This window comes from Salmo salar, chromosome 02 (assembly GCF_965601325.2).
Source record: "Salmo salar chromosome 02, fSalSal1, whole genome shotgun sequence".
NCBI lineage: Eukaryota > Metazoa > Chordata > Actinopteri > Salmoniformes > Salmonidae > Salmo > Salmo salar.
In genome coordinates this window covers 47035184-47096131 of record NC_138292.1, presented here as the reverse complement: position 1 = coordinate 47096131, position 60948 = coordinate 47035184, and the positions used below count along the sequence as shown (strand labels likewise).

Below are 60948 nucleotides of genomic sequence, written 5' to 3'. Positions count from 1 at the left end.
TTAACAAGTGACATCAACAAGGGATTAAGCTTTCACCTGGATTCACCTGGTCAATCTGTCATGGAAAGAGCAGGTGTTCTTAATGTTTTGTACACTCAGTATACACACATGCTATAGACATAAAACAATTACTCATATTACAAACCCAAAACCACACACATATTATAATACATACATACATTGAAATACATACACACTAATACCTTTCTATGGATGTTGTTACATGCTGACCACACCGGCCACGTTGCGTTACAAAATAAATGTACACATACATGTTATTCAATCATTTTATCCAAACTGCTCACGCGTGAACGAGTGTCTGCGTAGCCAGGCGCTAAAATAGAACTTAGTTCAATTTTAGATGCTTGACGTGCTGCAAGTCCTGCCTCTCCCATCTCCTCATTGGTTTTTAGGAGCATTTACCCACGTGGGTGATTGAAAGATGAACGAGGTCCTCACTCCAGTCCAGTTGGTGGCAGTAATGCACCTTAAAGTTGGTTGCCAACCGCAATATAAAGTCCACAGAAGAAAAAGACTGAACGAGGAGAGATTACTAGAAACAAACTTGGTTTCCCATTTTACCTGTGGATTAATAGTCGGAGTAGAAAACACATGATCTTGTGTGACTCAAAATGTCGCAAAATTCTACAAAAATCCAGCAAAAAAAGGACCTTGTACATTTCAGGTAAAATAACAACCCAATGTTTATATCCCAGGACAAATTAGCTAGCAACAGAAAGCTAGCTAACTAGCTAGCTAAATGTCCATGAATGTTTCATTTGTATTTTGACCTGTCCCCAAATAATTATAGTTGGTTCAGGGATCTTTTTGATATTTCAACCTGCGTGTCCTGATTGCATCTAGTGTGGATGGACAAAATCAACATGCACACGATGGCGCATGCGGACCCAAGCGCGTGCCCGGTGTAGTCAACCTGTTATTCATCCTCTTGGTCATTGCTCCTGGGATTCTGGTAAGAAATATATTGCATCACCGAGATTATCCTTTCCCTCACTTTCTGGTCAGAATTAAGAAGAGAGGGGAGTGAAAACAGACCATGATTTGAAGATAACACTGTGAGCCCAACCACCACACACACACACACACACACATGCATGTACGCACACACAAATACACACACACACATTATCATCATCATATCGGTTGTCTTCATTCTGGGATTCTGGTAAGAAAGAGCTGCTGAGAAACATTGCATCGCCAAGATTTTCTTCCCGCTGATTTCTGAGCAAAGACAAAAAACAGATCATGATGTAAAGTTAGCATTGTGGCAATCATGACATTTTGTCAGCTGGTTATTGTCATGCAAAAGTCTGCCGGTCTCACGGTAATTGACCGTTAATTAACATAAACAGGTTTACCAACTCCAAGCCTCTATGCATACAAGCCGCTGATGCGAGCCTTTGGAATATCTATATTTAAAAATGTCAAATAAACCAATTTAATATACACCATCATAATAAATCCATTATTTATTTTAGGCAGGTCTAAAGAAACATTGATATGAAGCAAATTTATTTCAGAAGAACGGAATATGAGTTGGCATACTGTATGTTATCTGGCTATGCGCCATTCCACAGGCTGTCCGCTTGTTCATTTAGCAGATATACTTATATGTCCCATGCCATTATTTTATATTATATGATTTTATAGTAAGAACAATATAATTAAACATAGAAATTAAATAAATCATATTTTTCCCATTCCGGGGACAAGTGTCATATGAAGTGACTATGTTGAGAGTAAAAGTGACCATTTGAAACAGGTCCTATATGCTATATTTAGAGTTATTTGGCAACTTAAGTTGTGAATGACAAACCTTATAATGTCTTAGAAATGAAAACACATGGGCTGCATGATGAGACTAGGCTACCGCTGATTTTAGAAAGTCGGCAAAAAAAATGAGCTCTGTTCCTTGTCTCAGGCTGCACACATTGTTTTCTCATCAAGTGATCATATTTTCACCCTATTCTCAATTTAATCTTGTCTTTACTAATGTGTCAATTGTTTGCGATTTAGAATGGCCCATTATCAAATGGGCAGGAACATGGTCAGGGGAAAAAAGACATGTGAAATCTATTTATTGAATATAATCACCTATAATATATCTGTTCATTAAATATATTACATTGAGTGTAGCATGTTTTCTCAACGAAGCATATTACATTAAACTGTTGATAGCAAGCTCGAGAAAGGAATGAAGGAGAGGGAAGGAGCTGGAAACGGATGGTGGTGAGATATTCAAATCCAATCAAATTTTATTTGTCACATGCCCCAAATACAACAGGTGTAGGTAGACCTTACAGTGAAATGCTTACTTGCGAGCCCCTAACCAACAATGCAGTTTAAAAAAAATATGGATAAGAATAAGAGATAAAAGTAACAAGTAATTAAAGAGCAGCAGTAAAATAACAATAGCGAGACTATATACAGGGGGGTACCGATACAATGTGCGGGGCACCGGTTAGTTGAGGTACTATGTACATGTAGGTAGAGTTATTAAAGTGACTATGCATAGATGACAACATAGAGTAGCAGTGGTGGTAAAGGGGGGGGGGGCAATGCAAATAGTCTGGGTAGCCATTTGACTAGATGTTCAGGAGTCTTATGGCTTGGCGGTAGAAGCTGATTAGAAGCCTCTTGGACTTAGATTTGGCGCTCCGGTACCGCTTGCCGTGCGGTAGCAGAGAGAACAGTCTATGACTAGGGTGGCTGAAGTCTTTGACAATTTTTAGGGCATTCCTCTGACACCGCCTGGTATAGAGGTCCTGGGTGACAGGAAGCTTGGCCCCATACGCACTACCCTCTGTAGTGCTTTGCGGTCGGAGGCCGAGCAGTTGCCATACCAGGCAGTGATGCAACCAGTCAGGATGCTCTCGATGGTGCTGCTATAGAACCTTTTGAGGACCTGAGGACCCATGCCAAATCTTTTCAGTCTCCTGAGGGGGAATAGGTTTTGTCGTGCCCTCTTCACGACTGTCTTAGTGTGCTTGGACCATGTTAGTTTGTTGGTGATGTGGACACCAAGGAACTTGAAGCTCTCAACCTGCTCTCAACCTGACTGAGCACGCACCCCTGAGGGGCCCATGTGTTGAGGATCAGCATGGCGGATGTGTTGTTACCTACCCTTACCACGTGGGGGAGGACCGTCAGGAAGTCCAGGATCCAGTTGCAGAGGGAGGTGTTTAGTTCCAGGGTCCTAGGCTTATTGATGAGCTTTGAGGGCAATATGGTGTTGAACGCTGAGCTGTAGTCAATGAATAGCATTCTCACATAGGTGTTCCTTTTGTCCAGGTGGGAAAGGGCAGTGTGGAGTGCAATAGAGATCGCATCATCTGTTGATCTGTTGGGGCGGTATACAAATTGGAGTGGGTCTAGGGTTTCTGGGATGATGGTGTTGATGTGAGCCATGACAAGCCTTTCAAAGCACTTCATGGCTACAGACATGAGTGCTACGGGTCGGTAGTCATTTAGGCAGGTTACCTTAGTGTTCTTAGGCACAGGCACTATGGTGGTCTACTTAAAACATGTTGGTATTACAGACTCGGCCGTGGAGAGGTTGAAAATGTCAGTGAAGACACTTGCCAGTTGGTCAGCGCATGCTCACAGTGCACGACCTGGTAATCCGTCAGGCCCTGCGGCCTTGTGAATGTTGACCTGTTTAAAGGTCTTACTCATATCGGCTGTGGAAAGCGTGATCACACAGTCTTCCGGAACAGCTGGTGCTCTCATGCATGTTTCAGCATTATTTGCCTCGAAGCGAGCATAGAATTCGTTTAGCTCGTCTGGTAGGCTCGTGTCACTGGGCAGCTCTCGGCGGTGCTTCCCTTTGTAGTCTGTAATGGTTTGCAAGCCCTGCCACATCCGACTAGCGTCAGAGCCGGTGTAGTAAGATTTGATCTTAGTCTTGTATTGACGCTTTGCCTGTTTGATGGTTTGTCCGAGGGCATCGCAGGATTTCTTATAAGCTTTCGGGTTAGAGTCCCGCTCCTTGAAAGCGGCAGCTCTAGCCTTTAGCTCAGTGCGGATGCTGTCTGTAATTCATGGCTTCTGGTTGGGGTATGTACGTACGGCCACTGTGGGGATGACGTCATCGATGCACTTATTGTTGAAGCCAATGACTGATGTGGTGTACTCCTTAATGCCATCGGAGGAATCCCGAAACATATTCCAGTCTGTGCTAGCAAAACAGTCCTGTAGCTTAGGATCTGCTTCATCTGACCAATTTTTTATTGATCTAGTCACTGGTTCTTCCTGCTTTAATTATTGCTTGTTAGCAGGAATCAGGAGGATAGAATTATGGTCAGATTTGCCAAATGGAGGGCGAGGGAGAGCTTTGTATGCCTCTCTGTGTGTAGAGTATAGGTGGTCCAGAGTTATTTTTCCTCTGGTTGCACATTTAGCATGCTGATAGAAATTTAAGTTTAAGTTTCCCTGCATTAAAGTCCCCGGCTACTAGGAGCGCCGGCTCTGGGTGAGCGTTTTCTTGTTTGCTTATGGCGGAATACAGCTCATTCAATGCTGTCTTAGTGCCAGCTGCTGACTGTGGTGGTATGTAAACAGCTACGAAGAATACAAATGAAAACTCTCTCGGCAGATAGTGTGGTCTACAGCTTATCATGAGATACTCTACCTCAGGTGAGCAATAGCTTGAGACTTCCTTAGATATCGTGCACCAGCTGTTATTTACAAAAATACATACATTTACATTTACGTCATTTAGCAGACGCTCTTATCCAGAGCGACTTACAAATTGGTGCATTCACCTTATGATATCCAGTGGAACAACCGCTTTACAATAATACATCTATATATATATTTTTTTTTGGGGGGGGGGGGGTAGAAGTATTACTTTATCCTATCCCAGGTATTCCTTAAAGAGGTGGGGTTTCAGGTGTCTCCGGAAAGTGGTGATTGACTCCGCTGTCCTGGCGTCGTGAGGGAGCTTAGTCCACCGCCTCTTGTCTTACCAGACACCACTGTTCTATCCTGCCGGTACATAGTATAACCAGCCAGCTGTATGTTGATACTGTCGTCGTTCAGCCACGACTATGTGAAGCATAAGATGTTACAGTTTTTAATGTCCGGTTGGTAGTTTAATCTTCCGCATAACTCGTCGATTTTATTCTCCAAGGATTGCACGTTTGCTGGCAGAATGGAGGGAAGTGGGGGTTTATTCGATCGCCTACGAATTCTCAGAAGACAGGCCGCCCTTCGGCCCCTCTTTCTCCGCCTCCTCTTCATGCAGATCACAGGGATCAGGGCTTGTTCTCGAGGAAGCAGTATTTCCTTCGCGTTGGGCTCGTCAGAGTTTTGAAAGGGAAAAAAGAATTCTGTTAGTCCTTGGTGAGTAATTGCAGTCCTGATGTCTAGAAGTTATTTTCGGTCATAAGAGATGGTAGCGGCAACATTATGTACAAAATAAGTAAAAAAGTAAGTTGCAAATAAATGAACAAAAAAACACAATCGACTGTAAAATGTCTGCCTTCTTCTCCGGCGCCATCTACTGCCATCTTCTGTAGCTAAAGTTAATGTGTCAGCCTTAAATTAGTTTTGTTTATGTTTATTTTTGCCTTGCATAATATGAAGTAGGCTATGTATTGTATAACGGCACAATCATTATTTTAATAACGTCTTTTTTTTCACAACCGGGAGACCCATGAGGCGGCACACAATTGGCCCAACATCATCCGGGTTAGGGGAGGGTTTGGCCAGCAGGGATGTCCTTGTCCCATCGCACTCTAGCTACTCCTTGTGGCGGGCCGGGTGCATGCACGCTGACTTCGGTCACCAGCTTACGGTGTTTCCTCCGACACATTGGTGCGGCTGGCTTCCGGGTTAAGCGAGCAGTGTGTCAAGAAGCAGTGCGGCTTGGCGGGGTCGTGTTTTGGAGGACTCATGGCTCTCGACCTTCACCTCTCCCAAGTCCATAAGGAGTTGCAGCGATGGGACAAGTTTGTAACTGTCAGTTGAATATCACAAATTTGGGGAGAAAAAGGGGGTAAAAAAAAATTTATAATAAAAAAAAATATATAAAAAAAATTACAAAATTTAAACATTTGGGGTTGGGCTCATATATATCCCTATGTGCATATGCATAAGGTCTAATATGCTTACGGGTGTTTTGAATTAATCATCACCTCATCGTTGTCCATTTCGTTGTGTTCAGCTTTGAAACAACATCCACAACAACCATGTTTTACACTCAGTTTCAACCTGTTGTTGAACTTCTTTCTTCAAATTGATCCATCAAATGTGAGGTGAGTTTTAAAAGCACAATACTGTTTTGATGTGTTTGATGTGATTTTCTATTGTATTTGCATTGAGTGGTTAGAGGGACAATAGTGCCCTGAGTACCAGGCCATTAGCAACTTGATGTTCGTTAGCGAGTTGGGTACTTTCAGCATAAAAGGAGATTACAGTGACTCAATGGTCACGTGGAATTTTACTGTGGTCATGACTCATAACTGCCGGTGTGGCAACAGCCCTAATTGTGACCCGACCCATTCCCCCCTCTCTCTCTCTCACACACACACACACACACACACACACGCTCAGAGTTTTCTTTTCATTCCTCTCAGCATAGATCAGACCTGAGGCTGAGGCAATCGCTCCAGGAAAAAAGAGAGAACAAACGAGGAGAAGAAATCATTAGAGCATCCCAACAGCCTGCTTGGCAGAGCTCATTCCGGTTAGCCATAAATCATTAAACTGATCATTAGTGTGAAAGGAACTTTTTTAATAACCGCTAATTCAGTTTATTTGAAAATAACATGTTTATTATTGTTGGTGGTGGCTCTGAGGCGGTTTTGACAGGGTAGTAGAGGTTTGTGATTTATTGACCCTATCGATTTCCCAACGAGCAGAAAGAAAGTCAGTAGGCTAAGAGACAGTAACGTCAGTGTGTCCACACACCCTCCTATTACAGAATTTAAATGTTGCTTTTCATGAATTTTCCAGGTTGTTAACAAGACATAGATTACACCAGCTTGCACTTACTGTACATAACTAATTACTTTTTAATGTCCCACCGTTTAACGCTTTCTCAACACATCCATTATATCACATTAACAGATGTTGAAATTAATGAAATGACTTTGATTTATAAGAAAAATATATATATATATTTTCACAGGTAGAAGAGTTGTTCAAGTAGAGTTAGACTCCAGCTACTCACAATAATGCTTGATTCAGACATTTAGCTATTCACTGTTATGACTTCAGCAAGACCACCAAAATATCAGCAAACAAGAACATCAACACTTCATCAGTATAACATACCACCAGAAAACATCACACACTCAATCATGGCTGTCAAGGTGTCAATATGTCATAACATCATTTTCTTCCATGTATTCATGTCAAGCACTACTAGGGTCATAGTTCCTAAATCTGTTGGTCTCGAGGTAAACATTTTCCCCTCTCGCTTCAGCCAAAGGGTTTGTTTGTTGTTTTAGGACTGTGGTACCATTTTCTCTCTCGCCTACTGAAACCCAGACCAGGAAGTCAATGTTATAGGTATTTGTCTTTTGTGTGTGCGTACAGTGTGTACAGAAAATGTGTGTGTGTGTATGTATGTATGTATGTATGTATGTATGTATGTATGTATGTATGTATGTATGTATGTATGTATGTATGTATGTATGTATGTATGTATGTATGTATGTATGTATGTGGTGTAAAGCAGTGGAGGAAGGGGAGGACCATCCTCCTCATTGAATTTCAGAATTTTTTGAATTGTGAAACATTAAAAAACGTATCCTTTTTAGATAAAACTATACTAAATATATTCACGTCACCAAATAATTAATTAAAACACACTGTTGGCAATGAAAGTCTACAGTAGCACTCTGTAGGGTAGCACCATGGTGTAGCTGGAGGACAGCTAGTTTCCATCTTCCTCTGGGTACATTGACTTCAATACTAAACCTAGGAGGCTCGTGGTTCTCACACCCCTTGCAGCATGAACTGACATGCTGTCCACCCAATCAAAGGATCAGATAATTGATATAGTACTGGAAGCATAAGCTACAGCTAGCTAGCTAGCACTGCAGTGCAGTGCATAACATCTGGTGAGTAGTTGACTCAAAGAGAGGGAAAGACAATAATTGAACAGTTTTGAACAAATTAATTTCTTCAAAAGTGAAGGAGATGGGAGAGAGAGAGCTCTAACTTTTTTCACTTTCAATTACTTAGCTAGCAAATGCAACTAGCTCGTTTAGCCTACTTAAACACTCAGCTCAAATAGAGAGGGATGCTATGTTAGCTGACTGGCTATGGAACTCTTCTGGGTGAATGGAATAGGAATGACAGTCATCCAATATGCTGTAACAGAAATAAGGCCATGCTCATAAAAAATATTGTCCTCCCTCATCTTTAACGGCACTGACTGCCACTGATGTAGAGTACAGTAAATAGCTGTGGTGTGGGCAGGGGGAGGGAGTTATTTGGGCACAGAGGGTCTTTTGAGCAGAGAGGTGCCAGGGAACTTTCACAATGAGCTCCCAGATGGAAGGCCTGATTACAGATAATGTACCAGTACGTGCAGCAGAGGCAAAAGAACAAGACGGCCAAACCCATAGCTCTTGTTTCATGATCTGTCTCTCTCTCTCCCCTGTTGCATCAACCAGCATTTTATTATTAGCATGCCAGAGCCACCATAGCCCTGGTTGTCATAATAACCCAGGTTCCCATCTCTGTGAGCTTCTTCTATTTCTTTTATGACAGGGGATAATAGAGCATTGTTCTCTGTACTCCCTGGAGGGAGAAAAACAAGATTAAGTGGGTCCTGCTTACCTGAGCGTAGCTCCCACCAGGGGCCCTTCTCTACTGTTTAAATGCTAGGAGAAATAAACAGAGCCACCGTGGATGGGTGACATGCAACATTTTATAGCTGGGGTAACCCACTTCGTCTCTGTAATAAAGTACATTGGAATATGACTTGTCTTGCAGCCTTGCTAACCCACTTTGCTAAATTAGCTAAGCCCCTAGCTGTGTTTGTAAAATGTGTGTTTTTCCTTTGTGGAGACTGTACTCTCGCCCTTTAAGCAGCATTGGAAATTATAATGTTGTGTGTTTCCACAATATACTTAGGGGAGCCTTTTCACAACCTCATAACAAACAATCCAACATCCCTGTGATTTGCTGGCCAGAGTAGCTCATTCTTTCTGCAATCCTGGAGCTGGGGGGGTTGACATACAGTAATAATAGGAAATTGGGAAAGATTTCAGGCCATGAAATATGCCATGGGTGAAAGGTCAGATTGAGAAAGAGATACAGTATGTTGCCCTTCCCAGATTTTGGGGGTCATATAAGAGAGCCTGTGGACAGCAAGGTTGAAGGGGGTTAAAGCCATCTGTGTCCTACTGGGAGCACATAGAGAGTGATGCCACAAGTGAAGGCAGAGTGAGCTTAATTAATATATATACACTACTGTTCAAAAGTTTGGGGTTACTTAGAAATGTCCTTGTTTTCCATGAAACCATACATGAAATGAGTTGCAAAATGAATAGGAAATATAGTCAAGACATTCACAAGGTTATAAATAATTATATTTAATTGAAATAATAATTGTGTCCTTCAAACTTTGCTTTCGTCAAAGAATCTTCCATTTGCAGCAATTACAGCCTTGCAGACCTTTGGCATTCTAGTTGTCAATTTGTTGAGATAATCTGAAAAGATTTCACCCCATTCATCCTGAAGCACCTCCCACAAATTGGATTGATGGGCACTTCTTACGTACCATACGGTCAAGCTGCTCCCACAACAGCTCAATAGGGTTGAGATCCGGTGACTGTGCTGGCCACTCCATTATAGACAGAATACCAGCTGACTGCTTCTTCCCTAAATACACTGCTCAAAAAAATAAAGGGAACACTTAAACAACACAATGTAACTCCAAGTCAATCACACTTCTGTGAAATCAAACTGTCCACTTAGGAAGCAACACTGATTGACAATAAATTTCACATGCTGTTGTGCAAATGGAATAGACAACAGGTGGAAATTATAGGCAATTAGCAAGACACCCCCAATAAAGGAGTGGTTCTGCAGGTGGTGACCACAGACCACTTCTCAGTTCCTATGCTTCCTGGCTGATGTTTTGGTCACTTTTGAATGCTGGCGGTGCTTTCACTCTAGTGGTAGCATGAGACGGAGTCTACAACCCACACAAGTGGCTCAGGTAGTGCAGCTCATCCAGGATGGCACATCAATGCGAGCTGTGGCAAGAAGGTTTGCTGCGTCTGTCAGCGTAGTGTCCAGAGCATGGAGGCGCTACCAGGAGACAGGCCAGTACATCAGGAGACGTGGAGGAGGCCGTAGGAGGGCAACAACCCAGCAGCAGGACCGCTACCTCCGCCTTTGTGCAAGGAGGAGCAGGAGGAGCACTGCCAGAGCCCTGCAAAATGACCTCCAGCAGGCCACAAATGTGCATGTGTCTGCTCAAACGGTCAGAAACAGACTCCATGAGGGTGGTATGAAGGCCCGACGTCCACAGGTGGGGGTTGTGCTTACAGCCCAACACCGTGCAGGACATTTGGCATTTGCCAGAGAACATCAAGATTGGCAAATTTGCAACTGGCGCCAAGTGCTCTTCACAGATGAAAGCAGGTTCACACTGAGCACATGTGACAGATGTGACAGAGTCTGGAGATGCCGTGGAGAACGTTCTGCTGCCTGCAACATCCTCCAGCATGACCGGTTTGGCGGTGGGTCAGTCATGGTGTGGGGTGGCATTTCTTTGGGGGGCCGCACAGCCCTCCATGTGCTCACCAGAGGTAGCCTGACTGCCATTAGGTACCGAGATGAGATCCTCAGACCCCTTGTGAGACCATATGCTGGTGCGGTTGGCCCTGGGTTCCTCCTAATGCAAGACAATGCTAGACCTCATGTAGCTGGAGTGTGTCAGCAGTTCCTGCAAGAGGAAGGCATTGATGCTATGGACTGGCCCGCCCGTTCCCCAGACCTGAATCCAATTGAGCATATCTGGGACATCATGTCTCGCTCCATCCACCAACGTCACGTTGCACCACAGACTGTCCAGGAGTTGGCGGATGCTTTAGTCCAGGTCTGGGAGGAGATCCCTCAGGAGACCATCCGCCACCTCATCAGGAGCATGCCCAGGCGTGGTAGGGAGGTCATACAGGCACGTGGAGGCCACACACACTACTGAGCCTCATTTTGACTTGTTTTAAGGACATTACATCAACGTTGGATCAGCCTGTAGTGTGGTTTGATAAATTGGATTTCCATTGATTATTTTTGGGTGATTTTGTTGTCAGCACATTCAACTATGTAAAGAAAAAAGTATTTAATAAGATTATTTCATTCATTCAGATCTAGGATGTGTTATTTTAGTGTTCCCTTTATTTTTTTGAGCAGTGTAGTTCTTGCATAGTTTGGAGCTGTGCTTTGGGTCATTGTCCTGTTGTAGGAGGAAATTGGCTCCAATTAACCTCTCCAGCGTCCCGTCCCGTCTGCGGGATCAAAATCCAGGGAAAACTCCTAGCGACATTAGCATAACGAAATTTAATATATATTTTTTTCAAATATAGGACTGTCTCATATTGTTTTATAGATACACCTCTCCTGAATCGACCCACGTCGTCCGATTTCAAAAAGGTTTTACAGGAAAAGCAAATCATTAGATTATGTTAGAGGAGTCCATCGTAAAAGCAGCAACATAGCCATTTTCCGACCAACCACATGCATCACAAATAACCAAAAAACAGCTAAATGCAGCACTAACCTTTTACAAACTTCATCAGATGACACACCTAGGACATCATGTTACACAATGCATGCATTCTTTTGTTCAATAAAGTTCATATTTATATATGAAAACAGCATTTTACATCGGCGTCTGACGTTGACTAACTATTTTCCCGTCAAATGCATCCAGGGAAACAGTGCTACAATTTACTGAATTACTATTCGAAAACATTTTTAAAATGTAATATTGTCATTCTAAGATTTATAGATGAATATCTCTTGAAAGCACCTGTCATACCAGATTTAAAAATAACTTTACTGGGTAATCACACTTAGCGATAAAAGGGGATGCGATACTCAGAAAATTAGCTAGTAAACCGAGCTCGGCGCCATCTTGGAACAATCGCATATCACATCTAATCTTGTATAATATTGTCAATAATCGCTTACCTTTAGTTGTCTTCATCAGAAAGCACTTCCAGGAATCCCAGGTCCACAACAGATGTATTTTCGGTCGAAAAAGTCCATCCTTTATGTTCCATTAGCTTGCTGTTGTTAGCGCGTCTGAATGCTGTATCCAAATGCTCTGCCGGTCGCGGGACAGCCGTTTCGAAATAAAACATTTTTTTCCCATTTAGGTTCGTTCAAACATGTCAAACGTTGTATAACATAAATCTTCAGGGCCTGTTTCAACAAGAGAGCCAATAAGATTCGAGGGGGACGATTGTATTGTGTTTCAAAACATTTCCAAAGGTGGGGGTAGACAGGGCCGCCGGCGTCATAATGGTGATGACCCTCCCCCTGTGACCAATTTCCAACGCGTCTCATTCACTGAGTTTCGACAGTAGAAGGCTCAAAACACTTTGTAAAGACTGGCGACATCTTGTGGAAGCAATAGGAAGTGCTCAATGAACGATAGCTCACGGTGTGAATAATAGGCAACGACGTGAAGTTGAGTCCACAATTCAGAATTCCACTTCCTGTTTCAATCGGTCTCGGGGTTTTGACTGCCATATGAGTTCTGTTATACTCACAGACACCATTCAAACAGTTTTAGAAACTTTAGGGTGTTTTCTATCCACAGGTATTAATTATATGCATATCCTAGCTTCTGAGTTTTATTAGTAGGCCATTGAAAATGGGCCCGAATTTTTTCCAAAATGCGCTTTAGCGCCCCCTATCCTACGGTAATGTCAAGAGGTTTTAAGCGCCGTCCACAGGGTATAGCATGGCGTTGCAAAATGGAGTGATAGCCTTCCTTCTTCAAGATCCCTTTTACCCTGTACAAATCTCTCACTTTACCACCACTAAAGCACCCCCAGACCATCACATTGCCTCCTCCAGAATCTTTTCATTTTTTTCTGCATCTCACTAATGTTCTTCTTTGTGATCCGAACACCTCAAACTTAGATTTGTCTGTCCATAACACTTTTTTCCAATCTTCCTCTGTCCAGTGTCTGTGTTCTTTTGCCCATCTTAATCTTTTCTTTTTAATGGCCAGTCTGAGATATGGCTTTTTCTTTGCAACTCTGCCTAGGCCAGCATCCACGCGTCGCCTCTTCACTGTTGACGTTGAGACTGGTGTTTTGCAGGTACTAGTTAATGAAGCTGCCAGTTGATGACATGTGAGGCGTCTGTTTCTCAAACTAGACACTCTAATGTACTTGTCCTCTTGCTCAGTTGTGCACCGGGGCCTCCCACTCCTCTTTCTATTCTGGTTTGAGCCAGTTTGCGCTGTTCTGTGAAGGGAGTAGTACACAGCGTTGTATGAGATCTTCAGTTTCTTGGCAATTTCTCGCATGGAATAGCTTTCATTACTCAGAACAAGAATAGACTAATGAGTTTCAGAAGAAAGTTTTTTGATTCTGACCATTTTGAGCCTGTAATAGAACCCACAAATGCTGATGCTCCAGATACTCAACTAGTCTAAAGAAGGACAGTTTTATTGCTTCTTTAATCAGGAAAACCATTTGCAGCTGTGCTAACATAATTGCAAAAGGGTTTTCTAATGATCAATTAGCCTTTTAAAATGATAAACTAGGATTAGCTAGCACAACGTGCCATTGGAACACAGGAGTGATGGTTGCTGATAACGGGCCTCTGTACACTCATGTAGATATTCCATTAAAAATCAGCCATTTCCAGTTACAATAGTCATTTACAACATTAACAATGTCTACACTTTATTTCTGATCAATTTTATGTTATTTTAATGGACAAAATGTTTTGGTTTTCTTTCAAAAACAAGGACTTTTCTAAGTGACCCCAAACTTTTGAACGGTTGTGTACATTTAACCAAGTGGGATGTAGAAATAACTAGACATCAGTGCCCCGTGTTGTCTTACATCATACTGTAATCAAACAACAATTCTCTCTAAGGGAGCCTTGCTCAATAATAAGACCATGGCAGCTGTGTACGATGGCAGCTGTGTCATAGCTGGTTGATCTGGAACCTAGAACCTGGAACTGTAGAACCCTGTAGAACCCACATAGGGTTCTACCTGGAACCCAAAAGGGTTCTTCAAAGGATTATCCCATGGGGACAGCCAAAGAACCCTTTTGGAATAATTTTTTGAAAGAGTGTAGAACATAGAAGCTGGAACTGGAACCTGGAACCTAGAACATTGAACATACAAAACATTAGGCACATCTGCTCTTTCCTTGACATAGCTTGACTAGATGAATCCAGTTAAAATTTATTGTTACATTTATTTCAATCAGTGTAGATGAATAGGTGGAGACTGGTTAATGATGGATTTTTAAGCCTTGAGACAATTGAGGCATGGATTGTGTGTGTGCCATTCAAAGGGTGAATGGGCAAGACAAAAGATTTCATTGCCTTTGAACAGGGTATGCTTGTAGGTGCCAGTTTTGAATGTGTAAAGAACTGCAGCCCTGCTGGGTTTTTCACGCTCATCAATTTCCTGTGTGTATCAAGAATGGTACACCACCCAAGGACATCCAGCCAACTTGACACAACTGTGGGAAGCATTAGAGTCAACATGGGCCAGCATCCCTGTGGAACGCTTTGGACAGATTGTAGAGTACACGCCCCAACTCAATATTAGGAAGGTATTCCTAATGTGTTGTACACTCAGTGTATAACATGGAAATTGAATCTGGTCTGGTAGAGTGGATACAGTTCTACACACACGTCTCATAAACACACATTATACCAAACTAATTAATTAATTTTAAAAAGTATTGAGTACACTCATAACAGGTGTATGAGGAAATGAGAGAAGGAGTTCTGTTCTGCTGTTTGTGTCAGAGGTTTGTGCCATTGGTTTCCCACCTGGGATTCCAAGCCACCTTTATTCCTGTTCCCATAAGAGATCTGAGGGATAAATCATCCCAGGACTCTGACTTAGGGTCATCTTACAGCAATAAAGACTCAGAGCACCTGGGTAGTGCAGGTGAGAGACAACGATATGGAGTTTATCCTTAGAAACCACAAGGTCACTTAGTTCCCACACACATATGGATGTAATGTAATTAACTGAATATAATCTCACCTGCTCTCCCACTCCCATACTGCACTGTGCAGAGACACATGCACAGTGGTCCTCTGTAGCTCAGTGAGGTCCTCTGTAGCTCAGTCGGTAGACCAACACCAGGATAATGGGTTCGATTTCCGGGAGCAGCCATATGTAAAATGTACAGTATGCACGCATGACTGTAAGTGAATTTGGACAAAAGCGTCTGCTAAATGGCATATATCAAATCAAATTGTATTTGTCACATGCTCAGAATACAACCTTACCGTGAAATTCTTACTTACAAGCCCTTAACCAACAATGCAGTTTTAAGAAAATAGAGTTAAGGAAATATTTGCTAAATAAACTAAAGTAAAGTAACACTATAAAATAACAATAATGAGGCTATATACAGGGGGTACCGGTACCGAGTCAATGTGCGGGGGTACAGGTTACAGGGTGTACAGAACAACACACACTTTGCCTTTCCCTAACACAAACACTTCCAAATACAGGAACACTGTGAGACTGTAGGACATAGTGACAAACAACACAAGAAATCAGTCAATAGCAGACCATCACATAGGCTACAACTGTATGTATGGTATGTATGTATGGTACTGTACTGTACTGTATATGCATCATATTGTCGACATTGCGTGGGGACCCCCTTGAACCCACCTCCACCTTCACCCCAGACCCCCTTAGCCCACCTCCTGAGGATCATGTTATATGCCTCTGGAATGGGACCCGTGTCTGTTCCTTCACTTATAGCGCACACATTTTCCACACAGCCAGAATATCTTTTACACTTTGTGCGATTCCTGAAAAGATGGAAAATAACCGAGCTGAAGTCCAAGGCAGGGCCTTGTTCACACAGGATTCTTAATTACTAGCATAATGTTTGTCTTACTGGGCCAAATCATGTTTATATCATATAAGAAGAAGCAAAAGCATGGTGTTGTTTGTCAGCCAGAGAGTAGCACCATAAATCATTAAAATCTCTTTGAGATTTCCAACCCAATGATTTAGTCAAGATCTGCATCAGGTTTCCAGTTCCTGCAATAGACAGTACAATAGTTGTGGGGTCTTTCTGTACTACAAGATTTTTTTTACTATACAACTATAACATCTTTGACTATACAACTAACATATTTGACTATTTTAGTATTTATTTAACCTTTATTTAAGCAGGGAGTCAAGCTGAGACGACAGTCTCATCTCATTTCAAAATCATGGGCATTAATTTGGAGTTGGTCCCCCCTTTTCTGCTATAACAGCCTCCACTCTTCTGGGAAGGCTTTCCACTACATAGGCTTGCGAAAGCATTCACCCCCCTTGGCATTTTTTCTATTTTATTGCCTTACAACCTGGAATTAAAATAGATTTTGGGGGGGTTTGTATCATCCCGGGGGGCCCGCCCCCCCCCCCCCCCCCCAAAAAAAAGTCAATACTTTGTAGAGCCACCTTTGCAGCAACTACAGCTGCAAGTCTCTTGGGGTATGTCTCTATAAGCTTGGCACATCTAGCCACTGGAATTTTTGCCAATTCTTCAAGGCAAAACTGCTCCAGCTCCTTCAAGTTGGATGGGTTCCGCTGGTGTACATCAATCTTTAAGTCATACCACAGATTCTCAATTGGATTAAGGTCTGGGCTATGACTAAGCCATTCCAAGACATTTAAATGTTTCCCCTTAAACCACTCGAGTGTTGCTTTAGCAGTATACTTAGGGTCATTGTCCTGCTGGAAGGTGAACCTCCGTCCCAGTCTCAAATCTCTGGAAGACTGAAACAGGTTTCCCTCAAGAATTTCCCTGTATTTAGCACCATCCATCATTCCTTCAATTCTGACCAGTTTCCCAGTCCCTGCCGATGAAAATGGTGATGTTCTCGGGGTGAGAGGTGTTGGGTTTGAGCCAGATATAGCGTTTTCCTTGATGGCCAAAAAGCTCAATTCTAGTCTCATCTGACCAGAGTACCTTCCTCCATATGTTTAGGGAGTCTCCCACATGCCTTTTGGCGAACACCAAACGTGTTTGCTTATTTCTTTTTTCTTCCACACCGATCTTGACAAACCATTTCTGTATAGACCTCACTTTGTGCATGTGGGCATTATAATGCTGAACCAGGAAAGGGCTTTCCCCAAATTGTTGCAACAAAGTTGGAAGTGCAGAATTGTCTAGAATGTCATTGTATGCTGTAGCGTTAAGATTTCCCTTCACTGGAACTTAAGGGGCCTTGCCCGAATAATGAAAAACAGTCCCAGACCATTATTCCTACTCCACCAAATTTTACAGTTGGCACTATACATTCGGGAAGGTAGCGTTCTCCTGGCATCCGCCAAACTGAGACTTTTCCGTCGGACTGCCAGATGTTGAAGCATGACTCAACACTCCAGATTCAACACTCCAGAGAACGCATTTCCATTGCTCCAGGGTCCAATGGTGACGAGCTTAGGCTTGTGTGTGGCTGCTCGGCCATGGAAGCCCATTTCATGAAGCTCCCGACAAACAGTTATTGTGCAGACGTTGCTTCCAGAGGCAGTTTGGAACTCGGTAGTAAGTGTTGCAACTGAGAACAGACTATATTTATGCATTACGTGCTTCAGCACCCGGCGGTCGCATTCAATGAGCTTGTGTGGACTATTACTTCGCGGCTGAAGTGTTATTGTGACATTTCCACTTCACAATAACAGCACTTACAGTAGACCGGGGCAGCTCTAGTAGGGTAGAAATTTGGCGAATTGACTTGTTGGAAAGGTGGCATCCTATGACGGTGCCACACTGAAATTCGCTGAGCTCTTCAATAAGGCCCTTCTACTGCCAATGTTTGTCTATGGAGATTGCATGGCTGTGTGCTCAATTTTATACACCTGCCAACAACGGGTGTGTGGCTGAAATATTGCCATAGTCAATAACCGGATTGAATGCTCACTGAAATATTTTTTTGCTGCTTTTTGCTGCAAAAGACAGGACCTGTTCCTATGGAAGAAGCCTATTTTAATTCTTAATTTCTTAATTAACTAACTGATCAATATGGTTTTTGAAAGATTGTTTTTTGTCAATCCAGACCATCAAAAGTACGTATGCAAAGATTATCAGATACATTTTAAGTGATTTGGAAAATAACATACTTGGTTTTACCTGCATTAAGTACTAATTTCAGTTCAACAAAGGCTTTCTGCAGGGAAATAGAGACAGATTGAAACTCTGACAGAGCCTGGTTAGCTGTGGGGGCAATAGCATACCCCAGACAACTTTTGCCTCTTTCATATTTGGATGCAAGCCATCCCTCTTGTAAAACTGGCGCCTCTCCCAAAAGTGGTAAACATTTTCAATGTACTCCAAATTCATTGAGGAACAGTAGGATTTCAGCCAGTAGTGTAGCGAGAGGAGATGACTAAAGCATTCTATTGTTGGTAGAGAACCGGAAATGAGAACCCACTTGCCTGTCTCCTTTAGCCTGCCTATGGGCCCTCTGAAGTCATCTTTTAATTGCGCCGATTTGGGAAGATGGATGACGTTTGTATCAACATGAATGACTACTGTGAGCATTCGGGTGCATCTCCATCGCTCCAGGGACCTGGTGATCTATGTCCCGAACAGGGGCTCCAGGGAAGCAGTAGGTCCTAACTTTCATGACCACCACATCCCTAACTATGGCGCTCCCTATAGCAACCACCAATGGAGGATGACGAGGGGGTTACTGTGAGCCTGTGGGACGTGCTATAGGGGCTGATCCAGGGGATGGCCGGCTCAGTAACGCAGGACCAGATCCAGAAAACAATGTGTTATTATGGGAACGAACGTGGGCCAAGGTAGGATCTTCAGTGGCTACTGCAGAGGAGCCCAATCTCGTAGAGTACCCTGGATTATCTCCTCGGTCATTTACAATTGTCACATCAAAAACAGCGAGTTTTGGAGTTTCCTTAGCCAGAGCAAGACGTTCTTTTAGGATCCTGTTCTCCTCTAGTAGTTCAATGATCTGGTATTTTGAGGCAACAAGTTGCTTACACTATTTACAAGTGTAAAAAGTCAGTACACTCTTTAACTACGGTGAACATATCACACTCTCTGTCCAAATCAGAGGAATCCAACATCCTTATACTTGGGTCAGAAACAGCAGTCCCGGCTACAAGAGCCAACCGCAACATAAAATAAGCTTTTCTGGTGAGAGCTAGGTAACCGAGCTAGCCTAGGGTAGCCTGCTAACGTTAGCTCCAGGAGAAGGCAAAATCCAGCCAACACGGTATGGAACAGCACTAAACACGCATAAGTATTTCAAAAAGTATAAAACACACAAGCACTGTATCGCCGCTTCCTGGTCATGTGACAGTATTGGAGAGTCACCATTTGTCACTGTCCCATGTAAATGTGTATGTGTGGGGTGAGTGTGTGAAACTGTATAACATCTATAATTATACAACTATAACATATTTTACTAAACAATGGTTTGTAGAGCATGAAAACAATGTAAACCATATGCCATGGCTGTCTCACATACCAGATCTAAAGCCAAATGAATACTTCTGGAAGATTCTGGAGCTGCTCCTGAGATAGTGTTTTCCATCACCATCAACAAAACACCAAATGATGGTATTTCTTGTGGAAGAATGGTCTCGCATTCCTTCAATAAGGTTCCAGACACTTGTAGAATCTATGCCAAGATGCATTGAAGCTGCTGTTCTGGCTCGTGGTGGCCCAACACCCTATTAAGTCACTTTATATTGGTGTTTCCATTATTTTGATGACAAAAGACTTATTTAACTATCCAACTAAAACCTTTTTGACTATACAACTATAATATATTTTGCTAAACAACTAGAATATCTTTGACTATACAACTTGTATATCCACCAAACAATTATGACTAATTGATTCTCACTTGTAACTGCTGTTGTCACCTGTTTTGCTACATTTACAACCATCACATTTCCTCCCCCAAGCTCCTGACTCCTGTGACATTCTCAGCAATAACATTCCAACCTTTACCGTTATTATCACCTCAACCTGTAACATTACCCGCTGTAACCTTCACTTTTTGGAGACCAACAATTGATTCCCATTAAAAATCCTATTTTCCCTAACCCCTAACCCAACCTTAATCCTAACCTGAAACCTTACCCTAACCTTCACCCCTAACCCTCACCACTAACCCTAACTCCTAACCCAACACCTAACCACTAACCCCTAATCCTAACCCCTAAGCCTAAAATAGCCTTTTACAAGTTGGTTTAATATTCTTGTGAGGACTTCTGGCACTCACAAGTATAGTAAAACGTGTACACACACAAACACCCACACACACACACACACACACACAGAAACTGTTACATAGCACATGTTTACCATGAACTTCTGAAATTCTCCACTCTGAAACACACCCAAATTACATTTGTGGGATTCTTCCAGGTTGCTATGGCACGGGTAGTTGCTATAGTAGCTAACATAACTTTAATTGTGTTTATAATATTCGGCAGCTGTTACTCGCAAGTGTTGCAAATCATTATTAAACATAGTCCTTACATCACCAGGGGATACACATACATGAAAAGATACAGTTGAAGTCATTTTTCAACCACTCCACAAATTTCTTGTTAACAAACTATAGTTTTGGCAAGTAGGTTAGGACATCTACTTTGTGCATGACACAAGTAATTTTTCCAACAATTGTTTACAGACATATTATTTCACTGTATCACAATTCCAGGGGGTCAGAAGTTTACATACACCAAGTTGACTGTGCCTTTAAACAGCTTGGTGTAACGGTTGTCGTCGGGAATGGAGGACCAAAACGCAGCAGGAATGTGGATGCTCATCTTGTATTTTAACCAAGAAAACACCCAAATAACAAAAGAAGAACGAACGATCAACAAAAACAGTCTTGTCAGGCTCACACGCAAAACAAGAAACAATCTCCCACAACAAATCTCCCACAACACCAAACCAAACAATTACCCATATATAGGACTCTCAATCAGACGCAACGAGAAAGCACCTGCCTCCAATTGAAAGTCCAACCCCCCATCAACCTAAACATAGACATACAAATGACCAGAGACCACATAGAACATTACCCAAAAACCCGGAAATAATAAATCAAACGCACTACTAAATAAACCACCACCCCGAACCACATAAAACAAATACCCTCTGCCACGTCATGACCAAACTACAATAACAAATAATCCTTATACTGGTCAGGACGTGACAGTACCCCCCCCCCCCCCCCCCCCCCCCCCTAAAGGTGCAGACCCTGGATGCACCTCATAAATATATATATATATTTTTTTAAACAACAAAAAAAAATCCCCCTAAACTAAAGGGAGGGAAGGGAGGGTGGCTGCCGTCACCGACGGCACTTGTGCTACACCTCCCCTCCCCAACCCACCTATACAGGAGGTGGTTCTGGCTCCGGCCTACTGTCCTCCAGAATGCAGACAGACTTGATCAGTTTCGGGCCGTAGGCAGACTCCCCTCGTTCCAGATCGTAGGCAGACCTCTTCCGTTCCACACTGTAGGCAGACTCATTTGAACCACAGTTACTCATATTTAGTTCCGGATCGTCAATAGACTTACTCAGTTCCGGGTTGCTGATAGACTCCCTTGGTTCCGGGTCATAGGCAGACTCACCCGGTTCTGGGTCACAGGCAGACCCCTTTGGTTCCGGGTCGTAGGCAGACCCCTCGGTTCCGGGTCGCAGGCAGGCTCCCTCGGTTCCGGGTCGCAGGCAGGCTCCCTCGGTTCCGGGTCGCAGGCAGGCTCCCTCGGTTCCGGGTCGCAGGCAGGCTCCCTCGGTTCCGGGTCGCAGGCAGACTCCCTCGGTTCCGGGTCGCAGGCAGACTCCCTCGGTTCCGGACTAGACACTGTTGCCGGATACTCTGGACTGCACACTGGTGCCGGATACTCTGGACTGCACACTGGTGCCGGATACTCTGGACTGCACACTGGTGCCGGATACTCTGGACTGCACACTGGTGCCGGATACTCTGGACTGCACACTCTTGCCGGATACTCTGGACTGCACACCGTTGCCGGATACTCTGGACTGCACACCGTTGCCGGATACTCTGGACTGCACACTGTTGCCGGATACTCTGGACTGCATACTGTTGCCGGATACTCTGGACTGCATACTGTTGCCGGATACTCTGGACTGCACACTATTGCCGAACTCTCGAGGCTGGGCTGATGCACTGGAAGCCTGATGCGTGGTGCTGGTACTGGATGTGCCACTCTGGGGACACGCACCTCAGGGCTAGTGCGGGGAGCGGGAACAGGACGAGTCGGACTGGGCTGACACACTGGAAGCCTGTTGCGTGGTGCTGGTACTGGAGGTATCAGCCTGGGAACACGCACCTCCGGGCTAGTGCGGGGAGCGGGAACAGGACGAGTCGGACTGGGTTGACGCACTGGAAGCCTGATGCGTGGTGCTGGTACTGGAGGTATCAGCCTGGGAACACGCACCTCAGGGCTAGTGCGGGGAGCGGGAACAGGACGAGTCGGACAGGGCTGACGTACTAGACCGTAGAGGCGTACTGGCGGTCTCGAGCGCAGAACTAGCATCGCTCTTACTGGCTGGATGCCCACTTCCCCCTGGCAAATGCGGGGCGCTGGTATTGCGCGTACCGGCCTAAAAATACTTGGCCTCGCCACAGTACCCATTACCCCGAAGCACGGGACCTGTCCATTCACTGGTTGCCCAGAAAAGGTACAGGGATTTGGCCTGGGGCTTACTCCTCGCCCAGCCAAACTACCCATGTGCCCCCCCCAAAAAAATTATTGGGGCTGCCTCTCGGGCTTAAACGCCAGTCGTGTTCCCCGGTAGCGTTCCCGGTCCTCACTAGACTTCCTCCATGGGCCCTCTCCGGCCAGAATCTGCTCCCACGTCCATTTCTCCCACCAGTCCATATTGAATTCCCCTTGCTCCTTACTCCGCTGCTTGGTCCATTTGTGGTGGGAGATTCTGTAACGGTTGTCGTCGGGAATGGAGGACCAAAACGCAGCAGGAATGTGGATGCTCATCTTGTATTTTATTTTAACCAAGAAAACACCAAAATAACAAAAGAAGAACGAACGAATGAACGAACGAACGATCAACAAAACAGTCTTGTCAGGCTCACACGCAAAACAAGAAACAATCTCCCACAACACCAAACCAAACCAATCGACTCGTCCTGTTCCCCCCCATCAACCTAAACATAGACATACAAACGACTAGAGACCACATAGAAATACAAACATAGAACATTACCCAAAAACCCGGAAATAATAAATCAAACGCCCTACTAAATAAACCACCACCCCGAACCACATAAAACAAATACCCTCTGCCACATCCTGACCAAACTACAATAACAAATAACCCTTATACTGGTCAGGACGTGACACTTGGAAAATTCCAGAAAATGATGTCATGGCTTTAGAAACTTCTGATAGGCTAATTGACATCATTTGATGTAATTCAAGGCCTACCTTCAAACTCAGTGCCTCTTTGCTTGACATCATGGGAAAATCAAAATAAATCAGCCAAGACCTCAGAAAAAAAAACGGTACTCCTCCACAAGTCTGGTTCATCTTTGGGAGCAATTTCCAAACGCCTGAAGGCACCACGTTCATCTGTACAAACAATAGTACGCAAGTATAAACACCATAGGACCACGCAGCTGTCATACCGCTCAGGAAGGAGACGCGTTCTGTCTCCTAGAGATGAACATACTTTGGTGCGAAAAGTGCAAATCAATCCCAGAACAACAGCAAAGGCCCTTGTGAAGATTCTGGAGGAAACAGGTACAAAAGTATCTATATCCACAGTAAAACGAGTCCTATATCAACATAACCTGAACGGACGCTCAGCAAGGAAGAAGCCACTGCTCCAAAACCGCCATTAAAAAAGCCAGACTACGGTTTGCAACTGCACATGGGGACAAAGATCGTACTTTTTGGAGAAATGCCCTCTGGTCTGATGAAACAAAAATATAACTTTTTGGCCATAATGACCATCGTTATGTTTGGAGGAAAAAGGGGGAAGCTTGCAAGCCAAAGAACACCATCCCAACCGTGAAGCACGGAGGTGGCAGCATCATGTTGTGTGGGTGCTTTGCTGCAGGAGGGACTGGTGCACTTCACAAAATAGATGGCATCATGAGGAATGAAAAATTATGTGGATATATTGAAGCAACATCTCAAGACATCAGTCAGGAAGATAAAGCTTGGTCGCAAATGGGTCTTCCAAATGGCCTCAAGCATACTTCCAAAGTTGTGGCAAAATGGCTTAAGGACAACAAAGTCAATGTATTGGAGTGGCCATCACAAAGCCCTGACCTCAATCCCATAGAAAATCTGTGGGCAGAACTGAAAAAGCATGTTCGAGCAAGGAGGCCTACAAACCTGACTCAGTTACACCAGCTCTGTCAGGAGGAACGGGCCAAAATTCACCCAACTCATTGTGGGAAGCTTGTGGAAGGCTACCCGACACGTTTGACCCAAGTTAAACAATTTAAAGGCAGTGCTACCAAATACTAATTGAGTGTATGTAAACTTCTGACCCACTGGGAATTTGATGAAAGAAATAAAAGCTGAAATAAATCATTATCTCTACTATTATTCTGACATTTCACATTCTTAAAATAAAGTGGTGATCCTAACTGCCCTAAGACGGAATTGATACTAGGATTAAATGTCAGAAATTGTGAAAAACTGAGTTTAAATGTATTTGGCTAAGGTGTATGTAAACTTCCAACTTCAACTGTATGTTGAACATAACAGTATTTCCTGGCATTTCTTTATAACAAACATAATAAAACTTGGGTTTCTGACTGCATCTAAGTAGAGAAAGTTCAAATAAAGTATGAGAGACAGACAAAGCCGCACTCACCTCCCTCTACTCACTAATATCCACCCTATCACTAGCAAGACCTCTGACCCTTCACCCTTGAACTTTCCACTGTCGGGGAACGTGCCAAACCCAGTCCCAGGCTACACAGCTAAAATCAGATCAGGTGGTTTAGAGTGTGTGGGGGGGGCTGTCTCCAAGGACCTCATATGTAACTGCTGTGTTGATAAGTGAGATTTATGACCATTCACCTTAAAACCTGGTCGCCCAACTATTCTCTCTCCACCACGGCCACTTCTTGTGTTCTTCAGGCCCAAATGTTTGGAATTCTGCCTCTGTCTCTGGGGAAATCCCTGCCACCTGTCAGTGAAACCCATTCAGTGTTGCATGTGAGCCCGTAACTCAAGACTCCAAGTTGATGATCCCCATTGCACCTTGGCCCCCATACCACCTATCTTTCTCTCTCTCTCTCTCTCTCTCTCTCTCTCTCTCTCTCTCTCTCTCTCTCTCTCTCTCTCTCTCTCTCTCTCTCTCTCTCTCTCTCTCTCTCTCTCTCTCTATCCTTCTCTCTCTTTGAAATCAAGTCATTCCTGTTGGAGGGGGCACCATCATCGTCTGGCCCTTTTTATATTCCGTCTGGCAGATTCCCAGCATCATCTGCTGCTCGGTGGTGACAGGAATAGAAGCTGGGAGGGGATGCTAGAGTGGACATTGGTTAGCAATAGCCCTACAGTGTCATTTTTGAAATTGCCAGTGGCAGGTGAGCTGACACGGAATGAAAGCGATAGTCAAAGTGACCCAGCGGAGGCTCATGGCCATTGTACCTGAGGTTTCAAGCACTCTACCATGGCGCTACTTCAAAGACACACACAAGGTCAGTGTCTCAAGGGGGCATGGACCATGGTGCCAACAGGGCTTTAGATAGACTATGACTTTTTAAAGAGACATAAACAGTCGAACAGTAGCTTGTGCATTGAGTTTAGCCAGGGTTGAGTATCTCAAGACAGAGGCACAAAAAGTAAGGCTACCCTGTTAAGCAGGGGGTGTGGTACATTTGCATAACACCACCATGACATTTATTTTGATAAATTTTTTTTTTTTTTTGGGGGGGGGGGGGGGGGGGGAGAATAACAAATAACTAAATATTTTCTTCCCGTGTCTGATTTCAAAGCAAGGTGAGAGGAAGGGCCGGGATGTGGCACTTAGAGCCCCTGGGATGGGACATCAGAATCTAATGATGTGGGAACAGAATGTTTGGGGTGGGGTAGAGGGGAAAGGGGGAAATTAGATCAGGAGTCGGATTTCACATTTCCTCCTGCATCTCTCCCTATCTCCCTAAGCCAGTCAGATAAACGACAGTAATTCCAATGACTCGGTCGGGTCTTATCTGTTTGAAATATTAAATTCAATATGGTCTCAGACACATCCAAAATATTACAAAGGTCATTCTAATTTGTTGGGGGGGGGGGGTTCAAATGAGTCATACAGAACTGTGTGTTGCATCACTTTCTCTCTGAATTTCTCTCTCCATTTCATGCCTCTCAACATTTTTGCTTCCCAGTCATTCTCCATGACAGGTCCTTCAAAACAAAGAGGGAAGATCCATTCCAGAGGGCCTCCCCCATCCAAAATCAACCCAGAGAGGAGCCTGTGCTGTGCAAAATGCTGTGGCGATGCTCTCACTTCGCCCTTTATTTTCCAAAAATACAGTTGGAAGTTGGCATGAGCGCAAACTGTGACCGCTCACAGCTCAGAAAACACTGCTTCCCCCTTTTCCTGTGTAATGGAAACCTTTCTGAAGTCAGAGCTACAGAAGCTCTGTGTTATGGTTAAATCATAGGCCCGGGGAGAGCAGGTGCTTCCCCAATACTCTGGGGAGACGTTGCCCCTGGCCCTGAGCGCTGGTCTAGGATCAGCTTTCCCTAGCCCACATCTGACCTCAACCACTATTAGCTAATGAAGCAAACATTCCCTGGACCAGCACTTAGAGGCAAATTCTCTACCCCAAGTTTTTCCTGCACTGACAGCAGACTTTCATAGAGGGAACACTGTTAGAGAAGGGAGGCTACAGTAATATGGCAGGGCCAATGGGGTTGATGATGTGGAGCTATGGATGCAGTGGTATCTGAGAGAGGATAGAGAGAGTGGATATTCATAGCTCTGATAAAAAGGTAAGGAGAGCATAAAGATTATTACTTCCAAACCCTGCTCTTAAACTTAGATACAACTATCACATCAAAATGGTTGTGTAAACCAAAACTTCTCCATAAGAGTACACTTTTCCCAGTTGACCTTTGTGCTGGCATGTATGCTTCTGGTTTTCTCGTTAAGGGAGAGAATGGAGAATACATCCATCCACATCAAAGTGAACCCTGAAAATAAAATCACATCGCCAAAAAATTCCTTGGCCTCCCGTGCACATTCCTGAAAACCCAATACCTCTGCACCGCTGTAGGTAGGAGGAATTATGGATTGGGTACATAATGAAAATACATTTACAGATAAAAGCGAAACCGTCAACAGCTGACTTGGCTGGTTCCAAATGAACATGGGCAGAGGCGGTGACATTGTTTCTCCATTAGTTTGCTTGTTAGGAGCCCATTGTGTTTACTTAGGTTTTTCTCTGTAAAAATTTATGGTCGGCCATACTTTTATGTTGGCTGAGTTATGTGGCGCTCTCTGGCAGGGCTGCAGCAGGGACCTTTGAAGTGAGGCCATAAAACGTGGTGAGAGAGCAGCCAAGGCAGCACACTGTATTGTGGGTTGAGGCAGGACACGCAGGTCAATAGAGTCAGCGGCAACGGCACTATACAGGGAGTGAGGACAGGTCCTGATCATACAGAGACCTGGAGCCTCTGCCAAGAGGACACTAACCTGTAGTACATCCAGGGCACAGATCACATAGGCATAAATAAATTGTTACTGCACACAGTTCAGAAGCCTTGGCAGAGCCCATACAGGTGGTTGTGTATGGAATCCTGTGCAGTACTACAGTAATAAAACACTGATATCTAGATGAGACAAGGCCATACTGTAGATATGTATAGTTCCAGAGCTGGGAGTCCAGTGATGTCATTCCTATCATGTCAAAGTGGACTAAAGTATGATTCATATGTGACTGCTGTGTTGTGAGTCCATGTTGAGTCCCTTTGAGTTATGAGTGTACTATGTAAGATCAAACCAATCCTCTTTAGCCTGCCTAACTGGAAAGGGGAGAACAAGTTTCCATTGCTGGCATTTTTCCTTTTGCTAACTAAGTTCCTTCTATAAATAAAAATGCCCTCATGGACCTGAATCACAGAAAGACCTCTGAGTAGGGAGAGTGATGAGTTGTTTAACTCATCGCTCCCCTCAATCTGAGTGGTGATTATTTTAGGAGCACTGATCGATGTGAAGAAGCTACCTTTCCACGGCAGCCCCCAACAGGCTCACCAGTGAGCTCACATTTAGAGAGAAAAAAGTGAAAAATGAAAGGCAAAAGAAAAACAGCAGGGTGAAAAATTGCTGCGATCAAAGTGCTCTAACTCCCCAGTCAAACTTTCCAATATGATAAAACCAGAAGCAGGAATTAACAGAAGCAAGGATTGTCCTCTACAGCTTAACGTCTCCCATTTTTATTTCACTTTAAAATATATATATATATATAGTTAGGAGAGGACAGCATCTGGCGTAAAGCTCTGGGGTTTTGGGTCTCTAAATGAAGACAGATCAGCTATTTCTTTCCCTGAGAAACCTGTGTGTGTGTGTGTGTGTGTGTGTGTGTGTGTGTGTGTGTGTGTGGCATGTTTAGTTCTGACTCAGTCTATAACAGCACTTCTGAAAGAATCACAGTTTGATTTACGTCTTCCACAGCTACTGTCGGTGGGCCACCAGAGCCTCTACTGTTTACTGTTTATAACAACCAACCTCTGAGAGCCTGAGAGAGCGCCAAACCCACTGCAATGCTTTACTTACAACCTGACCCCACTCTAAATCTTTCTTTCTCTCTCTCTCTCTCTCTCTCTCTCTCTCTCTCTCTCTCTCTCTCTCTCTCTCTCTCTCTCTCTCTCTCTCTCTCTCTCTCTCTCACAGACAGACAGACAGACAGACAGACAGACAGACAGACAGACAGACAGACAGACAGACAGACAGACAGACAGACAGACAGACAGACAGACAGAGTGAGAGAGTGTTGTAACAGATTGTTCAATCTCTTTTGGACTTGTATGTGCTATTGCTATTAGTTATTACTATGAGCCACATGACTTAGCCACTTATAGGGTGCATAGGTTAACCTGAGTTAGAATTTGAATGAGCGAGTGCTTGTTTGTGAGGGGGAGGGGTATGAGTGCTTCAGAACATATTTTTTCACTGTCTGGTTTAAACCTGCAAAAACTCACAAATTTGTTATGACACTGCTGCAACGGGTATCTCACGGAAGCAAGGTAGCACACTTTAACACCAACACAAGCACACCCAGATGCTATCATAGGCAATAACAAGCAGGTGAGGATAGAGCTGGGCAAGGTAGGCACAGGGGCATGTTGGAGTGTAAGAATGGCATGCATGAGTACAACACTGACGATAAAGTGTGAGGTGAGATACTTGTCACATAGCACTCAATGCAGGTTAAAGACACAGCCTGGTCTCATAGACTAGAAGCAACATAGTAACCATAAATCCAGGACACTCAAATTAGTGTGATGTTATGTTTGGTATGGTTACATAACACAAGGTTACTTAAGGCAAAGCCAAAAGTAGGGTGGATGGGTAGGCATATAATGTGAATGTCTAGCAACCCAAAGGTTGCGTGCTCGAATCTCATCATGGACAACTTTATTTTAGATACTTTATTTTAGCTAATTATTTTAGCTAATTTAGCTAATTAGCAACTTTGCAACTAGTTACTACTTAGCATGTTAGCTAACCCTAACTGTAACCTTAACCCTTTGACCTAACTCCAACCTTAACCCCTAGTTTAGCAAACGTTAGCCACCTAGCTAATGTTAGCCATAACAAATTGTAACATATCATACTTTTTGCAAATTTGTAACATATTGTACAAATTGCAATTAGTAACATATTGTACAAATTGCAATTTGTAACATATCATACAAAATAGATGCTGGACATCCACAAATTAATACATACCATACGAAACGTGACATATCATGCTTATTGGAGTGTCCCAGATTTACCTTTACTATGTTACATCTACCCATGAGTCCAGGTTGAAAGACAACAGTGAGTTTACTTATCAGTCAGCAGCATGAATCACTCAGAGGGAATTAATTCCAGCGTGCCATCCAAAACATGAGCCATCCATAACAAGGCCACACAATGGGCTTCAATTAAACGTAAAATACATTTTGTTCTTTTGAAAAACTCACACAAAACCCACATTAGATGTATTGAATATTTATTTCACCTCTGTCTACGTAGTGAAGCTACTTAAACCAAGAAATGATCATACAAACAATTAAAGCACAAATTTGTGGTGCTCACTGATTTAAAAAAATATATATATTTTAAAAGTTTGTTAATGATTGAGTGAATGTGTCATGTTTCACCCCATATTCCACATCAACCTCCAAAAAGACCTGTGCATTCCTTTGTCATACAACCATTGTGCCCTGTCAAATAAGGAATAAAAGGACAACAATGTTACATGGCACAGACACCATGACTCAGACATGTAGACCTAATATCAAGTTTCACATCAACAGCCTATTCTAAAGAGGGGAGCTTCCCATGTAAAACATGTTAGTGAAAGGTTCATGAAATATTTATGGTCTGTTCTATTACACAAAATGGAGGGAATGACCCCTGAGTGGGTTTATAGTTTTGGTATTTGGCACAGCAAGATAGCCACCCACTTTCAAGCTGATCCCTCTCTGCAACATTATTGAGGGTAGGGTTGGGATACAGTTTGTGTGGTCCAAGGCAAGTGAAAATGACCAGAATCAGAGTAAAACAGGCCTATGTTTATAAAAGATAAGACCTTAGAATGTGTTTTAAACTGATTTGTAGATCCAGCCATTCCAATAAATCACAGCACACATGATAGAGTACTGTGAGTACACTGACATCAGTTTTTGTGGGGCTACGTAAACTCATACTTTACTGGCTCTAAATAGCATCAGGGGGAAATTGGTCCATGACCATGAATTCTGACATGCTTAGCCTACAAAGGGGAAGTGAAAATGTATTGTAATAATTTACCAAACGTAGCCTTCATAGCAGCCTTGGAGCATGCGTACATGCATCGTAAATTCCCTAATCTTTATGTCATCCGGATTGAGCAAAATGTGCAGTCGGAAGCAACCTATCAGGAGTTTAGGTTTTGGTCATCTGTAAACTGCGTCTATCCAATCACAGACGCCTGTCTGTCTGCTCGGTAGTCTCGCGCGACACAGAGAAGTCATGGCTGCCGTACCGAGCAGCAAACTTCTACACAAGTGTGTTGTATCTCCGACGGGGAAACACTCTGCGTCGGTCATCTTCTTACATGGCTCAGGTGGTTACGTTTTACAATGCTCTCGATGTTTAGTGACATTTCTTCAACGGTAACTGCGCTGAACTAGCCTCATAATAACTAGGAGTTGTGGTAGGTTAGCGACCTATAGCCTAGCCTGTAGCATTGCCAGAGTACCTTCAATTTAGATACTGAAAGCTTTTGTACAGTGATGGACAGACAGGACTGTCTTTTGAACTGTCTAACTATGCAAACCTATGTGGCTTCCACGCAACTGTAACTGAGTTATACTATGGCCTACTGTGGCAAATGAATAATGTAGCTAACAGAAGTTACGTAGAGCGATACATTCAATTGAGTGGTCAGCATTGGGAATTACTTAATATTTGGCCTTGATCACAAGAGAAAAAAACAGAAGGCTATGTATTTATCTGATATCTCCCTGATAAAATAAATGTCAAATAAAATAAAAATGTATCATATTTTCAAACAAATATTATAGTAAATGTGAGCAACTCAACAACAACAAAAATATAATTGTGGCATCACCAATATTATTCAATATACAGTTTATTCCAAAAACAGTCAGCAACATGTTAAAGGGATGTTGGTGAAACCAAGGTTCTGCTCTGTAAGCCTAGTGAGTCAGTTATATTGGCTAACTGTTCACTTCTGCCATGCAGGAGACACTGGACAGGGAGTGCGAGCATGGGTCAAAGAGGTTTCGGTACCAGACCTGGCTTTCCCCCACATCAGAGTGGTATATCCCACAGCTCCAGCCAGGTATTTTTATTTATTTATTTTATTTTACCTTTATTTAACTAGGCAAGTCAGTTAAGAACAAATTCTTATTTTCAATGATGGCCTAGGAACAGTGGGCAGAATGTCAGATTTTTACCTTGTCAGCTTGGGGATTCGATCTTGCAACCTTTCGGTTACTAGTCCAATGCTCTAACCACTAGGCTACCTGCCGCTAAATGCCATATACAGTCAAGCTGCTGAAACCCCTCAACACAGACAAAGCCCTTCAACTGTTGTCTTTAAAATAACTTAACTAACCCAGACAGGTAGAACATCTGGGCATGTATTCATAAAATATCTCAGAGTTGGAGTTTTGATCTAGGATCAGTTTTGCCTTTTAGATAATAATGATCACGATTATATATCCTAGGTCAGCATTCCTACGCCAGTGCTTTATGAATATGGACCCTGAACAGCAATTTAAATAGGCTAAATAGCCTAATACCCTTTTCACACTACCGCACCGAGATGAATGGACCATGTGAATAGATAATTTCCAAGCCAGTGCGGTTCGGGTCTGCACGATATTGTTGAAAGGGGTAAATCTTCATCTCATCCTCCCATGTGACCCTCACTGCCCAAACCTTTCCTCATTACATAGCTAAACTTTGAATCTTGTTCTGTCTTCTGTTGACCCCTCAGGCCATACACACCCATGCGGGGGGCTCTGTCCAATGTGTGGTTTGACCGCTACAAGATCTCACATGACTGTCTGGAGCACTTGGAGTCTATAGACTCCATGGCCAACTCCTTGGGAGCGGTTATACAGGAGGAGATCAGGGCAGGAGTACCAAAACACAGGATGATCATAGGTACTGTCTCACACATACACACACACTAATTCTGCTGCTACTAGAGCTGTCTGTTTTATTTCCCTGTCTTTTTCCTGGCTGTATGTCAGATTTGGCTGTATGGTCTCTCCTTCACTCATTACCTTCCTCATGACTTCCTAACTCCATGACCTCCTCCTGAATGTGTATTATGCACCCATCCACTTGCCCATTTGCTTGATCTTGCTCTTTCTCTCTGCACACACACCACTCTCTCTCTCTTGGCCTTGGTGTTCTCAACTCCCTCTGTCATGATATAAAATGAAGAATGCAAGTTATCAGGTTTCTTTATTCTTTTATACGCTGCCAATTATGAACCGTAAAGTATTTCTGGAGGGATTCTCGGGTTCAGCAAATCCTTTTTCCCAAATATTTTGGTTATCAGGTTCGCGTGTAAATAACAATGACATAAAACCGCTCGGATCAAGCGCCATAAACACCATTTTAGAACCTAGGTAAGAGTTCCCACAGGAAATATGTGGGGGGCCATCGCAAGTTTTATGTCTCTGTAAGAGAACAAATGATAGCGTCCATGAAAGGGGAAACCGATGGGAACATTGTGAAACGGGTTAACCTACAAGCCTTGAAATATATAAATATACAGAAATAGTTGTGAGTAGAAAAAAAAGAGCTGAGCGTTTGTGTGAAAGGCCCAGTGTGGAACGCCAGAAAAGCCCCTGAACTCCCCTCGAGAAAGTGATTCAAAAAACACATGTTCCTGGGAGACTGCTGAAATATTATCTTCCTAAATCATAACATTTTGTCATTAACTATAAATACCCATTGGAGTCACTCGGCATACTGGAGAAACGGAGTGGTCTGTACCCATAGTCCACTTGCAGGGCTGACGGACTGACAAGCGGCAGAACTTTCCATGGAAAAAAGTTTTTCAAGTAAAAGCCGCCGCCGCAGGCTTTTGTGTTCATGTTTTTCACTCTTTAAAAAAGCACGGATCCGTTGGGAAATCTCAGAAAAGAGAAGCTATCGCCACAGTCATGATTTCACACATATAGGCTCACGCACACACACACTGAAAACACATAGCAGCACTGTACCAAACAGCACAGCGGAGGGGTATACGAAAGGAGACATTAGAATGTGAATGTATGATTGAGGTTTGTTATCGTGGATTGGAATGAGAGACTGAGAGTATACCAGAAAGACGGTCTCAAAGTATACACTCTTAGAAAAGAAGGTTCTTCAGCTGTCCCCATAGGAGAACCCTTTTTGGTTCCAGGTAGAACCAAAAAGGGCTCTATCTAGTACCAAAAAGGCTTCTACAAAGGGTTATCCTATGGGGACAGCTGAAGAACCCTTTTAGGTTGTAGATAACACTTTTTTTTCAGACTATAGCCGGTGAAGTAAAGAAAAAAATGGACAAATGTTTTATTTGTTGGGCAAAGCGTGTGAACTCCCCCTTCCCTCCATACCTCCATTCTTCCCTTCCCCCTCTGACAGGATGATGGGTACTTTCACACTTTCCCAGATGTACCCAGATGTGTGAGATTAAGGACAGGCTCGTGAACGGATGCCGACTCCTGAGGAGCAAAAAGCTGATGATGTGGAACTAAGGAGTCTGTTTCATTTTAATGTTTTTTCTTTTCTTTCTCAGTTAAAGGCAGAGTATTTTCCACTTCGGACAGCTTAAACTGCCAGGATGGCTTAAACTACTGTTACTCATACATAATAATAAATGAATATATTTATTATTATGTTCCTACCTTTATATTATTCCCAGTATGCACAGTTGAAAAGTTAGATTTTCCTGGGAAAAGCACATTGGATACAATATTCAATACACATTTTCAGTGAATACCTGCAGAAAGAGACCTAATGGACCCAGTACAATGACATGTTCTGTTTTGTCTTGTTCCTCGTCCAAAGGGGGTTTCTCTATGGGCGGAGCTATGGCCCTCCACCTAGCGTGCCGTTATCACCCTGACGTAGCAGGAGTCTTTGCTCTGTCCAGCTTTCTCAACAAGGACTCTGTAGTATATCAGGTAAGGCAGGCTGTCACTGGTATAATGTCTAATAAACTCCAGACAATATTCTAATTATTGATTAGAGCGCCAGAAAACTACAGCTACCTACTAAACTGTCCTTTGACTGACAGATAGTGGTGGAGAAATATTGATGTGTTGATATACAGTGTCCCAATTCAAAGATGCTCCATGTCAGTCCCAAGATCTTGCATTTATCAGGAGTTGGCTGCACTTGGTTCTGACAGAGATATTGGGCCTATAGAGTGTGCTAGTAAGCAGTCTAGAAGTGTCTTGACTGACTCTTCTCTCCCTGCTAGGCTGTGGAGGAGCGGGCAAGGGCGGGGAGCCCCCTCCCAGAGCTATTCCAGGGCCATGGGACAGGAGACGAGTTGGTGTTCCATAAGTGGGGAGAAGAAACTACGGCCGTGCTGAAGAAGGCTGGGATGACGACCACCTTCCACTCGTTCCCAGGCCTCCAGCACCAGCTCTCCCGGCCAGAGATTGAGCTACTGCGCTCCTGGATCCTCACCAAGCTGCTCCCGGACAGTCTAGATGCCAGTGGGCAGTGACCAGTCAGCCCCACACCACTAAACAGACACATTAACAACACGCTATTAACACGTTAATAACACGTTCACACTATTGAGCTGGCCTGGTAAAGCATTGCCCATAGTTTCTGGAACAAAGCTGGAAAATCGAGCCAGCACGGTTCAGGTCGGTACTATAATGTGAAAAGGATATTAATGTGCTGAGTGGGCTGTGGACCACCTCACAACCTCTGTTGGTCACAATACTGTTTAAAAAATAAATAAGTGTCAATACATTTTTTTTGTTGTTGCTTGGACATTGTCCGTTGTGCTTGCTTAGTGTACTCAACAGCTGTGTGGTTCCCTTCAAAAGAGAACGTGTGATAGTTGAGTGTGCTTATAACCACTCCCTCTGCACTAGTAGTCTCCACTCTTAACGCTTCAGCCTCATCTGTCTATCTGTGATAGGATATGGGAGCATGCTCTGCCTCCACCTCTATAGTCTAACTAACACTAGAGTCAGATTAGTACCGTTGCTGTAGAGAGAACAGGAATTGTTTAGTCAATCTTTCTCTTGCTCGCTCTGTTTTTTTATACACCATTATCGTTTTGCGCTGGGAAATGTGTTGGACATGGTTGGGGATGGAGGGAGTGGAGGTCTGTTCTGTTTGCTCAGTAGTTCATCGCCTCATTGATGGTTATTGGGAGGAAGCAGTTAGCTATTCTTCCCTTCTTCCTACCTGCAGCTTCTCTCTCGGCGTTGTGCTTAAGGTAGTCCGGATGTTGGGCTGCCTTCACTAGTATAGGGCTGCAGGCCAGGGTAAAAACACAGGAAGATGATGATTAAGCAGTAGTAATACTTAGGTGCCAAACATAATAAGTTATGGGAATGATTAACGTTTTTTGTATATCCCTGGTTATAAATTAAACATCTGTCAACATCAGCAGTCACCCTTTCGAAAATACTTTGAATTATGATTTTTGAAATTGTAACCACAAACCTTTAAAATGAACATCACTTTAATGAGTTTATTATATATTTGTGGTTTACATGATATAGGCTATAACAAATCAGCAACTTCTTAGACATGAATAAGGTATGAAAAATGATGGCTGCTAAGTTGAACCAGCTAGAGAATGTAACATGCTCCCACAACACACAACACCAAACCAAAATGTATCTCACTGCAAAGGAAAATGCACGTTTATTACTTCACATCCGTGCATGCTTTCATTCCAACATATAAACCGTATGTCCAAAATGCTTTGGCAGTGTTAGCAGCTGTTTTTACAGTAGCAGTAAGGCTATTCAAATTCAGTTGGAAGTTGGCATCGACACCATCCACCATTTAGGAAGCGTTCACCTCCAGCATCTGTTTCATCAACGTGTGTTGAACTCAGCACTGATCAAAGTCTGTGCTCCCACTATACTCTCTCCACTCTCTAATCACCCAACAAATCATGTGCAACGTTTATTTGTCAATCATGCTCTCTCCCCCTTTTTCTAGCTCTAGGTTTCTATTCTTTCTCTGTCTCCTTTAACTGGAGAGGATGGAAACGTGAGTATCAGGTGAACTCGGATTAGGCAACAATGTTGAGATCATTGTTAGTGGTTTGGTGGGGCTGGGATGGGGGGCTGAGAAAGGGAGAAGAGAATGGGGAGGTGGAAGATGGGGGTGCGCTCAGGGCCACAGAAAGAAGATACGAGAGGGTGGGAGGTGCGGCCAAAGCAAACAGATTGAGCTCTGAATTTTTCTCTGGCCCTGATCGCTGATTACTTCCAGCTATGTGTGAAAGAATGCTACTGTTGAGCGGCCAGCAGTTCTCCCCTACACCGACTGGCACACTCCCCTTCTCTTGTATGCCTCCTTAGCCATCGCTCCCTCCCTCCACACCCCCACACTTTCTCTCCTTTTCTACCTCTCTTCCCCTGGCCAGTGAGAGGCCCGGGCTGTAGCCTATTGCCATCCAGGCGTTTTATGATTTAATGGCGGGAATAGATGTAGGTAATGAAGGAGGCCATGAGCGGTCTACTCCTCTAGGTGAAATGAGGTGAAGAAACAAGTGTTTATCGACGGCTCTAAAAACGCTGCATTTCAAAACAAGGAGGATACAGCCTTCACCTTAACAACCCTTTTACACTAGACTTTATGTCCTCTCAACACTCCTTATCCAATACCCTACTTTTCACCACTAATTGGCGTATGATATGCCACTACAACTCCCGTCACTGTTTCTGAGGCTAGTACAATACTAGCGGGTCGTAATTACATAGCCACCCTAACTTGTAACTTGCCCCTTAAGCCTTAGCCTGCCTCACTCCTCTCTCACTGGCATTTTTAACTTCACCCTTCTCTTTGCTTTCTTGTTCTCTCTTTTACTGAGGTATTCCCCCTTCCTCTCCTCCCCTCCTCCTCCTCTAAAGTGCGTCCCCTGTCGCCTCAGATGATAATCTGCTTCACGGTGCATGTGTCAGGGGGAAGGAATGCTAATCTGGAAGAGTTGCGGACTGCGAAGCTTTTTTGGCTGCCAGTTTCCACTGTGCACTACTTTCCATGTGGACCTGCTCCAGAGTGGCCAGGCTACAGCAGGAGGAATTCCCGGCTGAGGGAGCCGAGATGTTGAAAGATTCCAGATCACTCATCTGGTCACCCCCCACCCCCCAATTAGAGGTCACCGCTCAATTGGTCTATCGCAACGCTTGACCGTCCGTCGCTGATTTATAATTAGATGCTATGGATTCCAATCCAGTATTAAATGATTTGTGGACTAGGGATTAGATTATTGTTGTAGTGTCTAATATATTCTTGTAACATTTGTTTTGTACAGTGTGCCAGTATAGTGTGTAAGCAAGAGTGCCAAAATCTGATTGCATACTCATTTTATTCCAATAGCCCATTTATTGCAGATTAGGATTTATAAATAGTCTGAATTCAAGAATAGGGTCTAACTTGAGTTAATGTTACTTTATAGAAAAACTGTTCCGACCAGCAAAAATAAGTTCTGAACCGGTTTGACCCCCAGAAAACTGCTGGTTCCTTTCAGTTCCTTTTTTTAACCTGTGAAATAAACAGTTTTTTACATTTAGCACATGAAATTACTTCACCAATCAGTGTGGGTAGAGCAGGCAAGCTAGTTGTTTACATGCATGATGGACTGACGTGTAGCCTATGACGCAAGATGCAACTGACATTTTGCAGAGGGTTGAGGAGGCTTGAAGCGCTGGGCATCTTGTTATGACATGCACCATCTGAATTAGGTCCACAGAATTATACTGTACCTAGGAGGGGCGGCTTCTATGGAGAAACTTTGAATTTCCTTTGAGCTAACAAGCTTGTGTGTGCAAAGCGGCACCAGAATTAAAAACGTCTTACCTTTTTGTAGTTAATAAATCCAACTTGAAACGTGATAACTAGGCCTATAGTATCCTTAACTGTGCCCTGGATACCATATGTGAATTGATTGCCCCCCATCTATCTTCTGAGCTCGTGCTACTAGGTGACCTAAACTGGGACATGCTTAACACCCCGGCCATCCTACAATCTAAGCTTGATGCCCTCAATCTCACACAAATTATCAATGAACCTACCAGGTACAACCCCAAATCTGTAAACACGGGCACCCTCATAGATGTCATCCTAACTCGCCCTCCAAATACACCTCTGCTGTTTTCAATCAAGATCTCTGATCATTGCCTGCATCCGTAATGGGTCTGCGACCAAACGACCACCCCTCATCACTGTCAAACGCTCCCTAAAACACTTCTGCGAGCAGGCCTTTCTAATTGACCTGGCCGGGGTATCCTGTAATGACATTGACCTCATCCCGTCAGTAGATGATGCCTGGCTATTCTTTAAAAGTGCCTTCTTCACCATCTTAAATAAGCATGCCACACTCAAAAAAATTAGAACTAGGAATAGATATAGTCCTTGGTTCACTCCAGACCTGTCTGCCCTTGACCAGCACAAAAACATCCTGTGGCGTTCTGCATTAGCATCGAATAGCCCCCCTGATATGCAACTTTTCAGGGAAGTTAGTAAGAAATATACACAGGCAGTTAGAAAAGCTAAGGCTAGCTTTTTCAAACAGAAATTTGCATCCTGTAGTACTAACTCAAAAAAGTTCTGGGACACTGTAAAGTCCATGGAGAATAAGGGCACCTCCTCCCAGCTGCCCACTGCTCTGAGGCTAGGAAACACTGTTACCACCGATAAATCCACTATAATTGAGAATTTCAATGAGCATTTCTCTACGGCTGGCCATGCTTTCCACCTGGCTACCCCTACCCCGGTCAACTGCCCGGCACCCTCCACAGCAACCCGCCAAAGCCCCCACCATTTCTCCTTCACCCAAATCCAGATAGATGATGTTCTGAAAGAGCGGCAAAATCTGGACCCATACAAATCAGCCGGGCTAGACAATCTGGACCCTCTCTTTCTAAAATGATCTAACGAAATTGTTGCAACCCCTATTACTAGCCTGTTCAACCTCTCTTTTGTATCGTCTGAGATTCCCAAAGATTGGAAAGCTGCCGCGGTCATCCCCCTCTTCAAAAGGGGTGACACTCTAGACCCAAACTGCTACAGACCTATATCTATCCTACCCTGTTTTTCTAAGGTCTTCGAAAGCCAAGTTAAACAGATTACCGACCATTTCGAATCCCACCGTACCTTCTCCGCTATGCAATCAGGTTTCAGAGCTGGTCATGGGTGCACCTCAGCCACGCTCAAGGTCCTAAACGACATCATAACCGCCATCGATAAGAGACATTACTGTGCAGCCGTATTCATCGACCTGGCCAAGGCTTTCGACTCTGTCAATCACCACATTCTTATTGGCAGACTCGACAGCCTTGGTTTCTCAAATGATTGCTTCGCCTGGTTTACCAACTACTTCTCTGATAGAGTTCAGTGTGTCAAATCGGTGGGCCTGTTGTCCGGACCTCTGGCAGTCTCTATGGGTGTGCCACAGGGTTCAATTCTCGGGCCGACTCTCTTCTCTGTATACATCAATGATGTTGCTCTTGCTGCTGGTGATTCTCTGATCCACCTCTACGCAGACGACACCATTCTGTATACTTCTGGCCCCTCTTTGGACACTGTGTTAACTAACCTCCAGACGAGCTTCAATGCCATACAACTCTCCTTCCGTGGCCTCCAACTACTCTTAAACGCAGGTAAAACTAAATGCATGCTTTTCAATCGATCACTGCCCGCACCTGCTCGCCCGTCCAGCATCACTACTCTGGACGGCTCTGACTTAGAATACGTGGACAACTACAAATACCTGGGTGTCTGGTTAGACTGTAAACTCTCCTTCCAGACTCATATTAAGCATCTCCAATCCAAAATTAAATCTAGAATCGGCTTCCTATATCACAACAAAGCATCCTTCACTCATGCTGGCAAACACACCTTCGTAAAACTGACCACCCTACCGATCCTCGACTTCGGTGATTCATCTATAAAATAGCCTCCAACACTCTACTCAACAAACTGGATGCAGTCTATCACAGTACCATCCGTTTTGTCACCAAAGCCCCATACACTACCCACCATTGCGACCTGTACGCTGTCATTGGTTGGCCCTCGCTTCATACTCGTCGCCAAACCCACTGGCTACAGGTTATCTACAAGTCTCTGCTAGGTAAAGCCCAGCCTTAGCTCACTGGTCACCATAGCAGCACCCACTCGTAGCATGCGCTCCAGCAGGTATATCTCACTGGTCACCCCCAAAGCCTATTCCTCCTTTGGCCGCCTTTCCTTCCAGTTCTCTGCTGCCAATGACTGTAACGAACTGCAAAAATCTCTGAAGCTGGAGACTCATATCTCCCTCACTAGCTTTAAGCACAGCTGTCAGAGCAGCTCACAGATCACTGCACCTGTACATAGCCCATCTATCTACCTACCTCACCCCCATACTGTATTTATTTATTTATCTTGCTCCTTTGACCCCAGTATCTCTACTTGCACATTCATCTTCTGCACATCTACTATTCCAGTGTTTAATTGCTATATTGTAATTACTTCGCCACCATGGCCTATTTATTGCATTAACTTACCTCATTTGCACTCACTGTATATAGACTTTTTGTTTTCTTTTGTTCTACTGTATTATTGACTGTATGTTTTGTTTATTCCATGTGTAACTGTGTTGTTGTATGTGTCGAATTGCTACGCTTTATCTTGGCCAGGTCGCAGTTGCAAATGAGAACTTGTTCTCAACTAGCCTACCTGGTTAAATAAAGGTGAAATAAAATAACTAGCATTGGAAAAGTTAATACATTCTTCTCTAACTAATAAAGAATCTCTCTCCCGATCTTCTGAATCATGTTTGTAACGTCAGTACAGTAGCCTATGCTTCGGAGGGGGAAGGGACAGGTAGCCTAAACGCACACACACTGGTAAAGATTTTCAGCTTGCAGGCAGACACTGGAATACATTTCTGAGTGACAGAGTGCGGGCTTTGCATTTGGGCTTTGCTGCATTTTTGTGTGTGGCTAGAAAAAAATGCCTGGAACGTAAAATAAAGTTATTAACCGGTTCCCATGCTTTTACAATAACGGTTCTGTTCCGGAACAGTATGAATCATTTTCGTTCCCGGTTCCATTTCTGTTCCTTGTTATTTTCAGGTTTTTGGTTCTGTTCCCAAAACCAGTTCCAACCCCTGCTTTATGGGCGCTCTTTATCCGAGAGCAAGTCCCATTGAGGTTTTTAGTTTCAAACCAGAGTTGTTTTTTTTATTACCCTTTATCATGTCTTTAACTACACACACTCTGGCTACCTGATGTCCTGCCCTGACCTCTCCATTTAACCTTTGACCTTTCCTCTTTCTGTGCTTTGAATATATCCTCTGTGCCGTGAGACCAAATTCAGAACAGGGAGGCAGGTCCTATGTAAAAAGTGTTTGCAGCTTTAGCTCTCCTCTCTTTGATCTGAGGACCCAATAGACAGAGCAGAGCTGTTGCCTCTGGGCTTCCAGGAGGAGAGGCATTATGCTGTGTCTGTTCTCCCCCCAGAAGAACTGGACCTGGCTTTTACAAGAGGCTGGAGCTGGGCTCTGGACAGAGATGTCACTGGGGCTGCAGCCAGGGCCGATGGTGATCTCCCCACTCTGAAGAAAGTTAGAGGTAAGTGCAGGTGATTTACACTGAGAATACCAAACATTAGGAACACCTTTCTAATATTCAGTTGGGGGTATGTACTCGACAAGGTGTCAAAAGCATACCCCAGGGATGCTGGCCCATGTTGACTCCAGCTCTCCTTTGGGTGGTGGAACATTCTTGATAAACACGGGAAAGTATTGAGTGTGAAAAACTCAGTAGCGTTGCAGTTTTTTAAAAATATAATATGTTTATTTTCCAATAGAAAAACAGAACGAGATACAAACATTGACATTCACTGTAGTGTTGAATGGGATGGCAAATTTAGAGGACAAAACAAAACTTAACTCACATATACAAAATAAAAATCCTATTAGGTGGTACATATTATAAGAAGACAGCATATAGTCATTACCAGCAGTGTAGTTAAACCAAAAATAAATATTGAATGGAGTACAGCACAGAGTAGCAGCAGATCATCAACCCAGTTATGAAGGGGGAATAGACCATTTATCCCATATCGGCTGCCATTTGTAAAACATTGGACTTCTATTGGAGGTATTTAATAGAATCTTTTCCATTAGCATTACATATCCTAAATCCGATCATCCTATTTTTTCAACTTAATTGAGGAAAATAACAACAATCCAAAATGTATTTTTGATACTGTCACAAAGCTAACTAAAAAGCAGCATTCCCCAAGAGAGGATGGCTTTCACTTCAGCAGCGATAAATTCATGAACTTCTTTGACGAAAAGATCATGATCATTAGAAAGCAAATTACGGACTCCTCTTTAAATCTGCGTATTCCTCCAAAGCTCAGTTGTCCTGAGTCTGCACAACTCTGCCAGGACCTAGGATCAAGGGAGACACTCAAGGTTTTTAATACTATATCTCTTCACACATTGATGAAAATAATCATGGCCTCTAAACCTTGCATACTGGACCCTATTCTAACTAAACTACTGAAAGCTGCTTCCTGTGCTTGACCCTCCTATGATGAACATAATATATGGCTCTCTATCCACCGGATGTGTACCAAACTCACTAAAAGTGGCAGTAATAGAGCCTCTCTTGAAAAAACCAAACCCTTGACCCAGAAAATATAAAAAACTATCGGCCTATATCGAATCTCCCATTCCTCTCAAAAATGTTAGAAAAAGCTGTTGCGCAGCAACTCACTGCCTTCCTGAAGACAAACAATGTATACGAAACGCTTCAGTATGGTTTTAGACCCCATCATAGCACTGAGACTGAACTTGTGAAGGTGGTAAATTACCTTTTAATGGCGTCAGACCGAGGCTCTGCATCTGTCCTCGTGCTCCTAGACCTTAGTGCTGCTTTTGATACCATCGATCACCACATTCTTTTGGAGAGATTAGAAACCCAAATTGGTCTACACGGACAAGTTCTGGCCTGGTTTAGATCTTATCTGTCTGTGGATGGTTTGTCCTCTGATAAATCAACTGTAAATTTCGGTGTTCCTCAGGGCTCCGTTTTAGGACCACTATTGTTTTCACTATATATTTTACCTCTTGGTGACGTCATTTGGAAACAATGTTAACTTTCACTCCTATGCGGACAACACATAGCTGTACATTTCAATGAAACATGGTGAAGCCCCAAAATTGCCCCTCCCTGGAAGCCTGTGTTTCAGACATAAGGAAGTGGATGGCGCCAAATGTTCTACTTTTAAACTCGGACAAAACAGAGAGACTAGTTCTAGGTCCCAAGAAACAAAGAGATCTTCTGTTGAATCTGACAATTAATCTCGATGGTTGTACAGTCGTCTCAAATTAAACTGTGAAGGACCTCGGCGTTACTCTGGACAGTGATCTCTCTTTTGACGAACATATCAAAACTGTTTCAAGGACAGCTTTTTTCCATCTACGTAACATTGCAAAAATATGAAACTTTCTGTCCAAAAAATGGTGCAGAAAAATTAATCCATGCTTTTGTCACTTCTAGGTTAGTCTACTGCAATGCTCTACTTTCCAGCTACCCGGATAAAGCACTAAATAAACTTCAGTTAGTGCTAAATCCTGCTAGAATCTTGACTAGAACCAAAGAATATGATCATATTACTCCAGTGCTAGCCTCTCTACACTGGCTTCCTGTTAAGGCAAGGGCTGATTTCAAGGTTTTACTGCTAACCTACAAAGCATTACATGGGGTTGCTCCTACCTATCTTTCCGATTTGGTCCTGCCGTACATACCTACACGTACAAGACGCAGGCCTCCTTACTGTCCCTAGAATTTCTAAGCAAACAGCTGGAGGCAGGGCTTTCTCCTATAGAGCTCCATTTTTATGGAATGGTCTGCCTATCCATGTGAGAGAAGCAGACTCGGTCTCGACATTTAAGTCTTTATTGAAGACTCATCTCTTAAGTAGGTCCTATGATTGAGTCTGGCCCAGGAGTGTGAAGGTGAACGGAAAGGCACTGGAGCAAGGAACCGCCCTTGCTGTCTCTGCCTGGCTGGTTCCCCTCTCTCCACTGGGATTCTCTGCCTCAAACCCTATTACAGGGGGTGAGTCACTGGCTTACTGGTGCTCTTCCATGACGTCCCTAGGAGGGGTGCATCACTTGAGTGGGTTGAGTCACTGACGTGACCTTCCTGTCCGGGTTGGCTACCCCCTTGGGTTGTGCTGTGGGGGAAATCTTCGTGGGCTATACTCGGCCTTGTCTCAGGATGGTAAGTTGGTGGTTGAAGACATCCCTCTCGTGGTGTGGGGGCTGTGCTTTGGCAAAGTGGGCAGGATTTTATCCTGCCTATTTGGCCCTGTCCGGGGGTATCGTCAGACAGGGCCACAGTGTCTCCCGACCCCTCGTGTCTCAGCCTCCAGTATTTATGCTGCAATAGTTTGTGTCAGGGCTAGGGTCAGTCTGTTATATCTGGAGTATTTCTCCTGTCTTATCCGGTGTCCTGTGTGAATTTAAGTATGCTCTCTCTAATTATTTATTTCCCTCTCTCGGAGGACCTGAGCCCTAGGACCATGCCTCAGGACTACCTGGCCTGATGACTCCTTGCTGTCCCCAGTCCACCTGGTCTTGCTGCTGCTCTAGTTTCAACTGTTCTGCCCGCGGCTATGGTACCTGACCTGTTCACCGGACGTGCTACCTGTCCCAGACCTGCTGTTTTCAACTCTCTAGAGACAGCAGGAGCGGTAGAAATACTCTGAATGATCGGCTATGAAAAGCCAACTGACATTTACTCCTGAGGTGCTGACCTGTTGCACCCTCTACAACCACTGTGATTATTATTATTTGACCCTGATGGTCATCTATGAACATTTGAACATCTTGGCCATGTTCTGTTATAATCTCCACCCGGCACAGCCAGAAGAGGAGAGGCCACCCCTCATAGCCTGGTTCCTCTCTAGATTTCTTCCTAGGTTCTGGCCTTTCTAGGGAGTTTTTCCTAGCCACCGTGCTTCTACACCTGCATTGCTTGCTGTTTGGGGTTTTAGGCTGGGTTTCTGTACAGCACTTTGTGACATCAGCTGATGTAAGAAGGGCTTTATAAATACATTTGATTGATTGATTTCAAAGGTAGGTACAGTCTCCAATTTCCAAAATTGCAATATAAGGCTTTTGGCTAATAGAGTACAAAGAGAAACAGCCTTCCCTTCCTGGTTATTCACATCAACTGTACCAAACAACAATCAATTGGTCTGGGGCTATAACCCTATCAAAGGCTTTAGATAAGTAATCAAAAATGAGAGCCCAGTAAGCATGTAATTTAAGACCTGTCCAAAATAAGTGTGTCAAAGTCTCCTCATCCTGCTTGCACCTCTCACACAGTAGTGAGGTGTCTGGGAATATTTTATGCAGTTTAACCTTTGAGTAATGTAACCTGTGTATCACCTTAAACTGAACACGGTTGTGTCTGGTATTCACTGAACTGTGGTTTATATTCATGAGAGCTTCTACCCAGTCTTCATCTGAGATTTCTGAACCAAGTTCCTGCTCCCAAGCCCTTTAAATATTGTCTGTAGATTCCTCTATGTGGGCCTGTAGCACATCATAAAGTCTAGAGACCGGCCCTTTTGAATGGGGTTTGACAAGGATAAGGCAATCTAATGTAGGATTATTTGGCTTAATGCCATGCTGTGGGATATGTGTCCTTAAGAAATTCCTGATTTGGAGGTATCTGAAAAAATGTGTTGCTGGCATTTTACATGTACCCTGTAACTGTTTAAATGAAGCTAAATGACCATCAATGTATAAGTTATTTATTGTTGTGAGCCCCTTCTCCCTCCACTGTGAAAACACCACATCATCCAATGCAGGGTGGAAAGCAATATTTCAGGCAAATTGGGCTGTCAATGTATACATTGGGTATGTTAAGAAAAGACCTCGTCTGTTTCCAGATCCTAAGAGTGTGACAAATGACTGGGTTAGAGTCATAAGTGGCTTTTTTCACACATGCTGGGCTATTAACAAGTGCAGGGAGTGAGGAGTATTGACAGGAGTCCTGCTCAATCATAAGCCATGAAGGCATATCATTCTGACGGATACCAGGTAAACTTTCTCTCCAGAAACACACAATGTTGAGATTGGCAGCCCAATAATACAGTTTAAAGTGAGGAAGGCCAACCCCCCCCTCTATCTCCTACTTGCATGAATGCTTCTTTGAAATTCTGTCTGCCTTATCCCATAAAAATGAAATTACTATTCAATCTAGTTTCTTAAAATAGCTTTGTGGTATGCAATTGGGTAGACATTGGAAGAGGTAATGAAACCTGGGTAGGACAACCATTTTAATAGCCTTTATACGACCAACCAAGAAAATAGGCAGAGTATTCCAAAAATCAATATTTTGTTTAAGCTTAACAATTTTCATGTCCCAATTCGTTTTCAATAGCTGATCAAATTTTCGTGTCACTACAATGCCATGGCTTGTGAACTTGTCCATCACAGTTCTAAATGGGTAGATTGCAGAAATTGCATATCCACAGGCCTGATATCGGCATCAATTCGCTTTTTTTGCGAGTTTATCTTCTAACCAGAGAAGGAGCCAAATGTATTTATCAAGTTAAGTAAGGGGGAAATATAAGTTTTAGGCTTGGATGAATACAAAAGAACATCATCTGCATGGAGGGAGATTTTGTCTTTTATCTTAACGGGAGCTATATCGGCACATACACGAATGAGAGTTGCGAGGCGTTCCATGGCTATAGCGAAGAGAGCAGGTGAAATAGGGCACCCCTGTCAACAGCTTTTGAACAGGGGGAATGACTGCGACATCTCCTGATTGGTTACCACGGATGTCATTGGGTGTGCATAAATAATTTTTATCCAATTAATAGATTCCTTTCCAAACCCGAAATGCTTCAGAACCGACGTCATATACTTCCACTCAATCTGCCTTATCTGCATCAAGAGCAATTAGCACTGCTTCAACTTTATGATCATGATACTGTGGTATCCTGGGAGGTCTACCCCAGGGGTTGGTGATAGAGGGGAGGTACGTACCGTATTTGGCCACTTAGCCGGCTGACAGCGCAGTTCTGTATCCTCAGCTCATCCCTCGACTGTCACCTTAAATCGAGCTGGGAAGAGGAATCCATATCGGATGTTGGCCGCCCTGCATTTCTTGCGCAACTCATCATACTCTTTCCGTTGGTTCCTCACCTCCAAAGAAAGAGCTGGGTAGAAAGACACCTTGGCTCCGTTGTAGTTAAGGGGGAACTTTTAACTAGCCGGCTTGAGGATGAGATCCCTGGTCTGGGGATTGTGCAGCCGTGCAATGAATAGCCTTGGTGGCGCGCCTGTGATCTGTGTGCGCCGTTGATCAGGATGGGCCGTTTTGAAGTGTTCACTCCCCACTTCCAGTCGGGCTTTCAGTGTTTTGTTGTCATTTTTTAACGTTGTGCACTGTTTCTCAATGTCCTGTAGCCTGGCCTCGTGATCAATTGTCGTCTGCTCGACCTCATGCACCCGACCTCATAGACCAAGTCCCAATACTCTGAGATATCAGCCAACCTTGTGTCCACCTTTTTGCTTGGTGACTTTATAGCGGCCAGTAGGTCACTTGGAGTAGGTTCTGTGGGGAGCTAGTATCTTCAGCTAACTCCTCGTGGGTCGGTGATGTTGACATTGGTTTGTTTTCTGTCTCATCCAAATGATCTTGGTCAGTGACCCCTTTTTATGATGCCTTTTCCTTTTGTCATATTGCCAGACAATGTTTTAAGTTATATGTGGTGAGAGATTAAAATAAATATGAATTTGTTTCAAAATTGAGCAGATCTCTAACATAGGTTTCAACTGGATTCACCTCGTCAGTCAATGTCAGGGAAAGTGCATGTGTCCTTAATGTTTTGTACACTCAGTGTATCTTATCATGTGCCTTTGCATATAGAGAAGATACTTTATTGTCAGTTTTGTGGACATCACTCTCAATTTCACTGTTCTCTCTCCGCCCATCTCTCCTCACGCACACACTCTCTCTCCCTCTCCATTCATTTTGCTCCATTCACCCTCTAACTCTTATAACCTGCTGACGAAGTGAAGCAGTAGGATGCCTAAGAAATTGTTCATAATCAGATGGCAACAGAATGCCGTGGAGTCAGTGATAATAATAGCTTGTGTGACTGGCAGACCACCCTGAAGTTCAAAGTATCCCGTGTTTACTTATTTCCATTTAGTTCTTTTTTAATGCCTTCCAAAAGGCATCATTGGCAGAATTTAGTGAGAGGACATGAAAACATTATACCTCCTTTACCCCAGAGGCAGTACACAACCACTGGCATGGAGCCTCCATCCGGGCACTTCTCCATGGATACGCCCCCCAACATTACCCCCCTGCCCCTCTCTATCTCCGGGGCACTTTTCCAACAAGAGATCATTAAGAGGCTTGTTTTAAGCTCATCAGAATTGTTTTAATTAAATGTGTCTGTTCCTGTTGCTAAAGAAGGGGGTGTATGACCATTAACACAACATTAACAAGCCCTTAAAAACCAACTCAATACATTATGCATAAAGCTCTAGCCACATAAACAAGCTAACATTACTGTTTGGCAACATTGACATGCAGTTCCAGCAACAGCTGATAAAGTAATCCTTCTAACCCCCCCCCCCCCCCCCCCCCCCCTTAAAATATTTAGATGCACTATTGTCAAGTGGTTGTTCCCAGGGGCGGAAATCCCGGGTGGGACGGGGGGGACACGACCCCCCCCATCCTGGGAAAAATATGATTTGTCCCCCCCAATATATCACTGAAACATAACTATGTAATTTAAATAATATTAATAATACGCAATGAAAGCAATTGTGCTGATTATAGACACTTAATAGCGCGTTTTTAAGTTTCAAAATATTGCGACCCCCCCACCCTTTGCCTCACAATGGTTTGATCCACTGCCAGTTCCTTAGTTGGCAAGGTAACAGAGGGGTCGTGTCTACTGTCTGAAAGGCACTCAATGAACGTAACTGACGTAAGGTTAATCCAGTCAATCGCGCACACACACTAGCTGAATATGCAGAGCTAGCGCGCAAATATTAACTATTAAGCTAGCTAGTACCTATTCCATTTATGTGGCGTCGTCAAAGATGGAATCTTTGCTATCGTCAATTTATTCCAAGATCAGCATGCAGATGATGTAAGTTAGTGCTTCAAAGTCCCTGTGATAAGGTTAGCGATAAACTGAAGTCCAAACTGAACAGAACTACACTCTCTTCTACCATTGTCTTAAATATATTTAAGGGTCTCGTTGCAAAAGCTAAATTGTCGCAAGGTAACTTTTATTTATTTATTTATTTTATTTCACCTTTATTTAACCCGGGTAGCAAAGATTATAGCAAACACCACTGAAACTGAATTGGTGCTCGCTAGCTTTGCAAATTCAGCTATTGTTGGAAGCCAGCCAATATGAAACAAACTATTAAAATTACAAAAGGTTGCAGCATATGTTGTGTAAATGGTGAACTCATACAGCTGTCAACTCTTGTCATTTTAATCCGTTTCACATTTGCTAGCTACCTTTTAGATCGAAGCCCAAATAGAATGATAGAAGATGATAGAAGCCCATCTCCTACTGTAAATAACCTACACACTGTGTGTGTGTAGCCAGCCAGCCAGTCAGCCAGGTAGAAAAATGGCAGAAAAATAAAAGACGGACATCAGAGTATTTTTCAGTACACCAAAACGCAAAGTAAGAACCCTAGTAGCCTAATATCTCAGACTAGTTGATAAAATGTTCATAAGAAAGAAATGAAATTCTAATGGAAATGTTTCACAATGATGTCATTAGGCAGAGCAGGCAACAGATGGCACACAGACAGCAGAGTTGGGGACAGCTATGCAGGGACAGACTGGCAGAGACAGGGAGTCTCAGGTAAGTTTGTTGAGTCTTTGTTTGGCAACATTATGAAAGGTTCTCAATTTTTTTGACTTGTAAAATAGGAACATAATTGGAAAATGCCATGGATACCCCCACTCTCAACTTAAACTGGTGACTGAACTAAGATTTGTTAAAGGCAATGGTATTGTTGTTGTGATTAGTCGTGTAGTTTTGGGTACCGGTAGTTAGGAGTACGGCAAACACCTTATTTCTTTGGTTCCTCAATATACATTTACCATATTACAATGTAGGCTATGTGTTACAGCACTACTTTTGGTGTCCCCCTCAGGAATTGCTCTTGAGAAAATGTCATGTAATTGTCCCCTCCAAAGTTGATATCAGATTTTCGCCCCTGGTTGTTCCACTGGATAACATAAGGTGTAAGTCGCTCTGGATAAGAGCGTCTGCTAAATGACTTAAATGTAAATGTAAAACAGCAAAATACTCCCAAATCGCAGAATGTTTTCCATAGGGCCTTGGCGTTTGCACTGTTGCCGTCCATTCATGTATTTTGTACAATAATATGATGTTATATTTGATTGAATGATCGGTTAAATGTTTTTTCTGTATTGGAATACTGAAATATGTGATTCCTTTGAATCAGATATATCTGTATATAAAGAACATGCAGAGTTTGTAAAAATGGTACTAATAACAACAGAATAAGTGAGATAATTTTGAGTTATCAGCAGACCGTTCCCTTATGGTGTTTGACTCCCATTCAAGGCTATGCTTCCCTACTAGACCATTCTTTGAAATTAGTAATATGTAATGTTGGTTGTGTCACCCTTCAATTACCCAATTTGTATGCTCTCTAAGAAGGCTTGAATCTTTGTTTGATACACATGGCACATGATGAAATATTCCAAGATGGCGTAGCAGTCGGATGTGTGTTTGTCTTTGTCTTATCCTGTGTAAATAGTAGTTTTTTTCGTGTATATTTTAATCTCACTTTCTATCTACGAACTAAATATACTTTCCTACAACCCGCCTCCCCCAATGTGGTACGGATCTGATATTTTTATTCCTTATAACTGGAACCTCCTTCAGGAGCTAGCCAGCTAACTATCAGTCTTTGTTAGCCATGGCTAGCGGTCTTCACCTTTAGCTCGGACACCAGCCAGCTTTAGCTCGGACAATACCTGCCAGTCTGCACAGCGCGATATCAACCCAGAACATATCGGACTGCTTCTCTTTACCACATCACCGGATTCCTGCCGCAAGCTCTGGACCATTACACCGGATCATCGCAGCTAGCTAGCTGCAATCGAGTGGCTACTGTTAGCTAACGCCTCTGTTCCAAAACAAGCGCCAGTTAGCCTTGAGCTAGGCCCATATACCATCTAACTACTTGGGCTACAATACCTCTTTTGCCAATTGGCCTGGACCCTTTATTGTCGACACGGAGCCCCGCCAATCCATCACGACTGGTCTGCCGACCTAATCGTTCGATGTGTTTTCAACAGGCTTTTCCGTTGCGATGTCGCCGAAGACCCATCCACTAGCCTCGGCCCGCTAGTTTTCTGACCGCCGTTGTCTCCCGCTCGCCTAGCGTAGTAGCGACTACCGAACGGCTCCCTGACTCACCTATTGCTGCTCTTTCGACCCTATGATCACTCGGCTACACAGCTGATGCCTGCTGGACTGTTCACTAACGCGATACTTCTTTTTGTTTATCTGTTGGCCCCAGCCTCGAACTCAGGTCATGTGCGTACCTAACTGACCCTCTCTGTCCATTCATGGCCATTTACCCGTTGTTGTCTTAGCTCTCCCGATCAACACCCGTGATTGCTTTATGCCTCTCTCTAATGTCAATATGCCTTGGCTACTTGTCTCGGTTACTACTTATTGTTTTATTTCACTGTAGAGCCCCCAGTCCCGCTCAACATGCCTTAGAAAGCTCTTTTGTCCCACCCCCCACAGATGCGGAGACCTCACCTGGCTTAACTGGTGCCTCCAGAGATATAATCTCTCTCATCATCACTCAATGCCTAGGTTTACCTCCACTGTACTCACATCCTACCATACCCTTGTCTGTACATTATGCCCTGAATCTATTCTACCATGCCCAGAAATCTGCTCCTTTTATTCTCTATTTCCAGCGCACTAGACGACCAGTTCTTATAGCCTTTAGCCATACCCTTATCCTACTCCTCCTCTGTTCCTCTGGTGATGTAGAGGTTAACCCAGGCCCTGTAGCCCCCAGTACCACACCTATTTCCCAGGCGCTCTCATTTGTTGACTTCTCTCACCGTAAAAGCCTTGGTGTCATGCATGTTAACATCAGAAACCTCCCCCCTAAGTTTGTTTTATCCACTGCTTTAGCACACTCTGACAACCCTGATGTCCTTGCCATATCTGAATCCTGGCTTAGGAAGGCCACCAAACATTCTGAAATTTCCACCCCCAACTACAACATTTTCCATGAATATAGAACTGCCAAAGGGGGCGGAGTTGCAATCTACTGCAGAGATAGCCTGCAGAGTTCTGTCATACTATCCAGGTCTGGGCCCAAACAGTTCGAGCTTCTACTTTAAAAAATCCACCTTTCTGTAACGCCCTGGCCATAGAGAGGGGTTTTTGTTCTTTATTTTGGTTAGGCCAGGGTGTTACATTGGGTGGGCGTTCTATGTTCATTTTTCTATTGTTTTGGGCCGTGTGTGGCTCCCAATCAGGCACAGCTGAAGTTCGTTGTTGCTGATTGGGAGTCACACATAAGTAGCCTATTTTTCCTTTGGGTTTTGTGGGTGATTGTTTTCTGTCTCGTTCGTTTTTGACCAGACAGGACTGTTTGCTATCGTTGCTGTTTTATGTTTTGTTTATAGTGGTTCATTTTATTAAATATTCATAATGAATCCACAACCTCCGCTGCATCTTGGTCCCCTCTTCCAGACGATCGATACACTTTCCAGAAATAAGTCTCTCACTGTTGCCGCTTGCTGAACCGGATGCTGGAGTGAGGAGTCGTACTGTACTTCGCTCCGCGGGTAATATTACATTTATTACATTTCATTACATTACAACGGAACGATTTGATTAGTGTAATGTTAGCTGGTAATGTTAGCTAGCTACATAGTTGTCTTTGCTGTCTTTGCATCAAAGATAGAGGTGTCCTGTGGAATCCTGTGGCGCGATATTCAAATACCTTAGAAATTCTATTACCTCAATTTCTCAAACATATGACTATTTTACACCATTTTAAAGACAAGACTCTCGTTAATCTAACCACACTGTCCGATTTCAAAAAGGCTTTACAACGAAAGCAAAACATTAGATTATGTCAGCAGAGTACCCAGCCAGAAATAATCAGACACCCATTTTTCAAGCTAGCAAATAATGTCACATAAACCCAAACCACAGCTAAATGCAGCACTAACCTTTGATGATCTTCATCAGATGACACGCCTAGGACATTATGTTATACAATACATGCATGTTTTGTTCAATCAAGTTCATATTTATATCAAAAACCAGCTTTTTACATTAGCATGTGACGTTCAGAACTAGCATACCCCCCGCAAACGTCCGGTGAATTTACTAAATTACTCACGATAAACGTTCACAAAAAACATAACAATTATTTTAAGAATTATAGATACAGAACTCCTCTATGCACTCGCTATGTCCGATTTTAAAATAGCTTTTCGGTGAAAGCACATTTTGCAATATTCTAAGTAGATAGCCCAGCATCACAGGGCTAGCTATTTAGACACCCACCAAGTTTAGCCCTCACCAAAGTCAGATTTACTATAAGAAAAATGTTATTACCTTTGCTGTTCTTCGTCAGAATGCACTCCCAGGACTTCTACTTCAATAACAAATGTTGGTTTGGTTCAAAATAATCCATACTTATGTTCAAATATCCTCTGTTTTGTTCGTGCGTTCAAGACACTATCCGAAGTGTAAAGAAGGGTGACGCGCCCGACGCGTTTCGTGACAAAAAATTTCTAAATATTCCATTACCGTACTTCGAAGCATGTCAACCGCTGTTTAAAATAAATTTTTATGCCATTTTTCTCGTAAAAAAAGCGATAATATTCCGACCGGGAATCTGTGTTTTAGAACAAAGAGAGAGAAAATAAAAACATGGGGTCGCCTCGTGCACGCGCCTCAGTCTCATTGTCCTCTGATAGACCACTTACCAAAGGCGCTAATGTTTTTCAGCCAGGGGCTGCCTCGACATCATTCAGCTTTTTCCCGGGTTCTGAGAGCCTATGGGAGCCGTAGGAAGTGTCACGTTACAGCAAAGATCCTAAGTTTTCAATAAAAAGAGTCAAGAAGCCCAAGGAATGGTCAGAGAGGGCACTTCCTGTACAGAATCTTCTCAGGTTTTTGCCTGCCATATGAGTTCTGTTATACTCACAGACACCATTCAAACAGTTTAAGAAACTATAGGGTGTTTTCTATCCAAAGCCAATAATTATATGCATATTCTAGTTTCTGGGCAGTAGTAATAACCAGATTAAATCAGGTACGTTTTTTATCCGGCCGTGTAAATACTGCCCCCTAGCCCTAACAGGTTAAGTCAAACGACACCGCTGGTCCTGCTCACGTTGCCCTACCCTATGCTTTGACTTCTTTCTCCCCTCTCTCTCCAGATGAAATCTTGCGACTTGTGACGGCCGGCCGCCCAACTTGACCCTATTGACCCGCTTGACCCTATCCCCTCCTCTCTTCTCCAGACCATTTCCGGAGACCTTCTCCCCTACCTCACCTCGCTCATCAACTCATCCTTGACCGCTGGCTACGTCCCTTCCGTCTTTAAGAGAGCGAGAGTTGCACCCCTTCTCAAAAAACCTACACTCGATCACTCCGATGTCAACAACTACAGACCAGTATCCCTTCTTTCTTTCCTCTCCAAAACTCTTGAGCGTACCGTCCTTGGCCAGCTCTCTTGCTATCGCTCTCAGACTGACCTTCTTGATCCAAATCAGTCAGGTTTCAAGACTGGCCATTCAACTGAGACCGCTCTTCTCTGTGTCACGGAGGCTCTCCGCACTGCTAAAGCTAACTCTCTCTCCTCTGCTCTCATCCTTCTAGACCTATCTGCTGCCTTTGATACTGTGAACCATCAGATCCTCCTCTCCACCCTCTCCGAGTTGGGCATCTCCGGCACGGCTCACTCTTGGATTGCGTCCTACCTGACAGGTCGCTCCTACCAGGTGGTGTGGCGAGAATCCGTCTCCGCACCCCTTGCTCTCACCACTGGTGTCCCCCAGGGCTCAGTTCTAGGCCCTCTCCTATTCTCGCTATACACCAAGTCACTTTGCTCTGTCATATCCTCACATGGTCTCTCCTATCATTGCTACGCAGACGACACACAATTAATCTTCTCCTTTCCCCCTTCTGATAACCAGGTGGCGAATCGCATCTCTGCATGTCTGGCAGACATATCAGTGTGGATGACGGATCACCACCTCAAGCTGAACCTCGGCAAGACGGAGCTGCTCTTCCTCCCGGGGAAGGACTGCCCGTTCCATGATCTCGCCATCACGGTTGACAACTCCATTGTGTCCTCCTCCCAGAGTGCTAAGAGCCTTGGCGTGACCCTGGATAGCACCCTGTCGTTCTCAGCTAACATCAAGGCGGTGACCCGATCCTGTAGGTTCATGCTCTACAACATTCGCAGAGTACGACCCTGCCTTACACAGGAAGCGGCGCAGGTCCTAATCCAGGCACTTGTCATCTCCCGTCTGGATTACTGCAACTCACTGCTGGCGGGGCTCCCTGCCTGTGCCATTAAACCCTTACAACTCATCCAGAACGCCGCAGCCCATCTGGTGTTCAACCTTCCCAAGTTCTCGCACGTAACCCCGCTCCTCCGCACACTCCACTGGCTTCCAGTTGAAGCTCGCATCTGCTACAAGACCATGGTGCTTGCCTACGGAGCTGTGAGGGGAACGACACCTCCGTACCTTCAGGCTCTGATCAGTCCCTACACCCAAAGAAGGGCACTGCGTTCATCCACCTCTGGCCTGCTCGCCTCCCTACCTCTGCGGAAGCACAGTTCCCGCTCAGCCCAGTCAAAACTGTTCGCTGCTCTGGCACCCCAATGGTGGAACAAGCTCCCTCACGACGCCAGGACAGCAGAGTCAATCACCACTTTCCGGAGACACCTGAAACCCCACCTCTTTAAGGAATACCTGGGATAGGATAAAGTAATCCTTCTACCCCCCCCCAAAAAAGATATAGATGTACTATTGTAAAGTGGTTGTTCCACTGGATATCATAAGGTGAATGCACCAATTTGTAAGTCGCTCTGGATAAGAGCGTCTGCTAAATGACGTAAATGTAATGTAAATATTATAGACCCCCCTCAGCCCTCAGCTGTGCCCTGGACACCATATGTGAATTGATTGCCCCCCATTAACTTGGCTTAGAACTTTGAGCGTGGCTGAGTTCATACTGTTAGGTGACCTAAACTGGGATATGCTTAACACCCTGGCCGTCCTACAATCTAAGCTAGATGCCCTCAATCTCACACAAATTATCAAGGAACCTACCAGGTACAACCCTAAATCCATAAACACGGGCACCCTCATAGATATCATCCTGACCAACTTGCCCTCTAAATACACCTCTGCTGTCTTCAACCAGGATGTCAGTGATCACTGCCTCATTGCCTACGTCCGTAATGGGTACGCGGTCAAACGACCACCCCTCATCACTGTCAAACGCTCCCTAAAACACTTAAGCGAGCAGGACTTTCTAATCGACCTGGCCCGGGTATCTTGGAAGGATATTGACCTCATCCCGTCAGTTGAGGATGCCTTGTCATTCTTTAAAAGTGCTTTCCTCACCATCTTAAAAAAGCATGCCCCATTCCAAAATGTTTTAACTAAGAACAGATCTGTTGTTATTTCTATGTAAAATATTCTGTAACAAGTGTTGTTTTTGTGCTCAATGGTGGATCTATTCATAATTATTTAAGAGATTTGCCCCTATCATCAAAAGTCAAGTCCGAGGAGGCGCACTGCAATGTTTCAGACGGCACTCTATTGCCACTCTTCTAAAGAGAGTGAGGTGTTTTTATTTTTATTTTGTGTTGGTTCACCCCAGACTTGACTGCCCTTGACCAGCACAAAAACATCCTGTGGCGTACTGCATTAGCATCGAATAGCCCCCGCGATATGCATCTTTTCAGGGAAGTTACGAACAAATATACACAGTCAGTTAGGAAAGCAAAGGCTAGGTTTTTCAAACAGAAATTTGCATCTTGTAGCACAAATTCCAAAAATGTTTGGGACACTGTAAAGTCCATGGAGAATAAGAGCACCGCCTCCCAGCTGCCCACTACACTGAGGCTAGGAAACACTGTCACCACCGATAAATGTACAATAATTAAGGATATTCAACAATCATTTTTTACTACAGCTGGCCATACTTTCCACCTGGCTATCCCTACCCCGGCCAACAGCTCTGCACCCCCCGCAGCAACTTGCCCCCCCCCCCCCACCCAAATCCAGATAGGTGATGTTCTGAAAGAGCTGCAAAATCTGGACCCATACAAATCAGCTGGGCTAGACAATCTGGACCCTCTCTTTCTAAAATTATCTGCCGCAATTGTTGCAACCCCTATTACTTGCCTGTTCAACATCTCTTTTGTATCGTCTGAGATCCCTAAAGATTGGGAAACTGCCGCGGTCATCCCCCTCTTCAAAGGGGGAGACACTCTAGACCCAAACTGTTACAGACCCATATATATTCTGCCCTGTCTTTCTAAGGTCTTCGAAAGCCAAGTTAACAAACAGATCACCGACCATTTTGAATCCCAACATACCTTCTCCGCTATGCAATCTGGTTTCCGAGCTGGCCATGGGTGCACCTCAGCCACGCTCAAGGTCCTAAACAATATCATAACCGCCATCGATAAAAGACAGTACTGTGCAGTCGTCTTCATCAACCTTGCCAAGGCTTTCGACTAAGTCAATTACTGCATTCTTATCGGCAGACTCAACAGCCTTGGTTTCTCAAATGACTGCCTCGCCTGGTTCACCAACTACTTCTCAGATAGAGTTCAGTGTGTCAAATCGGAGGGCCTGTTGTCCGCACCTCTGGCAGTGCTCTATGGGGGTGCCACAGGGTCCAATTCTCGGGCCGACTCTCTTCTCTGTATATATCAATGATGTTGCTCTTGCTGCGGGTGATTCTCTGATCCACCTCTATGCAGATGACACCATTCTGTATACTTCTGGCCTTTCTTTGGACACTGTGTTAACAAACCTCCAAACAAGCTTCAATGCCATACAACACTCCTTCCGTGGCCTCCCACTGCTCTTAAATGCTAGTAAAACAAAATGCATGCTCTTCAATCGATCGCTGCCCGCACCTGCCCGCCTGACTAGCATCACTACTCTGGACGGTTCTGACTTAGAGTATGTGGACAACTACAAATACCTAGGTGTTTGGTTAAACTGTAAACTCTCCTTCCAGACTCACATTAAGCATCTCCAATCCAAAATTAAATCTAGAATCGGCTTCCTATTTCGCAACAAAGCCTCCTTCGCTCATGCTGCTAAACATACCCTCGTAAAACTGACTATACTACCGATCCATGATTTTGGCGATGTCATTTACAAAATAGCCTCCAACAAAATAGCCTCTACTCAGTAAATTGGATGTAGTCTATCACAGTGCCATCCGTTTTGTCACCAAAGCCCCATATACTACCCACCTCTGCAACTTGTATGCTCTCGTTGGCTGGCTCTCGCTTCATATTCGTCGCCAAACCCACTGGCTCCAGGTCATCTGTAAGTCTTTGCTAGGTAAAGACCTGTTTTATCTCAGCTCACTGGTCACCATAGCAACATCTACCCATAGTACGCACTCCAGCAGGTACATTTCACTGGTCATCCCCAAAGCCAACACCTCCTTTGGCCACCTTTCCTTCCAGTTGTCTGCTGCCAATGACTGGAACAAATTGTAAAAATCACTGAAGCTGGAGACTTATATCTCCCTCACTAAATTTAAGCATCAACTGTCAGAGCAGCTTACCGATCACTGCACCTTTACATAGCCCATCTGTAAATAGCCCATACAATTATCTCATCCCCATATTGTTATTTATTTTTTATCTTTTGCACCCCAGTGTCCCTACTTGCACATCATCATCTGCACATCTATCACTTCAGTGTTAATGCTAAATTGCAATTATTTCGCCACTATGGCCTTACCTCCCTAATCTTACTACATTTGCACACACTGTATATAGATTTTTCTATTGTGTTATTGACTGTACGTTTGTTTATCCCATGTGTAACTCTGTGTTGTTGTTTTTGTCGAACTGCTTTGATTTACCTTGGCCAGGTCGCAGTTGTAAATGAGAACTTGTTCTCAACTGGCCTACCTGGTTAAATAAAGGTGAAATATATATTTTTTTATTAAATAGAAAAATGAAGATGTGAATACCTTGCAACAGATCAGACTCTTATGATCTTATGGTCTTATAATGATGACACTCGGAGTGGAACTCATAATGCAGGCATTACTCATCCAGGTTTTTGTGTGTGTGTGTGTGTCCGTCTGTGTGTGTCCCCGAGAGTGTATGACAGAGAGACTAGAGATAGAGTGGAGTATGTAGTCTGCTGGCCTGTGTCCGTACTATGCTGCCGCTGATAGGCTTTCCTGTGATTAGAAAAGCAGCTGCAGGCGTCCGTCAGTGTTGACTCAGGGCCCTGCGGGGGCCGCCATGTTTTATTTTGCTGTTTAGGGGACTGGGCAGCTGGAGTACCCGGGGTGAAGAAACTCACCAAAGAAAATTTGACGTCCACTGCTTTATTTGAGCCTTTTTGGGTCATCCCTGCCAGAGAAAACCTTCCTGAAGCAGAGAGTGAGGACAAAATGCAGGATAAACACTAAACCCTCCAATC

At 43.8% G+C, this 60948-nt stretch overlaps 1 protein-coding gene across 2 annotated transcripts; it reads left to right on the top strand.

The window, feature by feature from the left end:
* Nucleotides 1–542: 542 nt before the first annotated feature.
* lyplal1 (lysophospholipase like 1) lies at nucleotides 543–35929 on the top strand. 2 transcript variants are annotated; one of them, NM_001141252.2, is given in 5 exon segments: nucleotides 31433–31535; nucleotides 32177–32276; nucleotides 32937–33106; nucleotides 35009–35124; nucleotides 35424–35926. In NM_001141252.2, coding segments are annotated over 5 exon segments (732 nt in total). In that variant the 5' UTR covers nucleotides 31433–31441; the 3' UTR covers nucleotides 35676–35926.
* The last annotated feature ends 25019 nt before the right edge of the window (nucleotides 35930–60948 follow it).

Coding starts and splice junctions, on each gene's coding strand:
- lyplal1 (XM_045695960.2), top strand. CDS start 633: ATGTCGCAAAATTCTACAAAAATCCAGCAAAAAAAGGACCTTGTACAT. Junction 686..32,936: donor AAGGACCTTGTACATTTCAG/GTAAAATAACAA, acceptor TTGACCCCTCAG/GCCATACACACCCATGCGGG. Junction 35,125..35,423: donor AGGACTCTGTAGTATATCAG/GTAAGGCAGGCT, acceptor TCTCCCTGCTAG/GCTGTGGAGGAGCGGGCAAG.